Below are 64,447 nucleotides of genomic sequence, written 5' to 3'. Positions count from 1 at the left end.
AGTTATGTTGATTTATTAGTTTAGATGAGTGAATGAATGAGAGAATCAGAATTTGAAAAATTGGGCAGATTGTTACACATTAGAAATTGTTTTAAAACTGGCTAAGCAAAGGAAAGAGTATGAAGTACTAATTTGAGCAATTGAACAAGTTAAATTCTCTCATTCTAAATTGTGGTTTGATACTTAAATTGAATGAGATAATTCTATATTAAACGACTGATTTTATTGGTATCAATTAAAAACTGGTTTACATCTGTATGAACTAAAGAAAAAGGTAGAGGTACCATTTGGGGAAATTTCGCTCCAGGGCACTAGGCGCATGATAGGGTGGTCGGGGCCACTTTGGTAGTGGCTCCCTGACTTGGTTCTTGTTGAGCTAGCCTATGCTCCGCTGGGCGAAGCCAAAGTTAGTGAGCTCACTAACTTTGTGCTATTAGGCGTTACCTTGTTTCGACGAGTGCTAGTCTTTGAAAATCATCCAAAAGTGTTCCAAGGGTTCTGTCATTGGGCGCTAGTTTTCCTCAATGGGCGTCATGTCCCCGGAGTGCCAGTGCATGGTGCACCTTTGTACCGTGAGTGCCATTGTTCTACGTCTTTGAGTGATTGTTTTCTCTGATTTTATGGTATTAATGGACAATTTAATGTTGTATTTGGTTATTAAAGTGAATTACTAGTATGAATAGATGGCTAATAAGGTATTTCTAGGGAGAAAATCTCATTGAAGATGTTTCTTTAGTGTACACATAATTTTGGGAGTCCAGGGTTAGAGGTTATCCTAACACTCTAATAATCATTTAGACTCTATGTGGTGAGAGTTGTAGGAGGTCCTAATCTAAAGAACAAGGTAAGCTAGCTAGAAGAGTTTGGTTGTATGTATGCTTCTATATGGAAATTGAATGACTCATTGTATTTTATATGTATGTTATCTCTTTTTTAGCTAGCTTACCTTATTGTGTGTTTTGTGGTTGTTATGTTGTTTTCTTCTATTTTGCAATGATCACTTTATTGGTGTGAACAAATGAAGATGTAGGTGTAGGGACACCTCTTGTAGATGAGGAGCCAGTTGTCTAGTCGTGGGTGATATTAGATCATGTTAGGTATAGTCTTGTAACAGAATCATAGTAAAGTAACTTGAAAATGTATTTGGGAGATATTATAATAGTCCTATCTTGTAAGACTATACTAATATTCAATATAATTAGATTATTTGTTTTTCTGAATATTTATAATTAAATGCTTTATTTTAGTAGTGTTATGCTATTAAAAAGGAATGTTACGTTAATAGTATCATAGCAGTTCGTCCTTAGGATGACTTAAAGTTTGTGGGTTTATCATGTCCGCATTTATATCATGACCTAAAATGGAGTAGCATTATAAATTATATATATATATATATATATATATATATATATATATATATATATATATATATATATATATATATATATATATATTATAAATGAAGCATTGCGGTTTATATTTGTCAATTTTTCTAATTTGATCTATGATGATTGCTTTTTTACTCACATTTAGAACATATAATCTTAGCTTCCTTAAAGTGCATTTGATACTACAACTATTGTTTTAAATAAAATTTACTTAGTTGTTATTATCGAAGATTTAACTAAAATTTGTAAAGAAAAAAAGTAAGTTTTCAAACCTTGATAGATATAAGATGATCAAACCAAATGAGTTTCACCATAGGGTTTAGTTTGTTAAATTTCATTAGACCACATGATATCATATATGTGTTGATTTTTTTATATGACAAGTGACTTTATGTTTGAATACACACATGCTCTCTGAATGTTCTAACATGTAGCTTGTGCAACTAAGGAATAAGTAAGTCATACTACGTCTAGTCTGTTGAGTCTCAATAAAGTGTGTAGTCTGTTGAGTTGCAATAAACTATCTAGTGGACTTTTGAATGTGCTACAAATGGAATGATTTTGTTCAAGAGTTCTCATAATCCAAACGATTATTGTTTGGATTATGAGTAACTTCTCAATCACTCTTGCATTTTTCTATCAAAGCACGAAAATATGTGATAGAAAGAGGAACCACCATCATTTTGATATCTCCCCTCAATCCATTTTCAAACTTCATACAACACAATTCTTCATCAATAGGCAAGGTCTGAAAACACGCCAGGTGCTTAAACCTTTATGCATATTCTACCACTGACATATTCCCTTATACAAGCGCCAAAAACTCCAATTCTTTAACAAACCTGACAGTGCTAGGAAAGTATTGAGCAAATAAGTGCTTCTTGAAAAATTCTAGGTCACTGGTTTTGTTTTTCTAACATCAACTTCATGCTAGCCCACTAATGCTCTGCCTCACCAATGAGCATGTACACTGAATAGGCCAGTCTATTCTCCTTTTGACACCTCTTATCAATAAAGATTCTCTTCATGTCTTTCATCCAATGATCAACCTCATTAGGACTGATCTTTCCATTGGATCTAACAGGTTGATGATATAAGAATCTTCTAAACTCCACTCAGAATGTTAGTAACATGGAGCTTGAGAAGAGTCAACTATTGTTCTACTTTCTTCTAACTGCCTCAAAGCATTCGAATATTGTTGTTGAGTTGCCTTAGAAGACAACCTAGCAGCTTCCATATGCTATAGATGAAGGATTAACTTGTTTCCTTTTAGAGTTATTGAATATGGTGTGAGTTGATTAAGAAAGCTAAGCGAAATCCCCACTGGACATTAAGATAGCAAGCTATCTAGATGTGAAGCTTCCTTTCACAAAGCTCAAGAGAAGAAGATGATGGATTGATTCAAAACAAAAAGGAAATGGAAGGCACATAAACCATAGAAAACCAAGAACAATTAAAAGAAGAAGAAAACATAAAATGGAAAGGAAAGAAATGGTAAAAATGTGAGAAGCACGCCACTACAAGGCTAGGCTAGAAGCCATGGCAACCTTGAAGATGAGTGGATGTGTGCCGCCACTTGCTATGCAAGATAAGGCTTAAAAGTATTCACTCCCTAAGGAGGAAGCTCTCACAAATGGTTGAGACATAAGAGTGTTTTTACTTCAAAATGTTCAACCCTTTTACATGTCTAGGAGCACCCCTTATATAGAAGAGTTTAGGGGCCTCTAAGCAAATAAAAGATACCTAAGGATGTCTCTACAAAAACCTAACCTTACCTTCTAGAAACTAGGTCAAATAAGGTTACAAAAAATGAGAGACAAAAGAGCTAACTTTGGTGTGTGCAAGGCTAATTTCGTTCTAGCACAAAAGGAGACAAAGAATGTGTCTCATATGTCTCCAAAAAGTGGCCAAAGTGTGCTAAAAACAAAGGAGACCAAAGGTACATAGGTACACTTGCTTCATGCCTTTTACTTTATGCTTTATGCCTTTGTTTTACTCTCTCCTCCACATTATTTATGCTCCCCAATCACCATGCGCCACCTAGCATTGCTTTCTTACTCCTAATTAACCTACAAAGCAAATAAACATAGATTAGCATGTTGGCTTAAGTCAAGTCAACTATAGTCAACAAGTCAAACCTAGTCAAAGGTCAACAAGTCAACTAAAGTTGATTCAATTAAGTCAACTTTGGGAATCAAAAATAACAAACACAAATGAAAGGGATGAAGGATTAGTGAACTTCCTTTTTAAACATGCTTAGTCTTCTTAAGCATGTGCCTCCATCCTTGGTTGGGGTCAATCCTTCATCACATATGCTACAGGGACATCTGGTTTTCTTGCATAATGGTCACACTCTGTTGTCGGAGAGTCTTTGCCATAGACTCAATTGCCCTAGCCAAGTTGGATTTATCCGAGGTTGGAGGGGGTGGAAGAGGTGGCCTAGGTGCCATAACTTTGCTCAAACAGAGAAAAACCTTCAATATCTCACAAATAAACTAATATAGCTAACCAAAACATCGTAGAGAATAATACACAACAGAAACTAAGCATACCTAAACCTACAAATCTCTTAAGGAATAAACTACTTTAATAGAAAAATGTAATATCCCATTTAACACTATAAAACTACTAAATAAAATATTATATAATTGATAAACATAAGCATGGATAAACAAATTATATGACTAATGTATTACAATCATCTCTTAAGATATAATGAAATAAGTAGTGCAAATACAAACCACAAAATATGCTAGCCACATAACAAAAGAGTATACAAGAGATTTTCAAAAGATCGATAAAAACTAAAATTGCACTCCTACATCTATACCACAACACCAACATCTTCCTTTGGAAATGTCTTTAAACCTACATCCTCATCTGCTCACACTATTAAGGTGATCATGGAAAAGAAGAATTCTAAAACACAGATATGGACAACAAAAAGAGGGGGTACGCTAATAGATCAAAAGATGTATCAAATAATAGATAAACATATCATAATCATACTAAAGGGTTCACATGGATTATAAAGCACAAGCCACAAAAGATAAAGACTCTTTTAGATTAAATCATCCGAATAAAATGCATTATTATTGAATAGCTTGGAAGTCATGCACTTGTAGTGGAAGTCATGCACTTGTGTGGCATGCGTCGTGGCCTACGGGTGACGGTCTTCATCGTCGTGGGTTTCACGTTTCCTCTCCTCTTGGTCTTTTTGTCCCTCTCGTATATGTGTAAGTGTGATGTGTTGATGAAGGGCTATGGCGTGCTAACAATGAGTGATGAAAACCCTATACCTTTGTGAGAGACAATAGGGTGCCGACCGTGACTGATGGAAACCTTAAAGCCCAATGTGATTTCTTCTTCTTGTTACTTCAAGTTCAAGAATGTAGAGGGCCTCTATTGCAGTGTGGACAACATATGAAGAAAGAGGGGAAAAAGAAATGTGTTTGTATACAAAGGAGAGAAAAAAAATGTGTTTAAGATGTTAAAAACTAAAATAATATAAAAAATTGTTGCTTTAACTTGACAAAAACTAAAATAATATAAAAAATGTGTTTAAGACGATGTAAGATTAATTTTTCATTCCAAAATAAGTTTTTTTTTTCATTACCGAATTTTATCAAAACTTACAAGTAATTTGAATAAAAAGGAATTGAATAATAAATAATTGAATAGTATTATAATAATATAATAAATAATTTAATAATATAAACATAATCTTTATAAATAATATTAATAATATGTTTTTAAAAAATATTATTCTTTAATGTTTAATTAAATTTATTAAATAATAATATAATAAATTAAATTTATTAATAATAATATATATTTGAAAATGTTATTATATACGTATTAATATAAAATAATAATTTATAATAACTTTTATTTAAAATATAAGTTAATAATATTTATTTGTAAAACGTTATTATAGTTTATAAAATTGATCTATATTAACATTTTTAATAATTATGATAAAGAAAATGTGACTAAAGATAAGAAAAAGTGTAATTGCTTATAGTTAATAAATCTTGTAGTTGATGTTGGTGATGAAGGTGGTGGCAATGGTGGTGGGTGGTTGGATGTTACTGATTTTTAATAAAATAAAGAAGTAAATTAATAACACAACATTTAATAATACCTCATTTTCCTAAAACGTGGGAAAATTCAAAATTTATTTAAATAAGGAAACAACGTTCATAATCATCAATCACCAAAACCAAAAATTAAATGTTATAATAGCACCCATCAAGGTTTACAACCGATCTTAAAACCAAAGAAAATAAACACAAGATTTCTCCGAATCTATCCCCTCTCCGCGACTACGTTTCACCTGAGCCACCTACATCAACAACATCTGCTCCCGTGTACCGCGTACACGATCATCGTCAAACACAAGCAGATAGGGTGAGCTTAACAGATAAAACATATATAATTTTACATATATATACATATACACACATCACGATGAATAACACAAACACCACACATTGTTCCATCTTTTAATTCATGCCACCTGACCCCAATCAGATTATTCGTGTCCTACATCTTCTAGTGAATACTTCAAGATGACTTGATGTCATACCTATCGGCCACAACCGATAGAGCACGTGCAAGTACCATTGCTACGGATCATACACCGTAACGCCAGATGGAGTTCCCAAACGCGAACATAATTTGCAATGTCCCAAGACTACCAAACTCACCAGCCAACCACTGAGGAGGGCAATCTATCTGGACCCATCCATATTGGCCACAACCAGCACACTCACACCGGCAACACTCGCCAACCCGAGCCATAACTCAAGGGTTCCTCGTGTTCATCTGCCATCTCGAGCCACAACTCAAGAGATGTTATTTCGAGCCACAACTCAAGGAATACCATGTGCTTAACCCCTATCCCAAGCCACAACTCAAGGAACACCAATAATCCCACCTTTAAAGCACCACTAGAAGCCTTGTAGATCACACATATTAAATCAAATTCCCAAGCTGTAGCAGTACAAATCGCCTGGCGGGGGACACGTGCCGCCAGGCGCTGCCAGCTCCCAGACCGCCTGGCGGGTGTCGCATACCGCCAGGCGCCAAGCGCCTCAAAACATGTAACCACAGTCGCCACCGCCTGGCGGTTCAGTCACCACCACCCGACGCCAACACTCCAGAACCCCATTGTTCCTACTCTGTTCGCTTGGCGGGATATTCCTCTCCGCCAGGCACCACTCGCTCCAGAGGCCCTCTGTGTATTGTCTATTACCTAGCAGTTTCAACTCTACCGCCAGGCGCCATATCAGTAACCTACACAGTACTGACTCCCAAATGGTCCGACCAGATTGCACTAAGATTCAATTCACCAAACCTCACCACACAATTTCTTTCCAATCCTCTTACACTCACTCCCAATAATTAACTCATTACCCAAGTTTTGGACTCTCATTTGGATTTGCTAACCCAACTTATAAGAGGGTAATTTGGTTTAACCTCATTGGTTATCATATCCGGCATACTCTTATGCATTTCATACCTCTGCTACTCTCTTATTTATCCAGCAGTGAGTGAAATACCACCAAGGTTAATATCCCCCACCATTACACTTACTACCTTTGCTCTCAAAACTCAAAGTTGACATTACCAATTAACCTTAAGGTTTCACCATTCAGTCATTTTTACACAAAACATAACTCTGGTTTGTCTAGCCTAAGATTAATTAATGCAACATTCACTTTATCCTACATAACCATAACACCATCTGCTATTTACATCTACTCCTTTCACTCTTTCCAATTCATCTAAACCCCTCCCTTACTCTCTTTTCACATCTTTTCTCTTTGCTCTCCAACTTGCTTCCCGATTCAGCTATCACCCTCACCGTTTCACGCAACCACACACCTAAGTCCCACTGCTGCGGAGGCGCCTGGCGGCAAGCTCCGCGTCGCCAGGTGGCACATAGAATTCTAGGCATTTCCCAATCTCACAGCCCCTGCGAAACAATCCTCCTACAATTTGAAAGCTCCCTTATCCCCTTCACAATCCATTTTCTCCAAGAACCTGACGCTAATGCCACACGACATCACATAGTCTAATTCCAACAAACCAGTTTTAGTATAATTAACTTTTGTAAGCTTAATTCTACCAATCTGCCAATATCCAAACCCTAACAATTTCATTACACTGTTTCATCGAATTAAACCATACATTTCATTGTAAATCAATGACAATCAAGTTGAATCGTCCCTTGACCGTTACCCCCCTTGTGTTCCTCGATCAATTTCCTCTAGAACACCCAAAATCACAAAAAATCGAGCCCTACAGACTCGCATCGCCTGGCAGAAATTCATCACCACCAAGCAGTTTAACAGAGAAACCCAGAATTTAGTTATCCGCTTGCGTCGCTTGGCGGTGAAGTCCTTCACCGCCAGGCGCTGCCCCCAGAAACACCACAAAAACGTACAATTGGCATGAGCCACCTGGCGGCTATGTATAGCCCGCCAGGCGGTTTCTGGAAAATTTCCAGAAATCAGAATTTCGCAACCAAAACGAGAATCATGCATTCACATTATCATATCATTCATGTAATTTAATAAAACGACAAAGAAAAACGGAGTCCAGCTCCCCTAACCTGGTTTCCTTTGCTAAACTTGGAAATTTCAAGCTCTTCCTTTGATCACCAATGGCCACCCTTGATTCTCCTTAACCCAGCCTCAATAATTCACTCACTACACTCTCATCACTCTTAATTTTCGTCTCTATTTTCTAGGTCTATTTTCAGCCTTGCAAAACCTTTCCTAAACATTCACTTTTGCCTTTTAAACTAATGCTTTAAGCTAATCCAAAGATCAAAAACGAAAAGGCACCTAATTATGTGTTAATGGCCATTCATTTCTCATTATGAATTGTGGTTACAACCACTCTTGGCTGCTGATTCAAGTTAGGGTTTCCTTTACCCCTTCCAATTCCATCCAAAGTTAACATTAGCAAAAGAAAAATAAAGTTTAATTTGGGTTTTCCAAGACTTGAACCCCCAACTATGCAATTGCCAGATCAATGTCAAATCATCGTACCAATTCATGTTTCATGATAACAATGATAATCCAATTATCACATTATTTCCTAGCATGATTAACATATATTAAAATAGTAACGAGAATAACTCAAAATTGACATACATACACCAACAAAGTACTCTCAACCACTTGAGCTAGTACTTTTCCATGTCATACTTATAATACATTAATGTCATAAATGATTTTTCCACCCGTATTTATTAATTATTTATTTATTTAATTAATTAAATTCCATGGGTATTACAGTGGTGGTGGTGATCTTGGTTATGGTGGTGGTGGTGGTGGTAGTGGTGGATGTGGTGTTAGTGGTGGATGTGGAGGTTGTGGTGGTGGTGATGGCAGTGGTGCTGGTGGTAGTGATAGTGGTGGTGATGATGGTGGTGGTAATAGTGGTTGTGCTGATGTTTGTGGTGGTAGTGGTTCTAATGGTAGTGGAGTATTTTTTAAAGTAGGATATTATTTTTCTTTAAGTGTCAACAAAATGTAAAATGCATAATTTAATTAATTATAATTTATATTAAATAAATAATATTTTAGCAATCAAAAATATTAAGTGACACTTACTATATTAAATATATTTTATAATATAATACTTTATTTAGTGGCTAAATCGGTGGCTAAAGTATTAGATACTAGATAATGTTTTAGCGACTGAACATATTCAGTGGCTAATTACCATATTAAATATATTTTGTAAAAGAATATTTCTTTCGGTCGATAAATCGGTGACTAAAATATTACATGTTAAATATTATTTTAGCGACAAAAAATATTCGGTGGCTAATTATCATATTAAATATATTTTACAAAAATAAAATTTATTTTGGTCGCTAAGTCGATGACTAAAATATTATATATTAAATAATATTTTAGCGACCAAACATATTCGGTGGCTAATTACCATATTAAATATATTTTACAAAATAAAATTTATTTCGGTCGCTAGATCGGTGGCTAAAACATTACATATTAAATAATGTTTAGCGACTGAAAATATTCGGTGACTAATTACCATATTAAATATATTTTGCAAAATAAGATTTATTTGGGTCACTAAATCGGTGGCTAAAACATAATATTTAGAGACTAAAAGTTTTCGGTGGCTATTTCAGTTCGTTATAGTAATGAATATTAATATTCAGTCGTTAGACCAGTGGCTATTTGCGACTACTATGAATCGGTGACTATTTCAGTCACAATTTGCAACTAAATTATTTCGGTGACTAACATCGGTGACTAAATTGTATTTTTCTAATAGTACTACACTCACCTCCTAATCCATCCTTCAATCTACAATATATATATATATATATATATATATATATATATATATATATATATATATATATATATATATATATATTGTAAATTAACATTGTAAATTTTATATATTTTGGCTCATATTTACCTAAATAAAATATCAAGAGGATTAAAAAATAAACTATGTATTTTAAACTTGAACTTTTCTCGTATAGGAAAAAGTCAAATCTATTCCCAAACTCGTTTTATCTGTTTATCTTATATACAATAATTTTGTATACATATTTGAGAGATTAGTAATATTAGGTATATTTAACGTAAAATAATCGAATAAAACACATCACTTTGAATACAATAGAAGTCTACCTTTTACATAATATATATATTGAAAAATAGAAGAGCCTTATTTATTATATTCTTAACCTATAAGTTCTGAAGACCTTCTCCAGCCATTACACCGGCTAGAATCTGCATGTGAAGAGGAATATGAAAGAGTGGTGTGGATATAGATGTTGTTTTTATATATACCAACTACATGGTACTCTCTCCATCAAACTCGCCTTCTGTCTTCTTTACGCTCAACCAAGATTGTCAGAGACAATGTTCCCTTCATAAAAAAATAAAAAAACGAAACAAAATTATCAACTAATCATTCATATATTTTCTAAGATACCAGAAGGTGACCAGTTAGTGTTGCAGACAAGTACGCCTTCTTGCATTAATTAACATGATTTTTATGTGAATAAATGATTTGATAACTGTCTCATAGTCGATGAAATAATTGACCTAACAAATAATAAACTTTCTTAAGAGAGATTTTAACTCATGATTCTGAGATGATATTAAAATGTTGACTTTAAATCTAACTTAATCTTATGAAATTAATATTTAAAGTAACTTTTACATTTACTTATATACTTTAAATTGAATTTTTTCTTTCTAGTAAACATAAAACTTGTACCATAATTTTTATTAGACCTATTAGTTTAACAGCCAGAAACACTAAATAATTTTTTTTAGGGACATAAACCTAATTACATGTCAACATGTTTATACCTCTAATGAAATAAGTTTTTTGGAGATCCTACCACGATGAGAGAAAATTCAATATGTTTGATTTCCAAGATGCTTTGCTTTAAGCCTGTAGCTGATAGTGACGTTGGTCGTACGTACCCCTGACAAACCCTCCATTCCGTAAGAATTCCTTACGCCAAGAATCTCCTTACCCTCTTATATCCATATACTCTATACCTTACACCACCAATTCATTACTCTACTCATGCCCACCGTCCATGCACGTATACTCCACCATACTCCACTACCTTTTTCTTTTCATTTTCTTCATTAATATGGTTTCCTTTCTCAACAAAATTAATATTCTGCCCTACCCATCTATATTTCTCATTTCAACTCTTTCGGGGATACCTTCAATTCACCTACTTCTCATATTTAATACAAGTTCAATCCTATCTTATATATTTTCTTACATATATATGTTCACATCTCACTCAAATAATTCTCGAAGCAGCATTTTTTTTTTGATGAAGAGTAAAAAACAAATAAGGAACTAGCATTTCTAGATACTCGGATTTAAATTACCGAATGACATTTTCAGATACATTTAACCTTAAGAGACAAAGTCGAATTAATTTATAAGGAGAGAAAAAAAAGGTGGTTGACTATTTGTAAGATAAATATACTTGAAGGTTCTTGATGTGAAAGCGACACTTCACAAAATCTTTTCGATTTTTAACGTGAAAGAAGTAACTAACGATGTTGTGTCTTAATTGATGGACAGTAGCAGCTAGGACTCATGACAGAGTTATATACTCTCTCTCTCTCTCTATATATATATATAAAATATAGAGTGCTTTTTACGGACAACAAATGATTGGGAAAGACTAAGAAATATGAATCACATAATAATGGTGATGCATATATGCGGCGTGATTGTTGGATATTATTGTCCAGTGAAGTAATGACAAATGTAGAAAAGAAGTGGTGGGTCAACTGCACATGAATGAATACCCTTCTCAGCAACTGCATGTAGCTACTAATAATCATCGAGTCGTGGCTGCAACAACCTAAAATAATAATCAACACTACATCATAATCTCACAAGGATCATGTACAACTCTAATCTATTTCGTTAAATCATTAATTATTATTAGGCAAATTAATTAGTTAAAGAAAAGGTGATGAAAATAAAGAATGAGTAGAAGAAAGGGAAATAATTAAAAAGGAGATAAAGAAAAGCGCGGTGAAAGTTGGAGATGTGTGTGGTTCCAGGCTTGCAAACCAATTCTCCAGAAAGGAATCTTTGAGAAAAAGTAATGGGTTTGCTTCAAAGCCAACCGAATCTCACCCCTTGCCTCACCTCCTCATACTTCACACCCTTCTCATACATTATTATTCTTACAAAACCCAAAACGCGCTTTTCTACCGTTTCAATTCACGGGATCGATAATGTGCCTTTTGCCACCAACCACCAACATATATTAACATCACTCTCTTGCATTCTTCACACACCACAACATGATGAAGATCATCAAAGGAAATCGCAACAAGCGTCAAAGGGAACCCTCTTTTGCAAACCCTACTTCAATAACCTCAACCAGCACCAACAATTCCATTGATAGTGCCACAACCTCCACCACCACCACCACCACCCCAATTGAATCCATAGAAGAAGAACAAGACATGGTGAATTGTCTCATTCTCCTAGCTCAAGGCACACACAACATCACCCACAAAAGCTCCACAAACACTCGAGTCTTCCGCTGCAAGACTTGCGACAAATGCTTCCCTTCGTTCCAGTCGCTTGGAGGACACAGAACCAGCCACAGGAAGCCCAAGCACTACACCACTCATGATGTTGAACCAGTTACTGCTACTACTTCTGTTAGAGATAATGATCTCACTACAAGCACCACTCTCTCCTTGAAACCACCGAGTAGGGTTAATAATTTCACCGTCGCCACCAGAGTTCACCGGTGTTCAACCTGTTACGCTGAATTCTCATCTGGGCAAGCCTTGGGAGGCCACATGAGGCGCCATAGAAATCTTGTGAATGCTTCTTCAACAACTTCCATGAGTTGTGGTGATGATCGTGGTGGTAGCCAAGAATGCCATGGAGACAAGAAACCCTTGAATTGGGACTTGAATCTTCCTGCGCCAGAGGAGGATCTTGGGGAATCCAAGTTTTCGTTTCAGCGAAGAGAAAACGTTATTGTGTTCTCTTCTTCTTTGGTGAATTGCAATTACTGAAACGTTGTAGTCTGTGTTTTTCTATAAAGTAGCGTCACAGAGAAATATTATTCAGTGGTAATTGAACATACTTTATTTTAGTTTTTTTTTTTTTTGGGTCTGAATGTATATGGGATTCTTTCCATTCATTCTATGGCATAGAACACCGGCATCGGAAACGCTGACTTGAGAGAACAAAAAATTCTATGCTATAGAATGAAATTGAAAATTCATTTATTGGATGATAATTAAACTGATTTATTTGATTTAGTTTGATCTTTTCTCACGCTGTTTATTATTTTAATTTAATTTATTTTCCTTTATTTATTTATTTTTTCTGAATCTGATGGAGTATGAAGGTGCATGTGACCAGGAAAAAACATTATCTTTTAATAACCTTGAACATATTTATACACCATTAGAAAAATAACGAAATGTGAAGGAAGAAGAAGAAGAAATTGCGGAATTAGTGTAAAAAAAATCAGGATAATCAATGGTTCACAGACTAACATGTTTCGTAGAAAAAGAAGAGAAGAGCAAAGTATGCGGAAGCACACAACAAGAGACTTTGATAACAAAATAAAACCTCAGACCAAAAAGCTATCAATTAGTTTCTTTGTGCCTCATATTTCGTGCAGTAGAAAGGTGAGTCTTATGAAACCGACAACACGGAAAAAACAAGAAAAAAAGTTCGCCTAAAATAAAGAGAAATGTAAAGTGAAGACTTAATTTATGTTGACTTGAACTAAAATATTTTATACTGGGTAAAAGTCATAAAACCTTTTTTTTTTCTCATTTCCTGTATCTTTAATGTTTTTTTTAAAAAAATTCACTATAAAAATAAGTTCTCAAATAATAGTGACGAATTATTTTGTTTTGACCTGTATTCTAACACACCTCGTTCTTCTACCATTTATTCAACATAATTGACATTACTAAAATTCATATTTCAATAATTATTCGTAATTACATAAAAATTTATTAAAAAAATCAAATAAAATAATATAAAGTATGAGGACCATACTAAATTTTTAAAATTGAACCACATAAACTTTTAAAATAAAATAAAATAAAAGGTAGAGGGTTACGATACAAAATTGAACCATGCAAATTTCCAGAATTACTACGCAAGACAATAAGAAATTGAACCAAATGTTGTGATTCTCTACGAGTAATATACGATGCAAAAATACTCAATTTTGCAAGCTCAGTCAAGGAAGGTTGATCACATAGGGTTGTCATGACTGAATAAAATTCCTGAATGCTCAGATCATTTTGCTTGGATGCACGGATATCTATCTCAAGTTGATATTGTTTGACCAAATTAGATTGTGTATAACCACACAAAATTTTAGTTTTATCGGAGATTTAATTTTAGAGATTATAATAACCTCAGTTAATAAATATGTGTTAGGGAGGTTTTCAAAACCCCTTGTAAGTATGGAGGGTTATTTCAATAAACCCCCGCAAAGTTTCATTTTCCTCCTATTTTTTCACATATATATCCTCTTTCTCATTTTTTCGAATCTTAGAATTTTCCCTCTTCTTTCTTGTTTTGCTCGTATGTCGTAACAATTCTCTTTTGACATCTTCATTCAGTAAAAGAGGTTTCAGAACAAAATTCTCCCACGAGACCAATGCCACCAATTTGGGCCTGAACCATTCTTCCACCCAACGTTGATATCGAGGCCAGTCGTGTTCAAACCCCGACAATTGCTAATGACATCGCACAAGGCAACAAGCCTTTTGTTCCAATTTCATAGCCGCTTGCCATGGCGAAGAAATAGAGAGACTCTGACGACATGCCAAAGAATTCGATTTTGAGCACCAATAGACAAGCATCAACGATGATGGAACTAGTGGACGACTTGTTGGTGGAGGTCATCAAGTTCGTGTCAAGGCATGCACATATAAAGTATGAGCTCATAGATTTACTTGGTTTAGGTATTTAAATATATTTTAAGTTCAATTTGAATAATTGAATGCCTCATTGATTTGATTCGGCTATGGTTTCGTACATTTTAATATTAGGTTTATTGGTTCTATTTTTTCTTGTGATTGTTTTGTGTAAAGGGAGATACCTATGTGAGTTGTTTTCCTCTAGCTTAGTTTGTATTTTCGTGTCGTGTGGTGTTTGGATTTAGATTGCCCTTGATTCAGGCTCCTTCTTTTGTTTATCTAGCATCGACCTTCGCGATAATCAAATCCTAGTTTCAAGGATTGAATGATAATGTTTGTATCTCTTCCTTTTCTTTTATCTTTCAGAATCTAGGAATTTGATTCCCTACAATTATGAATTGTGATTGTTGATGCTAGATGAAGTTCTAATGATTCACATTTAAACTTACAAGAAAAAATGAGTTGACTTATTTTTGTTCAACAAACTAAAGGAAATCTTACTCCCATTGATTGTTGTTTGTAACAAAGTTTTTAGGTGTTGTGATAGTCTCTAATTTGTTTTAGTTACTCATTAGTCGGGAGTTATGTCATATTTTAAATTTTCTTATGGAATGATTGGAATTTATAGATGAAGATATATATATTTCTCTATTTTGTAGAAATTCATGCATATAATGAAGGAGTTCCATGGGCTATAAATATTGGTTCAAATTTTCAAGCTTTACTTGGATATTCTAGACTTATGTAGCTATTAGTAAGGTGTGATATTTCATCAATCTTTTCCTTGATTGTTCTTTAGATGGAATGACTTGATATATTCTTCAAGTCTTTAGATGTCTCTAGTTGAAATTCTTTGATTATTTCCTTTATTTCTTGCATCAACATGAGCTTGATTTGGAATCTTTACAATTTGATTTTCTCTCCAACGTTCAATATTTTCCTACTTAGGAAAACTTTGTGCAACATTCTAAAATAACTTGTATGAATTATAATAACTTTTAATTGTAATTTGTAACATCTCGTCATGATATTACTAATTTAAATAAAATAAAATAAAAATTAAACACTACAACAATTTATAGTTTAGACCACACTAAAATAGACAACGACTAAATAAATGTAGCCTAAACATATAATAAACAACATTTTTATAAATGATGTATAAATATCATGAAAGTCCATGATTATATAATTGTTGCTTTAAACTATGTGGGCAAAACTAGTAAAAATGTGGTCTAAAAACATAGGTAAGGTATAAAATCAACATGTAAAATTGTTGTTTATTGTGAGAATTTTAAGCAACGGTTTTAAAAATATTGTCATACTAAAAACACTACAAAAAATCATGTATATTATGGCATTTTTAATATGACGTTTATTTGAAAATGTCACTTTTTGCAATATAATACAACGTTTATGGAACTGTCATAATTTACATGCAATATATGACGTTTTTAGGTGTCGTATTATTAAATGTCATACTATTATTAAAAATTATGACATTTTATAAATATCATTCTACAATAAAATTTTTTTTTCTTGTCTAAAATTTCTTGCAACCTTTAATTTTCAAGTCTCGGAAAGTTTTTGTTTAAAATTTTGAGAACCTTTTTTATCAAATTTCTTTCCCCCTCCCCTAAACCCCAACTCAATGTTCTTATTCAAATTCCTCCTTCTAAACCCTAATTTTCTTCAATTTCTCCCACCGCAGTCACTCCTCGCAAAAACTTCACCACCATTGCACCTCTCCTTACCAACACCGCCACCTTCACATACCTCATATCCACCGTAGATGGACCTTCTCCGACTCTACTTGGAGCTCAACGTGGGTATCACACTTATACCTCATTGCGTGTCATCACACTTGTACCTCACCACATGTCGGCTCTCTTACGATCCTTTCACACCAACACCATTGAAGCTCACCAAATCCACCCGAAACCGTCCACCCTCATCGAAATCGCTCATCCTAATGAAGCTCACCAAAACCACCCCAAATTGCCCACCCTCATCGGAATCGCTCATCCTAAACCCTCACTCTGGTGAGTCTTTGCTTGGAATCCACTTTTCACCCTCCAATCCTATTAACGTATATACATTTGGTACCTCCCAAATTCTAGCTTCTCGATTTCTCGATTTCTTAGTTTTTCCAGCTAAACCGTTTTAATCTTACTTCTATTGTGAGCCAGTGGTTTTTTCTTGAAATTAGGTTTCCCACTTTTTGTTTTGTGCTTTGATTTGTGCATCTCACTGATCGTTCTTCTATTTCGTGTCTCTTACCTATTTCGTGTTTCTTCTATTGCATTGGTGTGACGTTGTTTGTTGTTGTGACTATCTCTTACCTTTTGTCTTTTCTTTTTTTATTGAATTGGCGCTTCATTTTTGGGATACTTTGATTATGTTTCTTTTCTTTTTTTTTAAATCTTGATTTTAAACTGTTATCTATTACCTATAGCTACACTCACCTATACCACGCCTAAAAAATTGTGGTCTAATCTTTAGACCACGGTTTTTATAATTTATATCATAATTTTATGTTGTTGTCTAAAGTGATTTTTGTTGTAGTGAAAATAATACCTCATTTAATATAATTATAATTCCAAAAAACGTGGGAAAGTTTATTTCATTGTAAAATAAACTTAGACCACAGGGAATTTAAAACTTTATTTCATTGTAAAATAAACTTAAATCCATACTTATAAAAATCCAAATACATTAATCAGGTTTAATAAGAGAAAAAGTTTACAATTTATTCAAAATCATAATAAAATCTCTGGTAAAACTTTTCTCCTAGACTAGTCCCGCTTCGGCTCTACGCCTCACCAGATCCACATACAACATCATCTGCTCCCGTGTACCGCGTACACGATCATCGCCAAACACAAATATATATGGTGAGCTAACAATATATAAAACATATACAAATCACATATATAAAACAAACAAACATCAAAGGAACCCATCCTTTAATTCAAAACCACATGGCCACCGCCATGTTATCCATGCTCTACATCTTTAGATGAATACCTCAAGATGTCTTGCTGCCACAACTTGTAGAACACGTGCGAGAAACTAGCTATGAACCATACTCTGTAACGCCAGGTGGAGTTCCCAATATGAACATAGTTCGTAATTTCCCAAGACTACCAAACTCGTCACCCACATACTGAGGAGGGTAATCTATCTAGACCCATCCGTACAAGGCACAACTCGCACACTCACACAGGCAACACTCGCCAACCCAAGCCACAACTCAAGAGTTCCTCGTGTTCATCCGTCATCCCAAGCCACAACTCAAGAAATGTCATTTTGAGCCACAACTTAAGGAATGCCACGTGCTTAACCCCTATCCTAAGCTACAACTCAAGGGATACATTCCGAGCCACAACTCAAGGAACACTAGCAAGCCGACCTTTAAGTTATCATCAAAGCCTTGTAAACCACGCACATCAAAAGCAAACCGTCATTATGCATCTCCATTATCGCCTGGCGTTGCTCCTGAGCCACCAAGCAAAACTCGCTTCCAGGCCGCCTGACGCCAAATGCCTCTGATGCCACTAACTGCAGGTGTCGCTTGGCGGGACCAACTTCACCACCAGGCGCCACGCACTCCCAGAGACACTACAATTGTAGCTATCGCCTGGCGGATCGTCCTCATCGCTAGGCGCCATACCAATAATGCGAATTTATTGGTTTTCAGCACCACAGAACAAACTATTTCTCTAATCTCGACATAAAAACATATTGTAACTTTCACCAAGTTCCATATGTCATATCCTACAGTCTTGGTTTCCATGCTTCTTAACTTATTACTAATAGTTCCATTCCCATATGGTTTCCCCAACCCAAAGTACCAACCAATTGATTTGTTGGAAGATCACTCTTGTTAATGCACATTAATCCATTGTCCACTTCTTACCACTTACACTATCATTGACTCCAAAGGTTACCTCATTCTCCACTCAATTTCACTTAACATAACAATTACACCATAACCTATATCTACACCGCATTTTCAACTTAGATGAAACCACTTAACATTTCCAACTCTCAGAATTATATTTTGTCTTGCTATCAACAAAACTCTAGTTTAGTTAACTTGTAATGTACTATCATAGCATCTAAACCTATTAAAACTAATTTATAAGTTATTACTTGACATTCTCATGTAGTCCTACCTCATGCAATATTTATCTTTTAAATTCCATAACTAGCATATCCAAATTCCCTTTCTAGTACTCCAAATGACAAGAGTAAACTCCCCAACCCGCACTGTACGCCAACCACACAGTGCCCACTACTCTAGTATAGCGCCTGGCGAAAATTTGGGTGCCGCCAGGTGGTTCATCTTGTCCTAGAGCCCAGAAAATTTCCCTTACATTTTCAAACGTTACTCATACCCAGATTTCCAGATTCTCCAAAATTTCAACTTAATAGATTGCACTCACGCGATTAAGTTCATAGTTCATTCATAAAGCTTTCAATACATGAAATTCTACTAACATTCTCTACTTAATTTGATCAACACCAAAACCCCAAATCTTAAATCCTAATATTCATATTTGACCAATTTCATTAAATTCCTTCGTATCCCACTGCAATTTCACCATAATCCCTTTTTCTCAGGCACCCATAATCAATTACAACTTTATCCATCGATCAGAATCAATCTAGAACACCAAGAACATTCAAAATCGAGCCAACATGGCTCGCGTCGCCTGCCGGGTGTTCATCACTACCATGCAGATGATCCAGAAACCCAGAAACTTGGTTGAAAAGCACACGTCGCCTGGTGGCTCAATTCGTGCCACTAGGTGGTTCCTCTTAGGAACTAGAAATGCATAGAAAATGGTATGAGTCGCCTTGCGGCTTTGAAGCCCCGCCAGGCGGTTTCTGAAAAAATTCTAGAACACGAATTTCAAGTAAAGTAAGGGGAAGATCATACACAAACATGTTATAATTCATGCAGTTATTCAAAAATATAAAGAGAACGTAGTCCAGCTCCCCTATCTTAGATTCCTAGTTCAACCTTGATTCTTTGGAGTTTAACCATACCATTTAACCGATTCATGTTTCACGATAATTCCTATAATTCTAGGATTATATTATCACTCATCATGATCAAGCATATTATTAAAATAATAATCAATTAAATAACACATAAATGACATACATAGGATTTGAACCTAAGTCTTCTCACACAACCAAATACTCTCAACCATTTGAGCTAATACTTTTTCACATCATACAAATTAACATTTAACACCATAGAGGCTTCCACTACCCACATTTATTAATTAATTATTTATTTCATTAATTAAATTTCACGGGTCTTACATCAATCATGATCAATTTAGTCATCAATCACCGAGAATATATATATATATATATATATATATATATATATATATATATATATATATATATATATATATATATATATATATGAAAATTGATTGTTTCATTTGATAACATTATTTCTTTAGAGTATAATTATCAAGAGATAATTTTTAAATGTTGAAGCTCATTTTAATAATTTGATTTTCCAATAATCAGATAAAAATATTTATTTCAATTAAACTGAATATTCAACTAGTAATTATACGGAAAAATAACAGCTGTAAAAATTAAGTTGTATCAAGGGTGTCGAATATGGGTAGTCATGTAAGACTCGTGAAATTTAATTAATTAAATTAATAGTTAATTAATAAATGCGGGTAGTGGGAGCCTTTATGGTATTAAATGTTGATTGTTATGATGTGAAATAGTACGAACTCACATGGTTGAGAGTACTTGGTTATTATGAGAGGACTTGGGTTCAAGTCCTATGTATGTTGTTTATGTGTTATTTAATTGATTATTATTTTAATAATATGTTTGATCATGATGAGTGATAATATAATCATAGAATTATAGAAATTATCACGAAACATGAATTGGTTGAATGGTTATGCATTGATTTGACGTACAGAAGGGCTTTGGAAAAACAATCACTAATGAGTTTTGCCAAAAATCTCGAGTTTTTGGATTTCTGGAAAAAACATCCAAGCGACACATGCAATTTTACCTATTTTCTGGATTTTTGCCAGAAACCGCTTGGCGGCATAAAAGATCCGCCAAGTGATACACCCAGTTCAACCCAAATTTTTGGGCTTTTGGATGAACTGCCTGGCGGTGATGAACAACCGCTAGGCGACACGGGTAATTTTGGCTCGATTCTTAGGTTTTTTATGTTCTGGGCTGGTTTTGATCGGAGAAGTAGGACCTTTATGCTCAGGTTAATGATTAGATGTCGTTAACTATTGAAATACACTGTGACGAGTCATTTGGAGAGGATTGGATGAAAAATGCTTTAGGGTTGGAAATTTGGGGGTTTGAGGGTCTAAGATTAACTATTGTTTAATTACATTATAAAATGTTACTGGATATAGTTTAAGTGAAGCAATTGTACACTATAATCATGGGAATTGTAGAATTGCTGAAATAGACTAAACAAAGAATTTGGGAAAAATGGGAGGGTCTTTACAGGTGTTGGAAAATTCTGGGAATTTCCCATAATGCTATGGCGGTATTGATTAAGCCGTCAGGCGCCATCGCAAAGACAGTGTTTGGCGTGGCTGTGAGGAGTGATGATGGGTCCGAGATTCTTGTGAATCAGGTTATTGCTAACTTTGGATTTGAGAGGATTAGTTGGACAGAGGTCTTTGTGGATGATATGTATAAATTAGTAGTATGAATTTATGTGATGATTAATGGAAAAAGGGAATACCACGACAGTGCATTAGAGGTTACATTTTAATTAGGGAATAACTGGACTGGGCATAATACAATATATGAATGGAAATTTTCTCCATAGAGTTGGCTAAGTGGACATGAAGTATAATTATAGGCTTGGGTGTGACAAACTTGTTATTAGTAATTTTTTGGAGAGTGAGGAAATATAGGGGAATATGTTGGAATGCAGGTAGTATGATTTGGTGATGACACACTGTACATAAGAAAAGTTGAACTCATGCAAGTCTTTTATTAATGCAATTGTATTAGTGAATCTGAAAAGAGGAATGGGAACATTGATGAGAAGCCAAATCTGTGAGAAATAGTGCAACTAACTTAGTAGATATTGCTACATGGTGGATGTCTTGATTGGTATGGGGTGAAATCTGCTTTGGGTGCTTAAGAAAAAATCACTACTGCGCAAGTACTGGTGTAGTGTCTAGCAGTGGTGTTTGACCGCTAGGCGATAGCTACAAAACCAATGGGGTACTAGAGCGTGTGGTGCCTGGATGTTGGTGCATGGATGTAAGCGTTGTCCCGCCAAGCGATACCTGTAGAAATAGTAGCATTAGAGGCGCTTGGCGGCACGTGTCCCCCGCCAAGAGGTCTGGAAGCGTATTTCGCTTGGCAGCATGTGTGTTCGTATTTTTTTATTTTCATAGAAATTTAAGTTAAGATCAATAAAAAAATATATAATTAATTTTTAAAATAGTTATAAAATGTAAAATTAGAAAATTAAACTATGTATACAAAAGAAGTTTTAAAATAACGGTTTAAGAGAAAAGAAATTTTTAGAATAACGGTTAAAATTAAATTGTTTATAAAAGAATTAATTTTTAAAATAATGAAGGAAAATTTCTACGAAATATTGTTCCAAAAAAGAGAAACCTTTTCGCTAGAAAGAGGGTTTGAACCTCCGACCTTGTGATTAACAGCCACATGCTCTAACCAACTAAGCTATTCCAACCTTCATATGTACATAAAAATAATTTTTAAAATAACAGTTTAAGATAAATAAGTTTTAGAATAACATTACACTCAAATAACGTTAAAATAACGGTTTAATTAAACTTTAAAATAATAAAGGGTAAAATTCAAATAACAAAATGTGGACACATAGAGAATTCTCCTTATATATTGTTATATATTTTTATTTTTTATAATTTTATTTTATTATTATTATTATTATTATTATTATTTATATTATTGTTATTTATATTATTATTATTATTATTTATATTATTATTATTATTATTATTATTATTATTATTTTGATTATTATTATTAATCTCATTTTATTTTATTTTATAATTATTTTTATTAGTATTATTATTTTACTATTGTTCTTTTATTATTATTATTGTTATCATTGTTTTTGTTTTATTGATGATTTTATTTTCATTATTATTTCTTTATTTTATAATTATTATTTTATTATTTTATTTTATTTTATTAATACTACTGCTTTATTATTACTATTTAATTTTATTTTATTATTATTTTCATTATTTTTAAAATTTCATTTTATTATTAATATTATAATTATTACTATTATTTATAATATTATTTTTATTATTATTATTATTATTATTATTATTTTTATTATTTTATTTTAATTTATAAATATCTTTATTATTATTTTTTTTTTATTTTATTTTATTATTATTTTATTATTATCATTGTTTTATTTTATTTATGATTTTATTATCATTATTATTTATTATTATTGCTTTATTTATTATTATTATTATTATTATTTTATTATTTTATTATAATTATTTTATCTTATTATTTTATCTTATTAGTATTATTGTTTCATTTTATTTTATTATTATTTTCATTATTATTTTTTTTATTTTTATTGTCATTAAACACAACCATATTATTATTATTATTGTTACTGTTGTTGTTTTTTTATTATTATCATTGTTACTATTTTATTGCATGTGCGATATTTTGGGATAATGATTTGTGTTTTTCCTTCTTTGTATATCGTTTGGTTGTCCAAGATTGTGTGTTGGGTATAACACTTTGTTTTGATAGTTTTATGTGGATTTATTATGATTCTCCTGGATGTATAAAAGCAAGAATATGGTTGTGTTTGATGTTTGACCATGAGATATTGTGTAGTTGAGTTCAACTTAATTATATGAAAGTATATTTACTTGTCACGAATGCTTGTTTTGCGTGTACTGAGTGTCTTGTGTAAATAGGTTCATTGGAACCTATTCTAGAGTGTCAAATACCAGTAAATTACCAGTTACTGGTGTGACGTTTGGCGAAACGGTGTAAACCGCCAAGAGATAGGCCACAAAGTGAACTCTCGAGTAAAACCTGAGAGTTGGCGCTTGGCGACGGAAGTAGTCCCATTAGGCGGTGTGTTGTAGAACTAAGCTTGGACCAAAATCCAGCGGGTTGCCGCCCGGCAGCGCCAAGTGTTCTGCCAAGTGGTCTAGAACGCGAGTTAACCTAGCGACGTGGATGTTGTGCTAGGCAGTTTTGGATGCAATGATGGATTACACGAGGGATTCTACACAGCTTTGGATGGAGGTCTTGATGCGATGCTTTGTTGGGGGCCCAGTTACGAGTGTAACTTGTATTGGGGTAACACGTGGCCACTCGAGGTTGTAGCCTGGTGGTTTTGGAAGTCTAGTAGAGTGTGCGAGATCGTGGCTCGTATGGATGGGTTTTCGAAAGATTGCCCTCCTCGGTGTTATTGCTTGGATGGTGTAGGTGGTTCTGGTGAGGCATAGAGCTGGAGCTTGGGCTATCGTGGGGGATTTTTTTTTTCTATGGAGTTTTATTGCTTGGATGGATTTTAAAGACTTTGTAATGCTTTTATTATCGAACTTGGTTTTTCCCATTTCATAATTATAATGTTGAGGATTTTGAGCTTTTGACGTTGTAATAGTTTTAAATTTTCCCGTGTTTTTGGGAAAGGTAGTATAATAAATGATGTTGATTTATCATTTCTCTTTTATTTTATTGAAAACTCATAATATCCGAGCGGGATGTTACAAGTCATCTAATGCTTTTATGTATCTAATGTTTTCACTCATCTAGTCAATATGACTCATTTGGTCAACATGACTTTTGTCATAAGCTTTGACTCGTCTAGTGAAGTTCTCTTTGTTTTGACTGATTTGCTGAACTCTTTTGACTTAGCTCGCATATTCTTCACTTCCAGACTTGTTTCATCCAATCTTTATATTTTATCGTGTCTCTGTTAATTATGCTTTTGAGAAAGCTTGCTTTAAACTCATGAGCACACACTATAGAGTTAACATACTCACAATTTATATTTGGTAGATCAATTGACAATGTCTAGTCAATTTTTCATCTGATGGTTACTTGGTATAGTCTATTAGTGTCTTCATCTCATCTAACCAATTTCTTTATGATGTTTTTGTTACCATCAAAATACATCATTCAAAAAGGGTGCATCTAATCTTCAATAGAGAGAAGATTATATCAATACTTTCTATATGAAGTGCTCTTTGATATCTATATGCGACAAAAAAAAGATAAAGAAATTCAAAAGATGATATCTATCTCGTAACCAAAGAATCTCAAAGAAGAAATTCTAAGGATTATCTTGAAAATTTTATTAGTAATTTCCTTTTAAAGTGTTGATCTCGAAAATGATCATTCATTATATTACCAAATGAAATTTCTCTATGTTATAATGGTCATCTTCATTTAAGATTGAAGAAAGACTTAACTGAGAGAAGATAGAGAAACGAAAGAAAGAAAAGAAACCAACAAGAAAAGAAGGAAAAAAAAATCTAAAGCTCAGATAAGAATATTTCTTAATAGTCAAAGAAAAAGATGTTGATACAAAGAAGTTTTTAAACAACAAAATAATTTAGAAGTAAAAAGTCTCCAAAAGTCATATTCCCAACATGCTTATAAAATGAAAATCAAGCTGAGTTGTAAAATAGAGATTGAAAAAGATGATAAGAAAAGGAAGTACAAAGTAAGATTATGTAGAAGAGAGATTCAGAAGAGAAAATGGTTCAAAGGACTAAGTCAAATAGAAAAAATCTAGTTAGTGAAAATAGTGGGTGTGTGGTTAACCATTGTAAAAAATTTCACATTGTGAAGCTTATCCAGTGACTTTAAATTATGCAGTCTTACTTTGAGTGTCTCTTTATTCCACTGACAAACTTTAATATCATAGGGGAGATTTAGATGGATACATGAAAAGGTTAAACATGTTATAGCTAGAGAGGTTATATAGGTTTCACCTAAAGAGGTTGATACTTGGGATACTTGGAGAGGGTGATACTCATAACCTGGAGAGGTTTATGTACTCATTATAATAATACTTTATTTTATTAATGGAACCTCTTAAGCAGCGTTCTTAAGAGAGAACTAGACATATCTTGTAGGTTTGGGTGAACTAGTATAAATTCTGTGTATTTGTTCATCATATCATATTACTTCATCTCTTCAAATCTATCTTTGCAAAAGGAAATGTTTACATACTCAATTCAATCCTCTATCACCCTTCCCCCTTTCTAAACCTTAATTGTATTATTAAGTGGTATTAGAGCCTACCTTTGCATCAGTTTGAGGACAAATCCGTGTAGACCAAATGGAGAAACAAGGACAAGATATAATCTATGTAGACCATAAAAAGTATAATCTGTGGAAGCTAAGGATGATGTAATATTTTTACTCTATCAATATAGAATTACAGAAAATTATTAATTATGGCATTCCTACATCATTTAATGACAAAAAAGAGTTGTTCTCAGGCAAAACATGCGATGAAAGCGAGAAATATTGGTTTTGAATTAATGTTAAAGCTAAAAACATCCTACCATGTGGCTTATCAGATGAAGAAAACAATAAGGTTTATGCCATATTCTACCAAAGAAATATGGGAAAAACTTACTCTTACCAATAAAGGAGCAAAGGATGATGTTGGTCCTTCAAAATTCAAATTAAAAAGTTCATTTCAATCTCATGGCATATGCTACTAGTTCTGCATCGGATGACAACAATGAAGAAGAGGTAGATTTTTTTGACTTGCATTTTGTTTGTCCTGCATATCGTGAAGCCATTTCTAATTATGCTAGGATTATAGAGGCATATAAAGCCTTAAAAATAATTTTAAAAGTGTGAGTAAAGATCTGAAAAAAATTGAATAAGAACAATTTTTTTCTGATGAAATTTAAAATGAGAATGCAAGACTTTTACTAGAGAACACGATTCTATGTAAGTTAAATAAGGATATGATTCAAAACATTGAAAAATAGAACATAGAATGTGAAAAGCTAAATAAAGAATTGCCTTTTTGTTGAAGAAAGTATTGGAAGAAACTCATGGAGACAAAAGACAACAATAATACAACTGATTTGATTTCTGAAAATTCCACTCCAAGAAAACAATTATCAAAAACAAATATGAATGAAAAGTCTTTAAATTTATCAAAACCTCAAATAAGTCTTTTTACAAAAGAAATATAGGTGTTGAAACAGACTACTATTATATCACTAGGATAATGGTTGTAATGTCCTAGCCAAAAATTACTTATTTAAAATTAAAATAATAGAAATACTAATAACAACATTTATTAATAAAATTACTTTCCCAAAAGGGCGAGAAAAATTTAAAATTTAGTTTATACACACCAAAAGATCAAATTCGTAAATACGTTCACACTACAAATATAACATAAGTCATAGTAATTGATTATAGAAATAGTCCATAAATCAAAATCCGTAAAGATAATTCCATATAAATTCTTCCATGGCTAGCCTCACTCCGTCTCTAAGTGTCCATATGCTCACCTGCATCAACATCTGCTCCCATATAACAAGTTATATGATCATCCCTAAACACACACAGATAAGGTGAGCTCAAATAAAAGGAAAATAATATAAATTAAGAATACAATTTCAAACCCATGGCCCTTGTTAGAACCCCAATCCTTAATCCTCGACTTCCAAATCTTCCGCTGGAAGCCTCTTGATTCTACACTCTTTGATGATTACATTGATCGATCTTTACTGCCACGAGTGTCTACTCGCCTCTCCGACTACAAGCCACCACCTATAGTCCATACGCGTGAATAATCTTGTCATGGGCACAATCCGCAACACCAAGTGGAATTCCCCAATACGAACCACGGTTCATATTTGTCCCAAGACTAAAAAACTCGTCGGATAACACTGAGGAGGACAATCTTCGGAACCCATTTGTACGAGCCACGATCTCGCACACTCCACTAGGCTTCCAAAACTACCAGGCTACAACCTTGAGTGGCCACGTGTTACCCGAATACAAGTTGCACTCGTAACTGGGCCCACAACAAGGAATTGCATCAAGACCTCCATCCAAAGTTGTTTAGAATCCCTCGCATAATCCATCACTACATCCGAAATCGCCTGGCGCCACACACCATGTTGTTAGGCACACTCACGCTCCAAGCCGCCTAGCGGCCACCTGGTGGTGAACTCCTACTGCTAGGCGCTACGCGCCTTCCAGAGTCTTTGCCAGATTGCTTCCACCTAGCGGGACCACCCCGTCCGCCAGGCGCCACGCGAGTCCAGTGGCCACTGCCACTGTCTTGGTTCACTATCGCCTGGCGGCTCGTCCTGCATCGTGAGGCACCATACCAATAATGCTAGTGTTACTAGTTTTGGCAGGTTCTAATAAACCCTAATCACGCCACACATAATTCATATCACACTTACCATTATCCAGTCATAACCCGATGACTGAATCACACAACAACATATTCATGATTTTTGTAAGACCCGAAAAATTTAAATAACTAAATAAAAATTTATTTAATAAATGCGGGTAGTGGGAGCCTTTATGGCATTTAATACTAGCTTTTATGATGTGGAGTATTAGCTTAAGTGGTTGAGAGTGCTTTATTATTATCAAAGGACTTGATTTCGAGTCTTGTGTATGCCCATTATGTTTTATTTTATTGTCTAATATTTTATAATAATATGCTTAATCATGATGAGTGATAATATAATCCTAAATTTATAAAGATTATCATGAAAGATGAATTGGTTGAATTGATTGTGCATTATCTTGATAATTGGATGGTTGTGTGTTCAAACCTTTATAGACACAAAAACCCTAGGAGCAAATGAAGAGGCTAGGTTTAATTGAATGATCATGGAACATTGCATCAATATATTTTTTTAATAATTTTTATCATAAATAAATTCATGCATGAAATTGAGTTGAAAGAAATAAAGTGATATCTTTTTATAAAATTAAATTTTATTCAATGTGTAATAATAATTAAGACAATTAAATTAGTTTAAGTTATAAAAAAATCAATTAAAAAGTGTAGAACGTAATTAACCAAACTAAAGAAAATAAAAATAATTTAGTTACACTTGAACTATTTTTTTCAATAACAAACTACTTTCTGTAGTTTAATTCGATTGTTATATAATTGAATTAAGTTCAACTCGTTTAAACACTCTTACATTTAAGTCCTAAAAGATATCTTGATAAAAGGGTTTATTAACTAAAATCATTTCGAAAATACATTTTCTTGTTTCTTTCTTCCATAATTTTTCTCTATTCTTTAAGATAAATGATAATTTTTTTTCTAAAAACATATAAACTGTTGATAATTTAGTCCTTAAAAAACAAAAGTTATAATTTGATATAAATATTGTAAGAAATGTGAATTAATTCTTGAATTTACGGCGGCTTAAATATTACACTGGCCTTCAGAAAAATACAACTTATTGTGAAAGTTGGTTCTTCTGTATTGACAAAATGATGTTACTAAATTGAATACTAGAACATAATTATCATACTTTTTGTACAAGGACTAAATAAAAGAAAATAATTCTTTCAAGGATATTGTGTTACTTATTTACACGTTTAAGAACTTAAAATTGGTCATTTACCTCTTTTGTTTTTTCAAAACAACTATACTCTTCAATCTATTCCTCTCATTTATTTTTCTCTTTTCTATCAAAATTCATCCTTTACGTATTCATACCATTTACAAATAAATAAATAAATATATAAAAAAGGTATTACTCACTTATTTTTTTTTTTTCTATAAAAAGTCATCGCTCACTTCTTCAAACCATTTATAAACATATATATATAAAAGTAGAGTTAAATATGTTTTTGGTCCCTCAAGTTTCAATGAATTTTGGAATTAGTCCCTCATCAAAATTTTATACCAATTTAGTCCTTCATCTTTCAAAATGCGTGAATTTAGTCCTTTTAACCAAAGTTTGTTAAGTTTGTCTGACATTTCAAGCACATTTCATTATAGTATTTAAGTTAATATTGAAGAAAAAATGTGTCAAACAGTGTAAATAATTTAAATACTATCATGAAATGGGCTTGAAACATCAGATAAACTTAACAAAATTTGGTTAAAATGACTAAATTCACGCATTTTGAATTGGTTTGGGGTATTTTTTTTTTTCATGTGATACCCGATAATTATTATTTTATATTTTTATGTGTTTGGTTGTGAAAAGGGCTAAACTCTTTAACATATACAAAGTTTGAGGTTTGTGTGAGACAAATGCAAAGGCATTTTTATGTCTCTATAAATGATAAACTGTTGTAGCCTTGAAAGAGTTTGGCAATTGCCATTTAACCGACAGTGACATTCCATATGGCGGCTTCCAACCCATCTAAGCAAAATTAATTCCTCTTTGGTCAAAGGGACTATAAGCTCATTACCACTTGCTACTTCTCACCACATTCTTTAAGGATTTATAATATCAATTTTTAAGGTAAAAGATTAGACTTACTTATTTACCCTAAATTTATCTTAAGTCTCAATATAGTATATAAAGGAATTTAGGTTTAATTAGTATATTTAGATTTTTTATTTCTTTTCATATTTATATATATACATTAATTTAATTGAGTTTTTATTTTTCTAAAAAAAATTTAATGTTGCATATTTTACTAAATTGACCATAATAGAATTTGAATTTAAAATCTAAATTATGATTTATTTTTTGACACTTAATATTTTTCAAGTAGAAATTACCCATATGACATTTTAAATAATGTTAATGTTATCAAAATGGAATTACATTAAGTCTTTTTTACACAAATAAAAATTCAATTTAAATTACTTTTTCTTAAATAAAAATTACTAAAGCGAATTAATAGAAACAAAATTAGAAATTAAGCCAAAGAATTTATTGAAGAAGATCCTCTCATTCTTTGCCACCCGTTTGCAACTTATTTTTTTCTTGCTTCTCATTGTAGCTACCTCTACATTCTACCTATATCTAGTTCCTCAAATTCCCCATATCTCTGGATACTTACAAGAAAAATTCCATTAATCAATCTTTTCGTGCTCTTCTTTACTTTAATTAATGGATACTTTATCACCACTTGTCCTCTATATTGATGAGCCATTTTAATAAGACAAGAAAATTTGAACCAAGCCTAGCTCCAATTCATTGAATATTTATCACTTTATATTATGCAATTAATCGTCTACCATTCAATATATATATATATACACAATCAAACTTTTAGGCCAGTACCTCAGTCATACATTGTTTCTTTTTTACATGTAAGCATGAAACTTTCAAGAGTGAAGAGATGTATAGTTCCAACTTTGGTCATGCTTTTTTCGATGGTCTTGTTAGATTCAGCATCAACAAGAGGTGAAGAAGTGGAAGAAATTGGTAAGTTTGATCTTTTTAGTGTTATTATTATTGTGATTTATGAGGAAATTATGAGAGAAAATGTTACTGTGCAGAGGACGAGAGAGAGTTTGATTACATGAGAGGAAGTGAAAAGGGACCTAGTCACTGGGGAGAGTTAAAGAAAGAATGGTCAGCTTGTAAACATGGACACATGCAATCTCCCATAGACTTGTCATGTGCCAGAGTCCAAATCATCCCTCGCTGTCAATTACTCTTCACCGATTACTTTTCTTCTAATGCCACCATAATCAACAGAGGCCATGATATTGCTGTCAGTCTCTCATCACCACCTAATTTCTCTTCTTTTTTTCCCCTCTTATTATCTATAAAGATACTCGTATGAACCGATCATCAAAATTCGTCATTGATTTTGATATTACCGATGAAATTTTATTAAAAGAAGAATTCACCCAAGAGACAAACATAAGAATTAATACTACCTCCTAAAACCTTAAAATAATAAATTTATAGATCTTTAATCTTATATAGTACTTAAACTTTTCATTTTTATTCAATATAAAATTTAAAATCACACTTTGAATTTCCAATCGTTATTTCCATATATATGTTTCCGTACACTTAGTTTTCTAATTCTTTTTTTATGTTGTAAACTCTTAAACAATAATTAAATTTAATGACCAAAAATTATTAATCACTATACTTATCAATTTAGATACCAATTGACAAAATACAAAATTATTGATTACACCTTGTTAGCTAGATTTTTGAAACCAATTTTAATTATTAATTCATAATAATAAATATTTTAATAATTAATAATTTTTTATTTTATAAATTAATATCTAAATCGGTCATTATAGTTCCTAAAACAATTTTATCACTAAAATTTGTTATAATGGAGAATTTTATTGTAATATATATACTTTCATCATTCATGTGTATACTGTATTCGGTTGCAGGTATATTGGAAGGGTGATGCCGGCTCAATACAAATCAATGGAACCGAATTCTTTCTGAAACAGTGTCATTGGCACTCTCCTTCTGAACATTCCATCAATGGCAGGAAGTATAATTTGCACTTTTATTTAAGATATCAAATAAAAAAGTTGAAAAGTTGAAACATATATTTAAATGGTGAGACAACATAATATTTTGAACTATGCCTCTTTTTTTCTTGATACAATAGGTATGACTTGGAGATGCACATGGTGCATGTAAGTATGGAAAACAAAATTTTGGTGGTTGGTGCTTTCTACAAGATAGGGCATCGCCCTGATCGTTTTCTCTCTCAGGTCATTCATTACTCACTCAAACTTGTTCCAATTTAATATTTCATGGTTTCATAATTTCCATTGTTATTGAAAGCAAGCAATGTGTCTGAAAATTCAGCTTGAGAAAGATATTGAGCACCTTGTTGAAGGGGAAGTAGAGAGAGAAATTGGAGAGAAAAATCCCTTTGGAATACAGACAAGAGGCAATATGTATTATAGATACTTAGGCTCACTCACCACTCCTCCTTGCACTGAAGGTGTCATATGGAACATTGATAGAAAGGTACGAGTTATTCAAACCATGTGTTTTTTCTTTCTCTTCATAAATATGTTATTTAAAAAATATATATATTCTGATATACCTAATAGTTTTACATCATTTAGGAGTTAAAGTTAAGCGCATTTTAATACTTCTTCCTCCTGAAGACGTTTTTTAAAAACAAAACTGTAACAGAATTTTACACTCTAAAGTATAATATCTCCAAAGTGATTGATCATAATAATGTTACCGAGCTCTAAAGTGGAATATCTCCAAGGTGATTTTGATCATAATAATGTTACCGAAGTTGCTGTTGGATCAAAATTTAAAATACAAATTTGTTTTTTTTTTTTTTATTTTGAATTCTTTTTAGTTTGATATTACAAGTTTGAAAACAAAAACTTATTTTGTAATGAAAGTTAGCTTCTGATTTTTTAAACCCTAATCAAAATTAGTGAAATTACTAGGAATGAGAATACAGATCATGTTCTATATAAGGTCAACCCTTCATCAAATATCTTTTATAAAAACATTAAAAATTTATGTTTAAAGTTTCTAATATATATATATATGCTATATTTTTAAGATTTAAATATTTTAAGAAGTAACATATATGTTTTTTTAGAATTCATAGCTTATTTATGAATTGAGTTGTTCTAATAAAAATTAATATTCAAATGAAATGTATACCTAATTATTTACATATTTACATCTTTAGCTAAATTTATTTATGTGAATTATTTTACAAAACAAATATTATAATTTTTTATTTATATTTTTGACGAATTGGCTTGTCATTAATAAATAATATAAATAATAAATATGACTTTTTCATTGGAGGACCAACTAAACCCGTTTTAACCTAGCAAATTCAAAGAAGGTCCGTTTTGTCATTTAAATTAATAAGCATTTATTATGTTAATCAAAATTAAAAAACATTTGAGGGTGAATATATATAGCTGTGCGCTTAATTTTGTAAAATTACAATTAAATTTTTATCTCCTACACCCTACAAATTTATATATTGATCTTATTATAACAAAATAAAAGACTTCACTATAATATTTTTCTCCATTAGTTTTAGATGAGTGATTGTATTTTTATATTTTTTTTAGTTTTTGTAATATTTATCTTATTTTTTTTTATTTGATAGTCATTTTAATTGATTTGAAAATTTTAACTATCCTATGCAGATAAGGACAGTGTCGGAAGCACAAGTGAGACTTTTGAGGGACGCAGTGCATGATGTAAGCCATTCAATGTGCCACTATTCATTCTGTGATTCCAAATTTAATAAGAAACTTACATTGAAGAACTCTTGTAAAAAAAACGTTTAATTTCAAATATGCCAAATTTTGCAGCATGCAGAGAGGAATTCAAGACCAAGGCAGCCACGTAACCAAAGAGATATATTATACTTCAGATTCAAAAGCAGAGCAAAATCAAAAAAATAAATTCTCACATTTTCGTGATATTTTTCAGATATATTTAGCTTTTTTTACGTGTTTATATTTTTTAAATAAAATTTTGTTTATATTCTGTTATGTTCATTTATAGTGTGGAGATATTTGAAAGTCTCACTTAAGAAGTTTCACTTGAAGAATCGTTTGATGGATATATAAATGTTAATTGGTTTCAATTTGAAACGAAGTATTAATGTTTTATATAAAAGTAATTGAAAAGAAAAATAGTTCCTAAAACATTAAATCATCTATAATATGTTTCAGTTATGTATGTATTTAGAAGAGATTTTATTTTATATATGTTTTTCTATACGAGCTTTCTATTATTTCCATGGTTTTTAATTTTTTAATGAATTTGTTCATTTGATGATTGATAGGTAATAATTGAACTCTGAAATACCGATTTACTTAAAATCTCAAAGTTCATATATATAGAATTAACATGAGTTTGTTAATTTATCCTTTTTTTTTCAGTGTCGTTGAAAAGGTTAAATTTCGACATGGAATGGCCGGATGCACTCTTATATGTGACTGTGATGTCTGAATAAAAATAGTAAAAAATCTTAGTGGGATATATTAAAAATAATGATGATCAAAGAAAGAGAAAGAAATGTAAAGAAGAGAAACTGGGATAATTTAAAAATAAGGATGATCAAAGAATGAAAAAAGAATTGTAAAGAAGAAAAACGCATTATTATCTAAACAAAATAGCATGGACGTGTGTTGATAAAAAAAAAAAACATGTACCTGTGGCAACTCCTTACATGCCCTTAACATTCCAATTTAATTTATTTAAAAGTTGTAAATCATGTTAAAATATTGATCTAAATTTAATACAAATTTAGCAACCATAGTAAAACATATATTTTAATTTTAGAATACTAAATTTTAAATTGTTCTTGAAAGGAATTGAGTTATCTCAAAAGTCTTCGATTTTCCAGTCCTTCTTCATGTGGATTATCCTAAATTGCCTCGTCTTAACGATATTTTCATAGAGTGGGAACCTGTAACAACTCTGTCACTCAAGTTAGCAAGGATCCAATCTTAGATATTTGTAATTGATGTATTCAGGAATGGATATGATCCTTACTTTGGCAATTGAACCCTTTTTTTATATTACCTAGATGGAGGCATGACTTTATTACCTTCAAGGTCGTTTTCATTCTCTAACCATTGCTTGCTAGGATCCTATACCTAATCTTCTAAAAAGTTTGAGACTGGGTTTTTCAAGGTGGTCATAAGGCCAGCAGGGATCGAGTATTTTTACTTTGATGACAAAAGACCCACATTTCCTTTCTATTGACCAAGAACTGCATAAAATATCGAGTTTGGCCGAGAACCTGCATGACCTCGAAAGACATGCATATATTGTCCTACTTGGACCATTTGCTTAAGAAGCTTCTTTCAAGGAAAATTGGTGGGGTTTCTGGCTCCTCTCATCCATGTGATGATCTTTTTGGTATGTATGGCTAGCTTATTGTATATTGTCTTTGCATTGTTAACCCTAGTTAATGGCATTTTTCCTTTGCATATATCATGGTTGTTGCTTAGATGAAGAAAGAATAAGCTAGTATGTTGTGGACAAGTTGTTCGCCAAAAAAGGTGACCCGATGCCCCCTCCAACTGAAAAGAAAAAGAGCAAGCGTAGGAAAGGCCCTCCAAGCCAGGAACTCCTCTGCCTCCATCTCTAAAAAGAATGTGATCAACTGCCAATGAGAGTATAATGAGCTCTCTTGTAGCTCTATTCGATGCCAAATTGAAAATCAATAAAGGGATAGAGGTATCATTGTGACCAGAAGAAGCCAACATAGTCTCGACCACTCACCGAAAGACTGTGTTATATGCATCAAATGAGTTTCAAGCCAGGACTATGGTGATGGGTCGCCATTTGGAAACTGTTATGAGGAAACTACTGGATACAAGTAAATTGGTTGTTGAAATAGAGGGCTTGAAGAAAGAGTTGGCCGCAACAAATATTGGCAAGCAAAAGGCCTTAATGCATCTGAGTAATGTGAAGAAAGAGAGTCCCAACTGTTGGCAGAACGTCACACATGGAAAGCTCGCTACAAGGACTTCGTGAAAATAATAAAAAAGCTCACTACAACTATTGTTAGGACGTTTTAACTATTATTATTTACATGTGTGGTGATTTCGAGAATCATCGGAATTTGTGTCGCCCCAAAGTATAATGTAGTGGTTTCAAGTGAACCGCTACAACTAGTGATGTTAAAAAAATTCGTACACACGGGTATCTCTGGATAAAATCTGCAATAGGTAGAAAATTGATATTGTAAATGGATACCTGCGAGTAACAAGTACGAGTATTTTTAATACCCGCATGTTAACGGGGCGGGTACGGGTATCATAGTATTTGTACCCATAGATACCCGTATCCGCTATACTCTAATTTAAATTAAAAAAGAAAAAAAAACATGATTAAAATATTAACATATTAATTTTGAATGAGTTATTTTTTTTATCAATTAGTTTTAAAAAAAAAATTATTTCTTTGTGAATTATCATTCAACACTATTTAAATGGGTTATTTGGACTTTGTTTAAAATTTATGAATGTTATGTATTGTATTTTATTCGAATTTACGATTAAAATATGTTGTTAAATATTTATTTTTATTTTTTTGTAAATATCTGCGGGTACCCGTAGATATCCATAGATATTAAAAAATTATGTGGGTACCCGCATAACGGATATCTGACAGATATAGATACGGGTACAGGACAAATATTTATCTAGTAGGTAAGGTATGAAAAATTTATTATCCACACCCTACCCGTCCCGTTGATATCCCTATCTGCAACATCACCATTTGTTGCAATGTATAAAGTGGGGTGTTTTCTATATGTATATAACAAAAATTATACTCCTCACAATTTTTAATTCTAGAAAACAAATTCAATATAAGAATTGTCAATTTGAACTGCCATTATTCTCATATTATTTCATTTTTTTAGTGTCTTAATTCAAAAATTACATTATTTTTTATAATTATAAATTATTTGTTTATAATCCACCTTTTTATACTCTGTGTTTACAAATTCATAACTTAATAAAAAATATTTATCATAATAATAAATAAATTTAAAAATTAAAAACACTACTTAAAAATAAAAATAACCAACATTAATTTCATTGATCATTTAAAATTGCAAAAAATATTCATTCACAATTACATCAATGTAAATATCTAAAAAAATACAAAGTACTCATAGTTTTTATTTTATATTAATTTAAATATAAAAAAAAAAATACACATCAAATTTGTTTGTAAAGTGATCTTCATAAAGCTTCTAAACTTCCAAATCAACTTGAACAACATATAGAAACAAGTAACTCATGCATTCCTATAAAATGGAATGAAAGAAATTAATCAATTAATATTTTTATAGCAAATAAATCTAAAGTAAAATATTGTACAAAATCTAGGAAACCATATCGATGAGGTTCACACATGGGTTCCCTCCGCTTATAGATCTCACCAAATCAGTAGAAAAAAAGTAATCGACAACAGAAAATATAAATTATTTAGCTCTTATTTTAAATAAAATTTTTTACTTATTCAAAAGAAAAACGAAAAGGTAAATTTTATTAAAACTTTTTCATAGGTTAATACTAATTTACCCATAAAAAAAAGTTGAATAAATGGAACTTCTATACAAGTTTGAGTAAAGAATTTTCCTTTAACTTGTATAAGAAATAGAACTTATATTTTTTATTTATTTTTCGTAAAATTGTTTATAAAGAAAATTGTACCACACCTAACGAACTCAACTAAATGAGTAAACAATGCATCAAGGCAGCCGGGTATTCAGCCTAGGCCGAGTCAGCCTAACTTGTACCGGACCTGGTCAGATTAACCATATAGATGACAACCCTCACGTACATGCCGGAAACAACCCAAGTACACGACTTGGGTTGGCATGGACACAGACTCATAACGGAATAAAGACTAAAGTAACAACAAAGCGGCCAACCTAGGACAGTGTGCGGCCAAGGACGATATCTAACAAGTCAAGAAGTAAACGGATCAGACCGCTCTTGAAGACTTAGTAAAATGGAAGCCCTCGCGTTCAATAGGCCTTAAGGGCCTAGATTAGGGCCCAGGCTCACTCACAGCCCAATAGAACCCAAGTCAAGGCCCAGCCCACGGGACAACCAGACATCATTAATACTCTATAAATACGCATGGACCCCAGTAATTAAAGGTACGCATTCATTAATCACTGATTTGACTTTCTAAGAGCTTTGACTTACTTGAGCTTCAGAGACTCTTCTGCAGGTAACCCCTCCTAGGTTCAAGCTGACATGTATCAACCGGGAAGAAACCAACTGAAGAGATAACGGACTACATGGTAAGGTGACACTTGTGCCTAACTCATCTTATTTGTTCTCTGCAGGAACAATTGGCGCCCACCGTGGGGCACGAGACGAACACCTTTAGTACCCGTTTTTCTCTGAAGATGGTTTTCACCCGTAGCAAAGCTGGAGTGAACAAGCAAGCGGATGTTGGTCCCTCTGGACCTCCTGGCATCACCCCTGATCTGGCCGCCATCCCAGACGGTCAAGCAAAGATGCAACAAGAACTCGCAGATTTGAAGAAACACAGCGCTGACGAAATGGAGGCATTGAGGCAAGAGAACTCTCGCTTGAGGCGAAGGATCGAAGTTGATCCCAATCTGAAGGGAAAAGCCAAAGAAACTTCTGAAGCTGCGAAGTCTCCGGCCTTCCAGCCCATAGAGGAAGAAAGTGAGTACAACCCCACCCCTCACACCTTCACCACCACTCAACAAACACCCATCCCCGTCACCCATCCCCCTCACTTCCCATCTACCCAACCGGGGCTTACCGCACCCCCAACCCCCGCCGCTACCCTCCCTACCACCCAAATCCCCTACAACATACCCACCACCCTACACACCACACATATTCCACCCTACAACCCACAATATCTTCCGACAACCCACATCCCCCCTCACAACCTAACCTCCACCTTCCCCACTATGATCAACCATCCCATCCCACCTCACCTGCTCCCCCCACCAGCCCAGGGGACATCACCCCTTCACTGACTTTATTGCCAACACCCCCCTTCACTGATTTTATCGCCAACACCCCCCTTCCAGCCCAGTGGGAACCTTTCACCCTGGATCGCTATACTGGCGAAACCGACCCTGACGAACACCTTAAGGTCTACATCACCCATGTCGCCCTATACACATCCCAAGACGCAGTCTTTTGCAAAGCTTTCCTCACTACCCTCAAGGGCCCTGCCCTAGAATGGTTCACAACCCTTTCACCTTACTCCATCGACAGCTTCGACGTCCTCTCCCACATGTTCTCTACCCATTTCGCTGGCAGCCGCCCACACCAAACTACCACTATATCCCTCCTAGGCATCCGACAAGAACAAAACGAACCACTCAGAGCATTCATAGATCGCTTCAGCAAGGCAGCCCTTCGTACACCACACCTAAATCAGGAAATGATCCTCTAGTGCATGGCCCTTACCTTACAACCCGGCCCCTACCTTACAACCCGGCCCCATTGCCAACAACGTTTATCTCCACCCACCTGCCTCTATGCACGAACTCAAGTTACGTGTAGCCGACTATGTTCGCATGGAGGAAATACAAACACCAAATTTTGCAACGACTATGCAGCCACCACCGCCAACCCTACCCCACAACCTAACCCACGTCCTGATACCCGCCCATGCGAACCCCGCCAACCTCGCTTCACCAGATATGCCCCTCTTACCGTAGCCCGCTCTCGCATCCTCGACGAAGCCCTACAAGCCGATCTAATCCCTCCACCACGCAAGACAACCACACCTCCCAATGCCGATATGACCAAATATTGCCGTTATCACCGCAACCATGGCCACACTACAGAAGAATGCAAAACACTCCAGGATAAAATAGAAGAACTGGTCAGTGCTGGCCACTTTCGCCGCTTCATCCGAAGAGACGACCACTCCTCCTCCTCTCGAACCCGCCACCCCCCGATCCGATCACAGACGTCCTCCACATGACGCTCGTCATGATAGACACCCCACCCAACCCACCAGTCAAGAACCAGAGCCGGCCCGCACCGACATCACCCCTGTCGACCCTCCCTTACGTGGCACCATTAACACCATCTCTGGTGGCTTCACAAGCGGAGGCTCCACCTCTTTTGCCAGAAAAAGACACCTCCGCCATATACAATCCATTAACCATATCACCCATTCCCACCACAGACGCCGTATGCCTCCTACCGTCTTCACAGATGATGACTTTCACGGCCTCGACCACCAACAAGACGACCCCGTGGTCATCATTGTTGAAATCGAAAATTACGCTGTCAAGAAAGTCCTAGTTGATCAGGGCAGCTCTGTTGATATCCTCTACTGGACCACCTACCAAAAACTTCAACTTCCTGACACCGCCATGGTCCCATATGACGAGCCAATATATGGCTTTTTCGGTGAACAGGTATCCACCCGGGGCTACATTGACCTCCACATCGTCTTTCGAAAGGGGACCCAAACTAAAACCATCCCAATCCGCTTCCTCATCGTCGACGCGCCAACATCCTATAACATCCTCCTGGGCCGTCCTTCCCTCAATACCCTTGGCGCCGTCGTTTCCACCCTTCACATAGCCATGAAGTTCCCTGCCCCGTCCGGCGATATCCTTACCATCCATTACGACCAGCGCTTGGCACGAGAATGTTACATGGCCAGCTTGCGACCACAACTCCCAATCCAACAAACCAACCATATCGAGAGACCCCCCGGCTCCAGCATAGCCCTATCCAGCGAAGATCTTGACCCCAGAATAGGCCGAGATGTTCGCCTTGAATCAGTTGAGGACACCTCTCCTCTAGAGCTTCCCAATGGTCACTCTATTAACCTCGGCACCGGTTTAAACTCTGACGAGCGTGCCACCATCACACCCATCCTTATCAACAACACCGATCTTTTCGCCTGGTCGGCCGCCGACCTCCCTGGAGTGGACCCCCAGGTGGCATCCCACAAATTATCCATATATAAAGAAGCTTGCTACGTATCCCAGAAAAAATGCAAGCTTGGCGAAGAACGTCGGCAAGCAGCCAAGGTTGAAGCCGACAAGCTACTGAGCGCAGGGTTTATAGAAGAAGCTCAGTACACCACTTGACTTTCTAACATTGTCTTGGTAAAGAAAGCCAATGGCAAATGGCGGATGTGCGTAGACTACACAGACTTGAACAAGGCTTGCCCCCATGATGCTTACCCCTTACCCAACATTGACCGACTCGTGGACGGCGGGGCAGGGAACAAGGTGCTTAGCTTTTTGGATGCATATTCAGGATATAACCAAATCCCCATGGCCGCATCAGATATGCACAAAACCGCCTTCATCATGGACGATGCCAACTACTTCTATAGGGTCATGCCCTTTGGCCTCAAAAACGCCGGAGCAACTTACCAACGGCTAATGGACAAGGTGTTCAGCCACCTAATGGGACACTGCGTCAAAGTATACGTCAACGATATGGTTGTCAAGTCTCCAAGTCATCACCAACATGCTGAAGACCTATCAGCAGTTTTCTCCGCACTACGCCAATACAACCTTCGGCTCAACCCCGACAAATGTGTATTCGGCGTTGACCGGGGTAAGTTCCTTGGTTTTATGTTAACCCAACGTGGAATAGAGGCCAACCTTGAAAAATGCAAGGCTATCATCGAAATGCGCAGCCCCACTACCATTAAGGAGGTCCAACGTCTCATTGGCCGTCTCACAGCCATTTCCCGTTTCCTACCCAAACTAGCTGAACAAACCCAACCCATAATCCAACTCCTAAAAAAATCCATCCGGTTCACGTGGACTGATGATTGTGAACAAATATTCCAAAAACTAAAAACAACCTTAACCTCCCCACCTATCCTCCACAAGCTGGACACCCATCAACCCTTGCTTGTATACATCACAGCCACCACCTATACCGTCAGCGCCGCGCTTATCCAAGAAATAGAAGGCACACAGCATCCTGTATATTTTGTGAGCAGAACGTTGCAAGATCCTGAAACCAGATATCAAATGGTAGAAAAGTTGGCCCTATCTTTGGTCCACGCGGCACGCCGCCTACGCCCATATTTCCAAAACCACACCATAACCGTTAAGACCAACTACCCAATTCAAATAATATTACAAAAACCAGATCTGGCCGGACGCATGTCATCATGGGCCGTGGAACTATCAGAATTCAAGATCTGCTGTGAACCCCACGGCCCCATCAAAGCCCAGTGTCTCTTAGACTTCGTCAACGACCTACAACAAACACCTATAGAGGACCAGTGGACGCTTCATGTAGATGGTTCCTCAAATCCAAGGGGTGCCGGCGCCGGCATCGTCTTAGAAGGCCCCAACGACATTCTCATTGAAAAATCCCTTCACTTTGCTTTCAAAACGTCAAATAACCAAGCCGAATACGAAGCCATCCTCGACGGGCTTTCCCTAGCCCGCGAAGTAGGCGTCAAGAGATTAACGTGCAAAATCGACTCCAAACTTACTGTAGGTCATCTAAACGACGAGTTCCAGATCAAAGACCCCATCCTTCTATAGTATTACCATCTGGTCCGTGCAGTCATTCAATCTGCCTTCGAACAAGTTCGCGTCGAACACATCCCAAGAACCGACAACGTCAGGGCCGATATCCTTTCCAAATTGGCCAGCACCAAGCTAAAAAACCGTCACCGATCCTTACTACAGCAAACACTATCCACACCTTCCATCACACACACTTGTCAAAATTTAACCCACACCCCAGCTAACAACGTCACCCCCTCCCAAAGCCATAACTGGACCACCCCCTACATCCAATACCTCAAAACCGGCAACCCCCCCTAGACGCAGACAAAACTTGGCTGGCCAAGGCCACCAGGTACACCATGATAGGCGATGACCTCTACAAACGCGGATATGGCCAACCCCTCCTTAAATGCGTCACTGCAGAGCAAGCCCAATATATTATCAAAGAGCTACACGAAGGTATTTGTGGTTACCATTCCGGCGCACGTACCATGGCTACTAGAGTTCTTAGAGCCGGATATTTCTGGCTGACTATAAAAGCAGACTATCAGGATCATGTCTGGAAATGCAAATCATGTCAGAAACATGGCAACCTTATTCACCAGAAATAAGAACAACTACACCACATACTATCCCCACGGCCATTCGCTAAGTGGGGAATGGACATTCTCGGCCCCTTTTCACCTGGCAAAGGGCAGGTAAAATTCCTAATTGTAGCCGTCGATTATTTCACTAAATGGATAGAAGCCAAGCCGCTAACCACCATCACGGCCCAGCAAGTTCAACAATTTGTGTGGAAGGAAATTATATGCAGATATGGCGTACCACATACCATCATCACAAACAATGGCCGACAATTTATTGACAAGGAGTTAGCCAAATTCTACACTAGCCTAGGCATCAAACACATTACAAGCTCTGTAGAACACCCACAAACCAATGGACAAGCAGAGGCGGCGAATAAAGTTATCCTCGTGGAGCTGTGCAAGAGATTGGATACCGCCAAGGGCCGATGGCCCAAAGAATTAATAGAAGTACTATGGGCCTACAGATGCACCCCTCAATCGTCAACAAACGAATCCCCATTCAGTCTAGTCTACGACGCAGACGCCATGATACCGGTAGAAATTGGCGAGCCATCTCTGTGCCGAGAACTATACGACCCAAACCACAATCACCAAAACATGGCCTTGCATCTCGACCTTCTACCCGAACTCAGAGAAAAAGCCCAGATACGCAACTTAGCTGCCAAACAACGAGCTGCCAGGAAATATAATGCAAATCTATGTCCACGATTGTTCGTCACCGAGGACCTAGTATGGAGAATGGCCAGCAATGCTAGAAAGAAGGATGGCAAGTTCTCCGCCAATTGGGACGGCCCGTACCGCATACGCAAAGATGCAGGAGGAGGAGCTTATCGCCTGGAACACTTATCTAGGGAAGAGATTCTCAACACTTGGAATGTATCTCACCTCAAATTCTATTTCAGTTGAATGTATATTGTAATTGAACCAATACTTGTAGCCCCGGGTGTACTCTTTTTCCTCACTTGGTCTTTTTTCCCTAAGAAGGGTTTTGGCCAGGGAGGTTTTAACGAGGCACCCCTATTCAATAAATAAAAAGAAGGGTTCCCAACCATACGACTTTCTCGTGTGTTTTCTTTCACATTCGTTTAAGTTCCTCACCCTTACCCCAAGTAAGCGGTCTGGGTCGAACACCCCTATATTATGATTAATTCGTTTAAGTTCCCCACTTTTACCCCAAGTAAGTGGCCTGGGTCAAACACCCCTATATTATGATTAATTCGTTTAAGTTTCCCACCCTTACCCCAAGTAAGCAGTCTAGGTCGAACACCCCTATATTATGATTAATTCGTTTAAGTTCCCCACCCTTACCCCAAGTAAGCGGCCTGGGTCGAACACCCCTATATTATGATTAATTCGTTTAAGTTCCCCACCCTTATCCCAAGTAAGCGGCCTGGGTCGAACACCCCTATATTATGATTAATTCGTTTAAATTCCCCACCCTTACCCCAAGTAAGCGGCCTGGGTCGAACACCCCTATATTATGATTAATTTGTTTAAGTTCCCCACCCTTACCCCAAGTAAGCGGCCTGGGTCGAACACCCCTATATTATGATTAATTTGTTTAAGTTCCCCACCCTTACCCCAAGTAAGCAGCCTGGGTCGAACACCCCTATATTATGATTAATTCGTTTAAGTTTCCCACCCTTACCCCAAGTAAGCGGCCTGGGTCGAACACCCCTATATTATGATTAATTCGTTTAAGTTCCCCACCCTTACCCCAAGTAAGGAGCCTGGGTCGAACACCCCTATATTATGATTAATTCGATTAAGTTCCTCACCCTTACCCCAAGTAAGCGGCCTGTGTCGAACACCCTTAACATATAACTTATCGCGACGCACATGCGCCACATATTATCACAACTCGGCATACACAATAACACAGAACGTTAACCGCATTAAACATAAACGCAAAGTATACCTACGTAACACAATGTACCAGTTATTACAGACATAGGCTCAAATATGTTCATAACAATAAAAGTTAAAGTCCTATTCTGCCGCGTCAGCCCCCACTTCCCCAGCATCAACCGCCTCGATAACCTCTTCAACCACTTTCTCTTCCACCCTCACATCCGCTTCCTCACCAGCACTACCATCATCCTCATTCACAAGCCTCCCATCGACAACATCCTTGTTGACATCAAACTTGACGTCCGTAACATCCACCTCCTTGTGGAAAAATGCCGCTTGACGCAACCCTTTTTCAAAACCATTGATGTGTTCCTGTATAATGCTAGTCTTCAGATCATCGAGCTCGCCCACAGCTCCATCATACTTATCCTTCAAGTTCTCATAGTCCTCTTCCAATTCCCATATCCTTTTATTCAACTTCTCCTCAGAATCCAAGCAAAGAACCCTCCATGTCGCCAACCTCTTTCTCTCCGCATCCCAACTTTCTTTTGCCTTCTCCGACGCAGCCTTTTCCTCCTCCAGCTTATCCACCTTCCCCTGCAACTCCTCCACCTTTTCCCGGCCCCCCTATTTCACTTCCCTCTTATAAAAGGACCCCACGCGCCGGCTCAAAACTAAAGCCTTGCTCCCAAACTCCACCATTGTCCTCACAAGGTGGTCCGCATCCATGCCGTCAATAGAATTCACAATGGTATCTGGGAGGGTAATTGAAATTTCCTTCCTCACAGATATTTTTGGCAACTCGATCAACCCAAATTTCGGCCCTTTCTCGCCACTGGCCGATCCTGCCCCACTAACCGACCCCGTTCCGAGCGGGGCCGCCCTTACCTTCTTCATATCTTTTCCCTTCCTGGGTCGAGGCGGTAACTCAGCCTTCCTCTTAGTCCCGTCGTGCACATGCACCTCCACCACAAATGCTTGCAAGTTGAGAACATCAGTCTTCCCAGCCGCCTTGGCCTTAGCAGCCATCTCCTTCCTCAGCGTTTGAAAAAGCGCTAAGTTCTTCTTTCCAGACTGCGCCATATGCCCTACAATAATACATTACAACTCGGATCAAAACAACTTAGAATTATTAACACAGTTTAAGTAATAAACAGATACCTTCAGTATCTATTATCGGGTGCACCGAATTATATACTCTAACTAAGCTCTTAGTGGGCAACTTATCAACAAGCTTCAACAAGATCTCCACAACCTCCTTATCACCAGCCGACAACTCATCCACCCCCATGTCCTTATATCGAGAAGGATTGCTTGTCCAACTAAAAGGGAATTTGGTGCTTCCATCTGCGTTCAAAAAATGAGCTTTTCCTCCTTCTTTAACGACAACCTTGAAGTACCCATCCTTGAAATGCTTGAAAGACTAGGAGAATGCATCCAGTCTGCTGATGCTGGGGCGACTTATCAAAGATAGCCAAGTAGCCGGCCGCTGGGGTCTAGTGTCGTAAAAATACAAAAAAGCATAAGGAGTGGGCTCCAAGTATAAGGACTGGCACAAGATGCGGAAGGCCTGCAAGTAGGCCCAACTATTCGGATGTAGCTGTGTAGGTGCCACATTCAATGCTCGCAATACGCCTATAGTGAAACCGTCTAACGACAATCACACATGAAGTTGAGAAAAGTGGCACATATACATGTAGAAAAACTTCTTAGTAGCCCCCTCCTGCCCATGGCATACCCGGTCGATAGCACTAACCCTCTCTAGAGAAACAATGTCCCCACTAACACCCTTGGAGATGACAGGTATGCAGTTTAACCAAGAGTTCAGTAGACGGGACCACCTGAACAAAGATGATTGGTTACGAACGTCAGCAGCCACCCACCCATAGCCACCTTTCGCCGGCCAATTGCTTTCCGCCAACTCTTCGGGGGGATTCTCTTGAACCTCCCTCACAGTCTCCATTGGAATCCCACTTGTAACGACCCCAGAACTCGTACCCTCTTCGTCAAATTTTCTACCCTTACTTCTATCTGACTCGGTACTCTCACTACTACTAGACGTAGACATACTATCGCTACTAGACATACCTGTTTTCATTTTTACGGGAAGATGTCGGCTGAGTTTGGGAACTAGTCGGACAATATGATGCGCACAAGATCTCTGAATTCAGAACTCTCGCAAATGAACCAAGTAACCCCTCACCCGTTTTCAAACCTATATTTATAGTCCAGGATCCCAAACGATGTGTGCGGCCAAGGACAGTGTGCGGCCAAGGACGATATCTAACAAGTCAAGAAGTAAACGGATCAGACCGCTCTTGAAGACTTAGTAAAATGGAAGCCCCCGCGTTCAATAGGCCTTAAGGGCCTGGATTAGGGTCTAGGCCCACTCACAGCCCAAGATAGAACTCAAGTCAAGGCCCGGCCCACGGGACAACCAAACATCATTAATACTCTATAAATACGCGTGGACCCCAGTAATTAAAGGTACGCATTCATTAATCACTGATTTGACTTTCTGAGAGCTTTGACTTACTTGAGCTTCGGAGACTCTTCTGCAGGTAACCCCTCCTAGGTTCAAGCTGACATGTATCAACCGGGGAGAAACCAACTGAAGAGATAATGGACTACATGGTAAGGTGACACTTGTGCCTAACTCATCTTATTTGTTTTCTACAGGAACAAAAATTATATAAACAAGACCACACTTCTCTACTGCTTGTAAATTTAGAACATTGCATTCAATAGAAAAGAGTACTTACATTTGAAAACTAATTATTAGGTAATTTTGTATCATTACCTTTTTTGTAATTCTACCAATTTTTAACTAAGCACATACTTTAGTTTTAAACTTAAATAAAATATTGATAATGTTGGATTACGGTATATATAGTGTTGAAATACATCGATGAGACGATATAAGGGTGAATTCAAATTCGTAAGTATTATATAGTTGTTGTAGTTGAAGCCTAATCGTTCTAATCATACGAGTTAAAATTCAACTTACTAGAGGAGACAACTATGAATCATAATACTCAAGCGGCTAAAGTAGTTAAACAAACACTATCATACATTGGACGGACAATACAATGATTTATTTGGTCAATAATCATTTTAGTCTAACATATGTTCATGCAGCTAAATTACACTCTTGAACTATTGATCAGATGATATCACAAGACATTCTGATTAGATGAAAGTGACAATAGACAAATTAAAGTCATTGACCATAACATTGCTAGTCAACGTTCTCAATTTTTTTCGTTGCTCTAATTATTTATTTATTGCTTTATAATATCAAGTCATAAAGTACAAATTATTTTTTAGATAATAAAACATAAATAAAAAGTTTGATTATAAAGTAAAAATGATGTTAATGAAAAACAATCATGTTATTTCTATATACATAAATGATTAATATATGACTAACAATTAATTTGATCTTGATTAATTTTTTATAGGTAATTATACTACTAATGATATATTACAGAATATGCTACATAAGTATTTATGCAAACTTTGTACAAATAAATAATTTGTAGAAAGAGAAAAGCACATAAAGGATTTATACTAGTTCACTTCATGAGTACAAACCTCTCTAGCGTACTCCAAGTACAAACCTCTCTAGCCTACACCAAGTACAAACATCTTCAAGTATTACATCCTTGACTTCCCTAAGATCAAGAACTTTCAAATGAAAATTACAAGAAACACTCACAAAGTAAGAGAGTATAATTCATATCACATGTTACAACTTCACTTTGTGAAGCATATTACAATGTGTGCTCAACCCAAATTTCACAATTCACTATAAATATGAAAATTTCACATCTTTAGCACTTTGGTATTCTAGCATATTGTTCTATGCCCTTTTAGAGCTTCTCATAGAGAATTCTCGTACAACTTTGCATCCTTTATATAGATGTTGAGTTGCTAGCCGTCGAGAATTCGTATTGCATTGCTTCATCGTAATCTTCATGATTTTTTTCATTAAGGAATGACTTGATCAATTCTTCAATTTGATTATTCAATGTTATTCTTCAGTGTCATTCTCCAAGACTTTAATTTTGAATCACTAATGCTCTTTGTGATATCTTATTTCCTTTTTTGATTGAGCACAAGCTTGATTTGCATTATGTACTTTATTCAACTTTCACATTTGCCTTGTTAAAAAACTATGTATAATATGATTCTGCAATTGTACCATTAGAGAAATAATATTTTTAATTACAATCAATCAACAAGTTGGTCTTAAGTCAAACAAATTGTTTCCAAATATTCATATGACTTAGATGAACCTTTAATTTAAAAAATTCTTCTTTCGGAGTGTAATTATCAAGAAATAATTCTTTAATGTTGTTGTTCATTTAATCAAATCTCATATTCAAATGACCAAATAAATGTATCATATCAAATGATCAATAAGTGATTAAAGAAAAGAAAACATTTAGCCAAATGACTCAACTCATTATGACTTGTCTATCGCGTGTAGAAATTTAGTACTTGTTACTTTGACTTATTTGGTTAACACACTCATCTAACTCAGCCAAATTTGATCAGATATTGATCAGGATCGATTCAATCGAATTTGATCAAATTTCGGTCGAAGCCGAATTCAGTCAAAATCAACTCATTTGAATTCGGTCGAGACTAACTCAGCCAAATTCGAGACCAACTAAATAAAAAGTTAGATAAAAACCCGAATGTAAAAGCAATTAGAGGCTAGATGAACTACAATATAAGATAAAAGAGGATGGATAAATTCGTTAATACTTCATTCTCTTTTCATATTATCCTTCAATGAGTGTTTTACTATTACCTGAGTTTTCAGTTTATCATTTATGTAATAAACTGTCATACAATAAATTTGAGCATAATATTAAATTTCACTTGGTGTTATGTTGATGTTCATTGAACTGCATTGTAAATCCATTCAGACATCAATTGAATTTAGTATTATGTACACTATTAAAGTCTCGTGGGAGAAAATAAGCAATGAGGAAATAATTAAATATGCATATATGGCTCTCTATTATATATGATTACATAACCACTACCAAGAGCAAATTACTATAAGAAAAACCGTATGAGTAAAGAACTCTCAATGGACAGATAAATATTACTACAGAACAAAAAAATAAATTATGTGATAAATTTATTCCTTGCGTTTTGGTCCATAGAGTTGTATCCCTCGTTTATTCAGCGCTTGTACAGGTCTCGAATTCTGCGCTGCATGCTGCCATTGAATCACACAAAGGTAACACTTAGTTTTTTTATTTTTATTTTTAATTTTTTTCCATAAAAACAAAAAGAGCTAAAAACTTTTTGGCTTCATTTTCATTCTGATTTTCATCATTAGTGCAGTAAATCAACACTTACATCGTGGACAGCCTCTCTAAGTAAATTCACTTGTGCCCTCGACACACTTCTTATCTGGAGAACACGAAGGTTTAAAGGTTTAATTAAACAGGTAATTAATTACGATGATTGATTAAATAATTTACAATGATTTAACAGTACCTTTTTATTTATAGTCCAAATGACACCTTCGGTGCAAGGAGGGACAGTGAGGGAACCAATGTATCTGTAGTACTTCTTGCCACCCAATTTAATTTCTGAGGGATCAAACACCCCAATTTTCTTTTCTACTTCATTATCCACCATGCTTTCTATGATTTTTGACAACTGAAATCATTTCAAATATACTTGTTATTATTCAAGAAAATAAATACCCTAATTAAGTTCTTCTTCATACATTGATTATTAAAGACTTGATGTAGAGTTCAGATTAGTAATTAAGAAATTGAAAGAGAAAATGCTGACATAAAAAAGTTACCTTGGTGAGAATAGGATCGGGTCGACCAATCTTGAACAGAAGACCAACAACAGCAATATTCACTTTTCCATTTTCGCTTTTTCTTTCATGAACCATGTGGAGCTCCAAGTCATACCTATATAATACACTTTTAATTTTTTTTTTCATTTAATTTTGTGAAATTCTATGGTTTTAATTTGTTTTGTTTTTATTGAGTTTAAAAGGGGTTTCACTGAAAAAAATAAACACCAATGAGACATGAGTCTAATCACATAAGACATTGATAACACTCTCAATCCAAAATCTTAAAATGATGGTTTTGTGGACCTTTATTTTTATATAGTACTCAACTTTCTCATTTTTACTTAATATGAGACTTAGACTCACACTTAAATCTTCAACCGTTTTTTCATTTAATTTTTGTTTTAATTCGGGACAGAATAAAGACAAAGATTTTGAAGCAAGACAAACCTCCTTCCATTGATGGTATGTTCTGAAGGTGAGTGCCAATGGCACTGACGCAGAAAAAATTCACTGCCATTGATGTTTATTGATCCAGCATCTTCTCCCCATTTCAGCTGCAACCGTTACGTAAATTAATTATAAATTAAAACATTTGAGATTTTAATAATCAAAGTTTAAGCCAAGTGATCAAATATCTTATGCTTAATGAAGACAAAAATTAAGTATTAGGTAGCTAATGACAGTTAATTTCTTATACATGATGAGCTGTAGACAATATAGAAAACCTATACTCAATCAATAAAAATGTCATTTCATCTTTTTTAAAATGTGCAACAGCTTAAATAAATAAATAAACAAATATGAACCTAGAGTATACAAATTGCATTATTTGGTTCTGTTATTTTATGCAAATTATTCATAGCCACGTATATGGAAGTTTATGTTTTAAGGCACGTGAGAGACAGATAAGAAAACATTGTCAAGATGCGTGAAGTAAGAGATTTTTTTAAGCAATAATGTTAAATTTCTTACAATTTTGTTTTTCTAATTATTAAATAAAAATATATATATGTGTAACTATCTTTTTAAGACATTAAATGATCCTTTTTTTTTTTAATTGACTAGAGTGTCTATAGCAGAAAGGCAATATTATTGGAGCCCGATGAACTAGATGGTAAAATTCTTTTGTTGAAATATGATATAATAGTGATAAAATAATCCATTATTTGTTATCCTAAAAACATATAAAGTTAATTAAACCAAATTTATTTATTTATTCTACAGATGATTCATCTATTAATTTAATGAATTATTCTGCTGTGCCAACTATTAATGGATCAAAATTAATCCAACTAAATTTTTCATAATTCAAATCCTTTTTTAAGCTTATCTTTTTCAAAAATAATTTTTTAACATTTGTTCACCAAATTTAATTTTAAGAAACTTTTTCCAATTGTATTTCTTAAAATATTTTTAAGGATAGATTAAATAACAATCCATAAAAATATGTTAATTGATAGATTTGATTAACTTTTGATTGACTGACCAAATTTTAGTGGATGAAAAGGAATTAATAATTTTTTTATCATTTTCATTGTGATTCTAAACTAAATTCATCAGATTTATCTATTTTCTCATCCTAATATGAATAACAGATATAACAGACAGCTTTTTTTCCTTTTCGCTTTTTCCTTATTATATGTTTTCTTTATATAAAGTTTTCTCTTCTATTATTACATTCCTTATTCTTGCTGTGTTTTATCTGTATGCTTACACCCAAACAAAACAAATAAAACAAAAAAAAAGTAATAAAAGAGAGAAACAGAAAGAAAAAGTTGATGTAGATAAAAGTAACAAAAAAAAAAATAAAAGAACAATTATAGCCTTTGTTAACCTCGTGATTTTGTACATCTAAATATCTATCATGATCCATGAGTATGCATTATTAGACTGAGACACACTATCATGTTTATACCTAAGGAATCATCAGTTTTCAGAATTTTTCAGATGAGAGAAGAACCCACACTAATTCCAGAAAACTGTTACAAAAAAGTTGTTTGTATTCCTTTCTTTCAATTCCAAAGACAAAATGAAGTTAAAATATATGTTTGAAACATGTTCTGAGGTTTTGAAATACTGATTTTTATTCATCAGAATAGAGGATAGAGATCGTGAGTTCAACTTTCTTTGATAACAAAATTAACAATTAATATTTGTGATAAAAAAAATTTGTTGATGGATTACCTCAATATCATGGCCTCTGTTTTTGACAGTAGCATTCTGAGGCTTATAGTGCTTCTTTAGCTGCCCCAAGTTTGGCACCACTCTAACCCTGTGGCTTGACAAATCAATTGGAGACTGCATTTTGCCAGTTTTACATGTTTCCCATTCCTTCTTCAGTTCCCCCCAGTGTGAGGGACCCTTCTCACTCCCTCTTATGTAATCAAACTCACTCTCATCCTCTGCACAACCACATGCATACATCAAATTCATTCATCAATCAAAACAAAACAAAACAAAACTCAAACACTTGTTCCACTTACCAACTTCCTGTGCTCTAGTCCATGTTGTTGAATGGAGTAGGATGATGACAAGTATTATCAGATTTGGAACAAAAACTCTGCATCTCATTCGGTGATTCATGTTGATTTCAAAGGATGATCAAGTTTCAGATTTCTGGAGTTCAAAGCTGAAGAAGATGCAAAGGGGTGATTCTCAGAGATATGTAAAATTGAAGGGAGGAAGAGCATTAGGGCTTACTATATATACACATTCGCAGGCGTTGGTTTGGTGTGGGAAAGCGAAACTTTATAAGTCAAACACAGAATTTCAGTTTTCAAATCTTATTTTTCTTCACATACCACCTTTTCTTTTCTACTTAACTACCATAACTTTCCAAATTTTTTTCACATTTTACTATTTAAGTTTTATATGTTTTACATTTAACGACATATGTCCATGTAACGTAAATATTTTAATTTTATATATATTTATATAAGAGTTAAATATGTTTTTGAACTTTGATAAAAAAATTAAAATTTGTCTCTATCTCAAATTTTTATATAATTTGGTCCTTAAACTTAAAATATAAATAAATATAACCTTTCTAATTAGATTGTGTTAATTTTTTTTTATGTATGAAATAACATTTTATGGTAGCATTTAAGTTATGTATACTTCTAGATGCGTATTAGTTCAAATACTAACTTCAAACATCATTTTGACACACGTAGACAAAATTAACGTGATTGAGTTTAAAGCACTAACGAGCTATAATCACATACCACATTATATACTCTTTGGAGAACTTGACACGGAGAACAACACCAAGTTTTTATTATGTAATACTATATTTTGTTTTTCAAATAACTTTGTATATATTATCTGTAAAAGGGTTAAAGCATTCCAAGTACTTCATTATTATTATAATCTTTGTCAATCAACAAAAAAAACATCTGAGTTGAGAAGATCATATTCGTTCATTATTAAAATTTAAGAATCAAAATATATAAATATAAAAATTTTAAATAAAAACATTTTAGGAATTCTAAACATATTTGACCCTTTATATAAAACATTATTTGGTATAGATTTATATTTTCTAAACTTTTTTGCCAGAATATATTTTATCATATTGATAAAGCGTATGAAAATTAAAGTAAAGTGAAATTATTAAAATAATATAGTGATGAAATATATGATCATTTCTTTCTTTTTCTTTTTTTTTTACCTTTGTCGTATTTGAAATGTGAACTCGGAATCCTTTGCACTCACAAGAAAACGGGAGTCAGAGTCCAAGAAAGAGTTGTTGTCCATTTTATATCATTAATCCAGGGGAAAAATTGAAACATAAGTAAACGTCTTTGAAGTTATTGACAAAAAATTGGACTAGCTGAATTCAATTCCATGTTTTCTTCCTTTTCTTTTGACATTTAACATGTACGTAGCACACAACATAATATATATATATATATAGAAGTACAATTTTTGTTTTTCTAGTTGATAAAACATTGAATTTATGGTCTATTTGGTTTTAATACATAGAAAATAATTATATAGAATTGAAATAAATTTGTGTATCTTAATTAATAATGATCTAGGTCACATTGTTAGGTAGAAGGTGGATGAAACTTGAGCAAACCTAATTCTTTATATGTACTTAGTGAATCGTAGTTGTTGGATATGAAGATCGCATTGCTCAAATTTTGAGTAGTAATTGTTCTACCTTTTACTTTTATATTTTATATGAATGAGATTTGGTGTCAAATAAATTATAAAAGTTTTATATAAAATAAATTCAAAATATCATCTCTATTTTAAAATTTCAAAACAATATGGATTTTTTATATACTATTTTTAAAATTTATTTCTACTAGATATAGAATTAAACTCATTCTTAAATCTTAATGAATATCATTGTTAGTTAATTGATAATGTAAATGCGTGGAAAAGAAAATTCAAGAAAATGGGAATTGGAAGTAACTTTAGTAGGTGGTGTTATTTTGAAATTTGAATGTATAGTGAAATAGTAAATAAATAATTCAGAAATTATTGTGAAGAGGGGATTAATTGTATCTGTATATTTTTACGCGTTGGGACTCGTTACGCGTTTTTCCGTTTTCCATTAACGCGCTTATTCGTATGCAACCTGTAAAAAGTTAAATATATATGAAATCTTAAGTAAACTTTTTAGTTTATTATTTTCTTTTTTAACCACCATAATTACAATTATTTGGTAGGTAGAAATCAATTCAAATTCTTTTTTCCAAACTCAAATTCATGAAACCCCAAAGGAACCTAAATGCAAACTCCGATGGACAGATTCGATACGTGTATTAGATACAATACGTATTTGATATATCGATACGTTTATTTTTAAAATAATAGAATATGATACATGATAGATACATAATATATAAATATTGAAAAATGTACAATAATTCTTACAAACATAATAAATATATGATTGTTAATGTGTGAATCCAAATTTCCTAATTAGAGACCAATTATTCTGGTAGCCGAAACCGGGTAACTAATGTTAGTGACCAATTTAAAAATAAATTCATAATTGAAATTATTTTAATTATCAATTTAAATATCAATTATAATTTTTTGGAACTATTTTAGTTGTCAATTTGATCACTCTATACTAACTAATTATTTTTTGTCACTAAAATTGGTCACTATTCCAAGATTTTTATGGACTTTATAAATTAGATACTTCATAAGTGATGGGGAAAACAACAACAAACAATATACTAGAGAATGCAGCGGATATAATTTCCCCTAACTTGCAAGAATCTATGAGGAGCAATAATCAAAGAGCAACAATAATAAATCACCAAAAGCACAAATAAAGGCACCAAGATTTTTAACGTGGAAAACCCCTCAAATCAAGAGTAAAAACCACGAGTCGTCCAGACCAAAGAAATAGCTCCACTATGATCAACAAGAGTACAAAAGAGTCTCAATCAATAGCACAAATTAGTGCCAACACCCAACCAAATAACAAAGCAACAAAGCTTTCAAATAGAGAAGAACAAGAGAGAAAAACCTCTACAAATCACTGCTGCAGTGCGAAATTAATATCTCCCAACTCAGACCTCGTATCAAAGATCCGACCGGTCAGAATGAAGAGCAATGAGTTCCGAACCTGCTGTAAAAATTTCAGCCCGATCCAACGGTGAACGAATCCGCAGCGCCGAATTTACTGCGACAGCTCTATGAAAAACGTGAACAGAATTTTCCCTCTACCTCTCCCTCTATGTGTTAGGGCTTTCAGTGTATTCTGACTCTATTGTTCTGCCTCTCTCTTTATTTTATAGCCTCCTCTCCACTAGGTTAAGTGAGACATGGGCTTCTCAAATTTTGGATCTTTTCTCCACATAGGAAGGGAGCCCAATACCCAACAAATCTCCCCCTCACAACTATGTGGAGATAACCGCCAAACCGGCGATCTCACAACAAACTTCAAACTTTCCTCTTGACAATGCTTTAGTCATCATATCAGCACCATTATCATCTGTATGAACCTTTTTCAACTCCAACAACTTAGCATCCAAAGCATCACGTATCCAATGATACCTCACATCAATATGTTTGGATCTAGAATGAAAAGTTGGATTCTTACCAAGATGAATAGCACTTTGGCTATCAACGAACAATGAATAGTTATCTTGCCTAAAACCAAGCTTCTGCAAGAATTTCTTCAACCATAACAACTCCTTGCATGCTTCAGTAATAGCAATGAACCCTGCCTCTGCAGTAGACAACGCTACACACCTCTGTAGTCTTGATTGCCAAGCCACAGCTCCCCCTGCAAACTTTATCAAATAGCCCGAAGTGGACTTTCTGGAATCAATATCCCCAGCCATATTTGAGTCTGAGTAACCCATCAAAGTAGGTTTATCACCTCCAAAACAAAGCTTCATATCAACTGTACCATGAAGATACCTCAAAATCCATTTCACAGCATTCTAATGCTCCTTACCTGGGTTTGACAAAAATCGACTAACTGTACCAACAGCATGTGCAATATCTGGTCTTGTACACACCATCGCATACATCAAACTGCCCACCGCAGATGCATAAGGAACTCTACTCATATTGGTCTTCTCAACTTCATTTGAAGGACTCTGTTTAACACTCAGTTTAAAATGAGTAGCAAGAGGAGTACTCACAGCTTTAGCATTTTCCATCTGGAATCTCTGCAACACCTTCCTAATGTATTGCTCTTATGATAGATAAATCTTCTTTTCTCTCCTATCACGTGAGATATGTATGCCAAGAATCCTTTTAGCAGCTCCCAAGTCTTTCATGGCAAAAGACTCGCCAAGTGTCTTCTTTAACCTGTCAATTTTGGAAATATCTTTTCCAACAATAAGCATGTCATCAACATATAATAACAGGATAATAAAGTCATTCATTAGAAAAACTTTTAACAAAGACACAATGATCAGAAGTAGTCTTCTTGTAACCTTGCTCACACATAAAATACTCAAACTTCTTATACCACTGCCTTGGGGCCTGCTTCAAACCGTATAGACTCTTCCTTAGTCTACACACATAATCTTCCTTGCCTTTAACAAGAAAACCATCAGGTTGCTTCATGTATATCTCTTCCTCCAAATTACCATGAAGGAAAGTTGTCTTCACATCCATCTGCTCAACCTCCAAATCAAGAGTAGCAGCTAAACTTAGCACAGTTCTGATGGATGACATTTTCACCACAGGTGAGAAAATCTCATTGAAATCAACACCCTTTTTTCTGTCTGAAACCTTTTACCACTAATCTGGCCTTGTACCTTGGAAGCGTAGAATTTGAATCTTGTTTCACCCTAAAAATCCACCTAGTTTCCAATGCCCTTTTGCCCTTAGGCAATTTCACCAAGTCGTAAGTGTGATTATCATGCAAAGATTTCATCTCATCTTGCATTGCATCCAGCCACTGTTTCTTCTCTTCACTATCCAAAGCCTCTTCAAAACACTCAGGTTCTCCACCGTCAGTCAAGGTTATGTACTCATCACAAGAATACCTTGTAGACGGTTGTTTCTGTCTATTAGACCTCCTGAGTTGGACTTGAGGTGATTCAGATATATCACCAAGATCTTCATCATCATCATGTTCCTCTTGAGCATCATCAATTGGAACCTCTACTCCACTTCCAACCTGTTGATCATCAACATCACCATGTTGCTCATTGTCTTGAGCTTCCGTTTCAACATTCTCCAAATTGTGAGCGGGCAACCTCATCGGATTACCATCAGTGAGATTACTATCTTTCTCGGGTGTGGTCTTCTCCACCTTATCAATGTCTTCAATGGTCTGGTCTTCCATGAATTGTACATCACGGCTTCTAACAAGCTTCTTCTCAACAGGATCATAAAACCTGTAGCCAAATTCATCCTCACCATAGCCAATAAAGATACATTACCTTGTCTTTTTATCTAACTTGGATCTTTCATCCTTAGGAACATGAACAAATGCCCTGCAACCAAAGACACGCAAATGATCATAGCTAACATTTTTACCAAACCAAATTTTGTCTGGCACCTCAGTATTCAAAGCAACTGCGAGACTGAGATTAATAACATGCACAGCTGCAAGCAATGCCTCTCCCCAAAAGTGCTTAGGCAACTTTGCTTCTGAAAGCATACATGTAACCCTTTCAACCAAGGTCCTGTTCATCCTCTCCGCTAGACCATTCAACTAAGGAGTTTTATGAGGGGTCTTCTCGTGTCTAATACCATGATGCCTGCAATAAACATCAAAAGGTCCACGGTACTCACCACCATTATCACTACGGATGCATTTCAGCTTCTTGCCTGATTGCCTCTCAACCATAGCATGAAATTCCTTGAACTTTTCAAGTACTTGACCTTTCCGCTGAAGAGCATAGACCCATAGCTTCCTGGAACAATCATCAATAAAAGTAACAAAGTAAAGTGCACCACTAAATGACTTTACCTTTAATGGGCCACAAACGTCAGAATGCACCAATTCAAGCAATTCTGACTTCCTTGAGGGTGGATGCTTCTTAAAAGATACTCTGGTTTGTTTACCAGCCATGCAATGAGAACATTTCTCCAATTCTGCATTTCTCAATCCCATAAGCACATCCTTTTTAGCTAAGCAGTTAAGCCCTTTCTCACTTATATGACCAAGCCTCCGGTGCCACAAAGATGCCTCCATATACATAGCATTCACACTGTCTTTAGCAACCAAAGCTTTAGTCCAATACAATTTAGATTGTTTCTCCCCTCTGACCATAACCAAGTTACCTTTAGTGAGCTTCCATTTACTAGAACCAAAGTGATTGTCATAACCACAATCATCAAGCAACTGCACAGAGATTAAATTAAAACGAACATCTGGAGCATGTTTGACTCCTTTAAGCAACAACTGCACTCCCATGTTGGTTTGCAGGTAAACATCACCAACACCAATCACTTTAGACTCACCATCATTACCCATCTTCAACACTCCAAAATCACCAGAAGTGTAAGATGTGAAGAACTCCTTCCTAGGTGTAACATGCAGTGTAGCACCACTATCAATAATCCACATGCTCTCATCAGATACAAGATTAACGGACTCAAAGTCACGAAGAAGAACAAGATCACCATCTGTAGCAGTAGTGACACGATCATCATCATCATGGTCATTCTCTCTCTGCTTGCCCTTCTTGTCTTTGTTCTCCTTTTTCCACTTAAAACAGTATTTCTGAATGTGTCCAGTTTTATGACAAAAATGACACTCTAAATTCTTGTATCTTGACTTGGACTTGCTCCTACTCTTCTCTCTACCACCTTTATGTTCCTTTTTCTGACTTCTCCCCCTAGCTTCTGTAACAAGCATCTCAGACTGAGATGAAGAACCATGTGCCTTCCTTCTCATCTCTTCATTAAGAGCACCGCTTTTTGCCATCTGAAAAGAAACAACACCATTCGAGACAGAGTTCGTAATTGAAACCCGAAATACCTCCTAAGACTCTGGTAGAGTATTAAGCAACCATAATCCCATAACTTCGTCATCAAACTTTATGCCCATTCCTGACAATTGATCTAGGAGCCATTGAAACTCATTTAAGTGATCAGAAATAGAAGAATTCTCCTTGTACCTCAAATTCATCAAGCAATTTAACAAATACAATTTATTATTGCCCGACTTAAAAGCATACAAAGACTCAATCTTCTCCCACAAAGCTCTGGCATGTGTCTCATTAGCAATATGATTATAAACATTATCTTCAACATATTGCCGAATAAAACCACATACCTGTTGGTGCTCAAAATCCCATTCTTCTTCAGAAATAGAATCTGGCTTCTGTGTAGTAAAAACCGGAAGATGCAATTTCTTGACAAATAATAAATCTTTCATCTTGCCCTTCCACAAATGATAATTTGTACCATTCAAAGCAACCATCTTTGCATTTTCCTCCATCATTCAAGCAGGTAAATATAGCCCAACCAAGAGTTCTGATACCACTCTGATGGGGAAAACAACAACAAACAATATACTAGAGAATGCAGCGGATATAATTTCTCCTAACTTGCAAGAATCTATGAGGAGCAATAATCAAAGAGCAGCAATAATAAATCACCAAAAGCACAAATAAAGGCACCAAGATTTTTAACGTGGAAAACCCCTCAAATCAAGAGTAAAAACCACGAGTCGTCCAGACCAAAGAAATAGCTCCACTATGATCAACAAGAGTACAAAAGAGTCTCAATCAATAGCACAAATTAGTGCCAACACCCAACCAAATAACAAAGCAACAAAGCTTTCAAATAGAGAAGAACAAGAGAGAAAAACCTCTACAAATCACTGCTGCAGTGCGAAATTAATATCTCCCAACTCAGACCTCGTATCAAAGATCCGACCGGTCAGAATGAAGAGCAATGAGTTCCGAACCTGCTGTAAAAATTTCAGCCCGATCCAACGGTGAACGAATCCGCAGCACCGAATTTACTGCAACAGCTCTATGAAAAACGTGAACAGAATTTTCCCTCTACCTCTCCCTCTATGTGTTAGGGCTTTCAGTGTATTCTGACTCTATTGTTCTGCCTCTCTCTTTATTTTATAGCCTCCTCTCCACTAGGTTAAGTGAGACATGGGCTTCTCAAATTTTGGGCCTTTTCTCCACATAGGAAGGGAGCCCAATACCCAATAATAAGTATCATTAAAGTATCACATACGATACGTGTCAAACACGAATACGTGATCCAAGTTAAAGTATCGGTGCATCATAGTCCAATATCAATCACTCTAAAAAAAGAAGAAGAAAAAATTATTATTATGTTCAACAAAAGTAATCGTATAGAAAAATAGATTTCGTAGTCAGAATCCAATCTTCAAACAAAATAAACGAATAGAGAGCTAAAAATATTAGAAAAAAAATAGATAAAAAAGAAGATTCTACTTTTTAAATACATAATAGTTTTTATAAAATGAACTTGATTTAATTATTTTTTATTTATATTAAAAAAATTTAATAATTAAATAATTGAATAATTATTAATTTCTCTATCTTAATATTTTTTAGGATCCTACACTAAGATTAATTTGTAATATATAAATAAAGTAAATTTCATCTTACTGATTTTACAAAGTTAAATTTAATTTAATTCACAATTATATTCATTTAGCATAATATAGTATCATATTCATTATTCGTTTTTCAAGATCGTATCAAAGTCATTTTTTTAATAATATATATATATATATATATATATATATATATATATATATATATATATATATATATATATATATATATATATATATATATATAGACACACACACTAAGTAATAGTTGTAAGATAATAATACTTTATTCTTACATTTGAGTTTATTAACTTTATGTGTCTTCTTTAAATTAAATTAATGTTGATAAGAATTTTCTTATGACTTTTTTTGAACAAAAACAATTTAGAGATACTCGCAAGTCGCCAGGTTAACGAAAGTGACTTTAATAATATAATAAACAATAGAATTCAAAGTAAAATCATATTTGGTGATAACGAAGATGCCTATCTACTTAAGTAACTTTATGTGTTATTTTCCACATGCTTTTTATATAATATATTTCTGAATACCAAAATCTCGGTTGACAAGTGCTTTTAAAAAGAGAGAAGCTTGAACTTGCGTGCTTTACTTATAAATTTCCAGTTTGTGAATAATAATATATTTATGCTATCAGAGAATTATATGCACTGTTTAAAATAATATGAAAATCAGATCTAACTTAAATAAAGTAATATTGTAGTATTTTTTTAGTTTATTCTTTATCAATATACAAAGTTTACATGAACAAGGTATTTCTAATCAAGAAACAATTTGATTAAGTAAAAATAAAACGCAAAAAAGAAGCATGTAGACCGAAATTGCAAGTTAAAAATTAGAGAAAGACTAAAACTTCAATTTAGTAATTTTTGAATGAACAATGTAGACAAAAAAGTGAGACATGGCATCCAATAATCATGAGATGGTTGAACAAAAAGAATGTAATAATGTGTGTACGTATGACTAATTATAATTAAATATAGAATGTTTAGTTGTTGACTTGGCTTGTGTCTAAAAATATTGGGTTGGTAAAAGCAACAAAAAGTTGAAATTTTAAACCGAAAACACGCCTTCTTGAAGGAAGAATCCGAGACATTTGTATATTCAGTTATCTACCCAACCCAACTAAGAAATTAAGTAAAATGGAAGAATGAATAAATTGTATTTGTTTTGTTGTCGTGAAGCAAAAGAAAGTATTAAAATCTGTTTCTAAGGAAACATATTGTATATGTTGTCGAAACTCAGAGTTAGTTGAGAACAGAAAGGTGTCCCGCAAACCTGTCATTCTGACCAATCTTCTGGAGACCAAATATTTTAAGCTTAACTCCAGCCAAGCGGAGAGCAGCCATGACGAAATTCCAAACATCTTTATTTTACTTTGTTGGGTATCAATAGGATTGGACTTCCCAATTTTTTTTAAGGTTAAATATTTATTTTTTTCATTTTTGAGTAAAAAAAAATTATTTTTTTTTAAATTTCGGTTCAATTTAGATTTTTATTTTTAGAAATGTATAAATTTAATCTTTTAAATTAATTTTTTTAAGTTTATTTAACGTTTCAAAATTTAAAAGATAGACTAATTTTAAATTTTTATTAAAAGTTAAAAGACTAAAAACATATCTAACCATCATTTTTATATATAAATTAGGCTTAAATATACATTTGGTCCCTATTTTCGTTAAAATTATTCAATTTGGTCCATATTTTCGTTTTGCTGTCAATTTGGTCCTCACTTTTGTGAAATTGGATTCAATCAAGTCCTTTTAACAAACGGTGTTAATATTGTTAACAACATAGTGACAACGTGGAACTGTTTGGGGTAAGTGGCAAATTTTTGCACTGACGTTGGCACTGTATTCATTGTTTTGGCCGTTGTAGGTTTAAAAATGAATAAAAACAATTGGGGAAGAAATTGAATTAGGGTTTGCATGAAATCTGTGGCTAGCAAGAACGTGTGCACAATCCACTTGGTGAGTTTGAATTCGTGTTTGTGAGGTATGTCTCGTCACCATTCGTCTTCCTCCTCTTACTATAATAGTTGGGGCCAACCAAGTTGTAGTGGGTCTCATATTCGTGGTTCCAAGAGTATGGGTTTAACCCCATTTTCAAATGTGGAGAACTTGTAGTGGTTCGAGTGGCAAGAACTTTGAGGAATAATGGTAGGCAATTTTGGGGTTGTTCTAAGTACAAGGTTAGATTGATGTGCCTTAAGAAACTCATTGTCATTTGCCTTTCGTATAGATTGATAAGACAAAATTTATGCTTCAATTGTTTTGTGTTCAATAATAGAGTGTTGCTTCCAGTGATATGGTGTGGTGTAACTACTT

The 64,447-nt window shown here is 34.6% G+C and overlaps 3 protein-coding genes across 3 annotated transcripts; 2 read left to right on the top strand and 1 right to left on the bottom strand.

Moving 5' to 3' along the window:
- The first annotated feature begins 12,040 nt into the window (after nt 1-12,040).
- Nucleotides 12,041-13,228, top strand: LOC114192341 (zinc finger protein ZAT5-like). The gene has a single exon (XM_028082035.2). The coding sequence runs from the start codon at nt 12,248-12,250 to the stop codon at nt 12,977-12,979; it is 732 nt and encodes a 243-aa protein (XP_027937836.1). The 5' UTR covers nt 12,041-12,247; the 3' UTR covers nt 12,980-13,228.
- Nucleotides 13,229-31,150: 17,922 nt separating this feature from the next.
- Nucleotides 31,151-34,349, top strand: LOC114189491 (alpha carbonic anhydrase 7-like). The gene is made up of 7 exons (XM_028078064.2): nt 31,151-31,293; nt 31,368-31,585; nt 32,235-32,341; nt 32,462-32,567; nt 32,665-32,829; nt 33,999-34,052; nt 34,167-34,349. The coding sequence occupies exons 1-7, from the start codon at nt 31,185-31,187 to the stop codon at nt 34,257-34,259; spliced, it is 852 nt and encodes a 283-aa protein (XP_027933865.1). The 5' UTR covers nt 31,151-31,184; the 3' UTR covers nt 34,260-34,349.
- A 15,923-nt stretch (nt 34,350-50,272) lies between these two features.
- LOC114190559 (alpha carbonic anhydrase 7-like) lies at nt 50,273-53,848 on the bottom strand. Its single transcript, XM_028079496.2, has 7 exons — nt 53,599-53,848; nt 53,300-53,517; nt 51,563-51,669; nt 51,113-51,227; nt 50,797-50,961; nt 50,656-50,709; nt 50,273-50,512 (listed from the first exon to the last, which is right to left on the bottom strand). Exons 1-7 carry the CDS (start codon nt 53,696-53,698, stop codon nt 50,432-50,434), a joined length of 840 nt encoding a protein of 279 aa, XP_027935297.1. The 5' UTR covers nt 53,699-53,848; the 3' UTR covers nt 50,273-50,431.
- Nucleotides 53,849-64,447: the final 10,599 nt, after the last annotated feature.

This window comes from Vigna unguiculata, chromosome 7 (genome assembly GCF_037176805.1).
Source record: "Vigna unguiculata cultivar grain cowpea cultivar isolate G323 ecotype 2 chromosome 7, ASM3717680v1, whole genome shotgun sequence".
Taxonomy (NCBI): domain Eukaryota; kingdom Viridiplantae; phylum Streptophyta; class Magnoliopsida; order Fabales; family Fabaceae; genus Vigna; species Vigna unguiculata.
Note: the sequence above shows the minus strand (reverse complement) of the source record. Positions and strands in the feature narration are given on the sequence as shown.

Bases quoted from the DNA above. Each gene is read 5' to 3' on its own strand.
- LOC114192341 (XM_028082035.2), top strand. From the start codon at position 12,248: ATGATGAAGATCATCAAAGGAAATCGCAACAAGCGTCAAAGGGAACCC.
- LOC114189491 (XM_028078064.2), top strand. From the start codon at position 31,185: ATGAAACTTTCAAGAGTGAAGAGATGTATAGTTCCAACTTTGGTCATG. The intron at 32,342-32,461 runs GTATAATTTGCA...TTGATACAATAG, and splicing joins CATTCCATCAATGGCAGGAA to GTATGACTTGGAGATGCACA. The intron at 32,568-32,664 runs GTCATTCATTAC...CTGAAAATTCAG, and splicing joins CTGATCGTTTTCTCTCTCAG to CTTGAGAAAGATATTGAGCA.
- LOC114190559 (XM_028079496.2), bottom strand. From the start codon at position 53,698: ATGAATCACCGAATGAGATGCAGAGTTTTTGTTCCAAATCTGATAATA. The intron at 53,518-53,598 runs GTAAGTGGAACA...GTGGTTGTGCAG, and splicing joins GACTAGAGCACAGGAAGTTG to AGGATGAGAGTGAGTTTGAT. The intron at 50,962-51,112 runs GTAACTTTTTTA...AAATGATTTCAG, and splicing joins CCGATCCTATTCTCACCAAG to TTGTCAAAAATCATAGAAAG.